Genomic DNA, 67,453 nt, shown 5'->3' with positions numbered 1-67,453 from the left:
CATTGAAACTGTTTTTCTTGTTGTAGTCATTCCTCCTGTTCCTAATGGACACTAAGACTTCCAGTATTAACCTGCTTCCAGTATCAGCGATGGGGGAAATATCCACACTCCTCATTTGGAGCAAAATGTATTCAAAAAAGTTTATCTGAAGATAACATGAGGCTAGAAGAAATGTGAACCAATCCTTCAAGGTAATACCAAAAGCCTTACTTTTGGTATTACCTTAACATTTTAAATGCCTTCTGATTCTTCATCCAAATTATTCATATATCAGTATAGCAGTAATATTTTAAATGCAAATTATTTGTTCTGTTATGTCACAAAATCATTTAGTGATCTTCCATAATGAAGACAAGAAAACTACATTTCAGCATGACTGTTGTCAGCTAGTATAAATACATTTCAAATAAACAAACTTCTTGGACCTTTTTGAGTTTCTTCATTTATTTATCCCAGACAACACTATCGCGGTAGATTTGGAGACCTCTGCGGAATTGCTATCTTTAGTTTAGTCAATATTTACCCTGTTTTCCTTCACAAACCCAAGAGTTTTACATTAAAGCAATTTAATGTAACTCATGTGCACTCATGAAAGTCATCTTGGAATATCACAAATGATACACAGGGGCAAGAAGATACAGACTATGATGTGTGATGGAAACTTTCATTGTTGGGGTTTGAGCCTTTTTTTAATTGGTTTGTTTGTTTATTTATCTTCCAGGCAGCAGTAAAACAGGGGGAATTTGAAGGCCTCTGATGAAACTGTCCATAACAGTGGATGTCAGATAAAGTAAAGCACCTTATCTACTTTCCTGTGAACACCTTGACATCTGAAATACCAGACAACATATGTGATGAGGAAGCTTGGGAGGAAAGCAGAGGATTCATCTTTTTCTATATGTCGATATCTATGACTGGAGTCAGGGGCTTTCAGTCTGTGTATGATTCAATCTCACACAAACAATTGAAAACCCCTTGACATTGTCTGTTGCTGCTGAGTATTCAAGTTGACTCTCCTTTTTAAATTCTTTATTCAACATTTGCTAACTAACCCTAACCCTAAAAATATAGTTACAACATCAAAGAAGACACAGTCAATTCTGCGATCTTTCCGGTATATAAATATGGTCATTTGTAAATTTCAACAGAATTGTATGTCTTGATGATCACCACACAAGGGCAGTAGAGGGCAAGCCAATGGCCCATGTTCTCTCTGGCTACAGGCACTGGCTGCTTTTCTGCACCAATTCGACTGACTGACTGTTGACTGCAGCTTCTAAAGTTAAAGGTAAAGCCCTGCACAAGTCCAAGTCTAAGTGAAACAGTTGTATTCCTTTAATGCTCGGCTCGTCTAACATTTTAGAGATTAGTCCTGGACTGTGCATGCAATGTATATGATGTAGACATCAATCCTAAATCTTTCTTTATTGTCTCTGAAGGGGGATTTGGTTTGCAACCAGGTGGCCAACTACATCACACAATAGTATAGATGCTGTGTCACTCAGACTAAAATGTTTTAATACAAATATTGAATATACAGTTAACCATGTACATGTTATTTTGGCAGAAAGATATTGCAAGAAGCATGAAAGGTGGCATTATATAAAAAAATTGATGATAAACAATGTAGGCCTACTACTAGAAGTATTAGTATTATTATGATCATTATTATCATTATTATTATTATATTAACCTGTCATATCTGTACTTTTATAGGAATTTGGGGGTTTTAGCAATCTGGGCATATTCACATTCTACAATTACAGAGCAACAATTGGTGGATATTATTTTATGAGCTGACATTAGTATTATTTTGACTTAATATATTTAAATGTAACTACTTTTAGGCCACCAAAAAGTATTCAGAGTTTTTTATTCTTGGCAGAAGGCTGTAAAATAGAGCTGAAACGCTTCATGTGTTTGTCAATTGAAATAGATTTGATCGGCAACTATTTTAATAACGGTATCTTTTTTTAAATGTAGGAAATCACAAAATTTGCTGTTTCAACCTGCTCTGTTGTGAGTTACCTTGTCATAAATGATGAAGTATTTAATTAAAAAATATATATTTTAACAGGTAGCTGCATAAACTAAATTAAATAAAGATGATATTGTTTTGAGATGGTATGTGCGAGTTCAAAATTGTCTAGCGGGCCTCATAACACATCATTCTTATTATTCTTAATAATTATAATGATAATAATAATCACAGTCATGACAATAACAGGCTAGCTCTAGCTACATATATTTTTCTTATTCCTCCTGTACGCAGTTGTGCCAAATGTTTCCTCACAGACACGTACGTTGCTCTTCTGTCAGAGCTGCCAGCAATGTCATCAGTGACGTCGACGGTGTTTGTAATCAGTCACGTGAGCCGCGCTGGTCTCGATAAAGCGCTGCTCGGGACTACACTGGCTGCTCGGATTCATCCATTCCGCTGTGAATTATTATTTTTTTATGATAACAAATAAGACATAGATTTAAACAAAATAGCTGAAGCATACAGTGAGGAATACTATTTATTATCAACAGATATATTGGTTTTGTTTCGACGTCCATTCGACAGATCATCTTTCAATCGTGATGTGAGTAAATTCTTCTTCTATTGAGAATAAAAACAAACGACGCCCACACACCCAGTCTAATTAAGGTGCGCTATATGGTTATTGTTGAACATTTTGTGATGTATTTTGTGATGATGTCTGTTAGCGTTACAATTAAGATCCTTTGATTTATTATTTTGTTGTTGGATGGTTGATTAGGACAATTGACCGACAAGGTAAATGTGTTATATTATTGTCGTCCAGCTATATGCATTGCAAGAATAATTCAATGCTTTATAGTGAGCATCCCAGCCTGTGTGTGATTCCCTATATTTACAGTGCGTCCATTTGTGACAAAGAAGACGTATGGAGGCTTATTTTATTACATTTCGTGTTTGCTCCGTAAGATGGCTTCTTGTGTGGGCATATGAGAAACCCCCTCTGTAGTAATGTGGTTGCTACGGTCAGTTGGCTTTGCACGAAATGCAAGCATTGCAAGCTCATCATGCAGGATTCTTTAATATTTTTCCAGCACTACCTCAGAGTATTTTCTCCTTCATCTTTCTGCTCTATTTATCGTGGGCGTGTGTGGTTTCCCTCATCAAGCAGCGCCCCCCCCCCCCCCCCCTCCCCCCTCCCCATGTGTCAAACATGAGGAATGTGAATGGCTGATGAGGGTGAGGGTTGTCTTCATGGCTAAAAGGGAACAGATGCTGAGTGAAATGTTGTGGTGGTTCCCTCCACCGATCACACTGCCCATCCTCCCTGCCCTCCTGCTGTTAACACAGCCCTTTAATCCCTGCACAGCCTGAGACTGACTGTCCAGCAACCACTGCCTCGGCCTCTTGGGCCATAATTATAACACTGTGATGCTCAAAGCAAAAGTAAAAAGGCCTTTATTTCTGAGCTCAAAATCCCATCCAGTGTCTAGAGAGTTTCAATTATTTTTAAAGGTTCCGTGTCAAAATCAAGCATGACTGTTTGGGGGAAATATAGAAATGATAAATCAAAAATAATTTCCAATTATAGGCTCCAATTATAACATCCATTTTAGATTTGATCTCATTCCGTTTTGAAATATTTTGTCACTGTTAAAGCTCTAAACAAATAACATGTTTTCATTATTTGTATTTTTGTCAAAGTTGAGCCTGATTTACCTGACAAACCATTTGACAGTTCCATCTTTACAAACTGGTTCTGTGTGGACAAGCAATGTTAGTAGGTCCGTTTGAACTACAGTTTGTACATTTAACCAATGGTGCAACCACAAAGGGCATATTGCAATATTTTAAATGAAGCAACTAGCAGATACAGAATACAAAGTGTGATCTTCTCAAACAAAGTGCAAAGTTTGTGACTACAGGGTAAAATTAAAATGTTGGGAATGTTATGGGTCAAGAGGTAAACAAATCACTATCTGTCATCTCTGCAAAGCTGAGAGTTGGAGGTGACTCATAAAAACAATAGTGGATGTAAATAGGGAAGTTAGCTTGTTAGCTGACAAGATGAGGAAATCCGCCATGTCCTTATTTGTGCTGTTTTTATGAAGAAAACTGTGGTGAATGAAAAGAGTGCAGTGAGTGACTCACTTCCAGTCTTGGGCTAACATAGAATTGCCTACAATAAGGGAGATAGGAATAGAATCGAAAATTGTGTAGAAAATAAAATATCAAGTCTGGTTTGGTCGCAGGTCTCAAAGGATTTTAGAGGTATTTCTGGGTTGATGGACTGATCCATTAAAGGGATGCAACACTGTGTACAAACAACAAAACAAAGTACACAACACATGACAGCAAAAAGGCTATTTCTAATCTAGTGTAGCCGTACACATCATTATCAATCTTAGACACTAATGGAAAACAAAGTAAAACCCACAAAAAACCTTGCTGGGGGAAAAAGGTAAAAACTGTGGACAGGCTAGTTCACTGAGTGGTGAGATGAGTGCGTAATAGCTTCCAGTTCAGTACAACAAAAAGGCCAGTAACATGAAGGAAACAGACAGAAACTATTGTTATAGCGTATTTATATTCAGAGTATATCTGTCAATATTTGCTTTTAAAACATTTTATTCTCAGGCCGTCTCAGAGACTTCTTTCTGAACAGAATACATTTTAACCAGAACCATGATCCCGACTGGTTTCAACATCAAAGGGAGAAATGATCGGTCTTTCAGTTCAGTGTTCAGTTTTAATGTTGTTGCTATGGTTTAGATATAATTGTATTCCTCTGCGTCGTGCTGAGGGGGAGGAATAGACACAGTAGAGGATGTAGTCGTAGTTGGAGCTGGAGATTACATCTATATTTAATCCTGAACCTTCCAAGTATTATACGACACATCTGCCATGCCATCGGTTGTATTTTTAGCAGTATTCACGCGATACCTACTGAGAGCAGGTATTTTCAGACTGGCATAAGTGTTGTGTCACACTGACAAAAAGGTAAAGTTACAGAACAGACACATGTTGGCCTTTAACTTTCCTAACATTAAATGAAATGGATGTAAACACAGATAACAATGAAAATATTCATCTTGATTTCATTTCTTTATCATAATCACTGAGCTGTGGTATATTTCCGGCTGTCAGAAAAGCTTGATAATAACATAGTTTATCTAATAGGATGAAAAGACCATCATATATTCTATTGTAGACAAATCACTCAGGGAAATTTAAAGTTTTTGTCAATTATTCTACTTGGTATAAGTGCTTTGGGCCACTTGTCAAAGTGCTAGCAACATGGTTGGCTAGTTAAGCAACAACCAGAGTGAACAAAAGATGCGTAAGATGAACAAATACTGTCATCCATCAGTGCAACTGTAATGTATTTATACATACTGTAATGGTACATTTTTACTTGGTATATATTTCCACGACAATACTTTGCCCTTTAATAAAATCCAGTATTGAAGGAGATCCGAAAAAGCCGAAAACCTTTTGGTTTGGCATGCTGAGTCATCGGGTGTACCCTCAAGGCTCAACACTGCAGAGCACAAATAACTCGCGTCATAACAGCCGTCAGCTAATGAGGGATAACACTCAGAAACACATGTAGGCCAAAACACTGCAAGACCATAAACAGTCTTGTGATGATGAGTCATCATTTTAAAAGACAACTCTCCCTGATGTGCAAAGCAGCTTGTCAGTCAGGAAATGCATTTGACTTCATTTTAAATTGCTTAGGATGGTCTTGTGGTTTCTGGTAGGTTCAGGAATGCGCTTGCTACCATAGATTATCTTCTGTTTTCCATGTTCTCATGTTAGCGGTGAGTTTCACGCCCTAAGCCTGTAAGCAGTGCTTAGCTTTCTGTCGCATCACTCGGCCACATGGAAAACGACACATAGATCCATTGGCTAGCAAGTGGAAGCCAAAGTCCTAAGTGGGTGAGATGTGGTCACCGCCTCTTGTGTGCCATGGTTCTGAGCAGTGACACATCCAGTGCAGAGGAGGGGAATAACTTTATGCGAACTCCATCACATCCCAGTGGGGAAAATAATTGGCAGCTGTTTATCGGTTTGCTAGTGAGTGTGGAGGAACTGTTGAGAGAGATAAAGCAGGCTCTTCAGCTGAAGCACAATAAACTGGCCCAGTGCTGCGAGGGCCTCCAGGGCCCCATGCTCTGTGATAAAGCTGTAACACGCTGACTCACAGGCACTCGCTCTGTTCCTTTCTTTTCCATGACATTGTTTCACGCAGAATATATGTTGTCTAAATATTACTTCACTGAGAGCTCGGAAAAGGCATGTTGCTGCACTCTAGTGCACCCTCTCTTCATTTCCCAATGATCTGTAAAAGTTCTGGTACTTTTCCTTTCTGAACATATTTTCTTCTTTCTTTTCTATAAAGGCATGTGTTTTATTTTACATAATCGGTCATGGCATACAGCAAGGTCATTGGTCTTAACCCCTCCCATATTTCTTGTTGAAATATGGTGTTTTTGCAGACAGGAATGCAAGCTAAATGGTTCCAGATGCTCCCATTATATTATGTTGTTTCTTCAGTATAGTATGCATTTGTAATGAACTTCATGTCTATTTTACATGATGCATGGAATCTTTATTTGTGTGTTTAATGCAACAGCCAGCCTACTCTGCTCAGCCAGGTCGTTTCCTGATGGCAAATGCCCATTTGTTCTTGTTTTAAGACAAAACTACAGCGGTCAATGTGATTAAAATGCATAATGGAATTCCTCCCCTCTCTCCCTTCTATATATTTCAGCCCACAGTGTGGGAATGGGAAATGATGGAGGATAAAGGGCCTCGTGTAGCCGATTACTTTGTGGTTGCCGGCCTCACCGACTTGTCCAAGCCTCTGGAGGAGGAGCTTCACTTTGACGATGCCGGCCCCAAGTCTGTGAAACCAAAAGCCCCCATCACCGACATAGCTGTGGTGATCCGCTCCCTGGGTGAAGAGGTACCCCCGGGTTTCACCTGTGTTGAAAGCACCCCCTCAGGCCTCTCTGCAGAGCTCAATGGAGCCAGCCTCAGGGGCCCGCAGATATTCTTGTGCTTCAAGCGAAGCAGAGATAAGCCTCCACTGACAGATCTCGGGTAAGCAGTAATCCTCAGTCACTGACCCATTACTCACCCAGCACCACTAATCACTTGGGTCACTATAATCTGCTCTTAAACACATCCTCTAGTCTGATATGTCACCGATTAAATACACCATCATAGCGCTCCAGTAATATTTCTTTAAAAATGTCTTGTTTGAAAAGGATCAAATCAAAAAGTCAGTCTAACAATCCCTTGTATTTCAGGGTTCTGTACGAGTGGAAAGAAAAACTGAAACCTGGATGTCACATCGTCCAGACCACGCCCTCGGGTCGCCCTGCCAACATCAGCACCTCGTCGTCCCAACGCATCTACATCACCTACCGCCGCGCCCCAAAGAGCCAGCCCCACACTTCACTGGCTGTCACTGATGTCTGCATCATCATCCCCGGCAAGGGGGAGACGCCTCCCCACACCTTCTGCAAGGTCGACAAGAACCTCAACAGCAGCATGGTGGGATAGATCTCTGAGATCACAGTTATAGCTCGAGAGTGTCTGCACGAATAATGCAGGTTTTCATTGATCTGTGATGTATTTTCTCATATTTCAGTGGGGATCCTCAGTTTACATTTGTTACAAGAAGTCTCTGGCTAAAGCAAACACAATCGCATACAAAGCAGGTAAAGTGGCGTGCAGAATTTGTATTGTGGGCAAAATATAATTCACAAGTAATCAGATAAAGGAATTCGGTTTTATTCAGGTACTCTGCCTGTAATTCAACATGTAACGACCTGCATTTGACTGTGTTGTGTAAATTTGTGTCCAGGTCTGCTGTGTAGGTACCCTGAAGAGGACTACGAGTCCTTCCCACTGCCTGAGTCCGTGCCTATGTTCTGCCTGCCCATGGGGGCAATGGTCGAGTGCTGGCCAGCACACACCAAACACTCCCTGCCTGTTTTTTCCACATTTGTACTGACTGGTGCCTCTGGAGAGAAGGTAAAACCACCTATTTACATTAACAGTACCAATAACTGTGTTCCTTTCTCATACATTTTCATGATCACTCATCTTTTTATGCCTTTGTGCAAAACACACACAAACCTGCAAACATGCATAGTGGTTGTGCCGAGGAAACCACCACTCCCTTAAGAGTCCTGTTAGGTTTCATTTACATCATCATTAATTATGCAGTTCCCCCAAAGTTGGCATCAGTTTTCGACCCTTAAATACATAAATCCTCCCTTGATTGCTTAATTTCAGGCAGCCTCTCCATCTTTCTATCCCCTTGTCTCTCTCTCTCTCTGTGCATTAGAATCCCTCATGGATTAGTTTGTTGATGAACTGCAGTCGTTTTTCGAAGACAGACAATCTTAATCAACTTCTAAACTCTGACTGGAATCAAAAATGGTCTGAAGGCTGTGTTTGGAATACTAAAAGGCTTACAGCCTTTGAAAGCAATGCAGCATAAAAGATTTTTTTTGGAGCTGATCTTTTGAATAATGGATAGCTCATGCACCAGTTGGGCTGGTGCTTAAGTTTTAAATGCTGAATGCCTCAGTGCTCACTCCTTCTTCCCTGCAACCTCTAGTCTTCTGCAGACTATAGTCTCCTGGTACTTCAGGCCTGGAATGATTTGTTTATTTATTTGGGAGGAACAACTTCAAAGGACTGAGTGTCTTAGCTGATTTATTATGACGAAAATTCTCGACTGGAGCCGACACAACAGCTTACCTGAATAACTTCTTTCAAACGACCTCTGACTACTGTGGTTTGTGTCTTTGTAAAGTTTGTTAACAAGTCTTTTTGTGCGTGCACTTGTGCATGTATTCTTTTACGTTACACTGTGATTATTTTGCTTGCAGGTGTACGGCGCTGCCATCCAGTTTTATGAGCCTTACTCAGAGGAGAACCTGTTTGAGCGTCAGCGCTCACAGCTCGGCCTGCCAAGTGCTGATCTTGGACCTGACGGGAGCAGGAGTGTTTACAGCAACAAGAGCATCTGTCTGCTCTCCCACTGGCCCTTTTTCCAGTCCTTCAGGAGCTTTCTCACTTTCCTCTACCGATACTCCATCTCTGGACCACATGCCCTGCCTATTGAAAAGTTAGCATTGTTTTACACACGTATTCTCTTTGTTGAAGTCAATCGGGTTCAAAGCTTCAGGTCTATTCTTAGTCTCGCCCTTACTGCTTTATTAAGTCATTCTATTTTTACTCACAGGCACATCTCTCACTTCATGCAAAATGTGCCGTTCCCCTCCACTCAGAGACCACGCATCCTAGTGCAGGTGAGTTTAAAATGTGAAATTTGATGAATGAAGTAACGACTTAAGTTCTGTATGATTGCACCATTTGGTTTGACATGAATGTCTTTAAACACGCCGTAGTCACAAGCTAAATCCTCCCACCACTGATGCTCCAATGCGCTAACACTCCTGTGCGTCTTCCACAGCTGTCTCCACACGACAGCCTGATACTCAGCCAACCTGTGTCCTCTCCACTGCCTCTCAGGTAGAGAAACATCAGTAAAATGTCAACTTATAACATGAAGACGTACTATATTTGCCTCAGTCTTGATGTGGGACCAATTGTTTTATTTGTGTGTCTAGTGGTGGAAGCCTCTCCACATTACTACTGAATCTGGGCCCGAAGAACGCAGCGACTCTGCTGGTGCTGGCTGTCACAGAGCACAAGATCCTGGTTCATTCCCTGCGTCCAGCTGTGCTCACAAGTGTTACAGAGGCCCTTGTGTCCGTAAGTCTTTTGTTCTTTTCCTTCCTTCTCACTATTCCTGACAATACCAAGAAAGAGGGTGGTCTTTAATGTGATTATAGCTACAATGGGGGATAATGTAAGAGGCAGAGCTGCAGAGTCAATGAGCTACCCATAATCACACCAAAGAAGACCTTCTGTTATTATGTTCAACAACAATTACCTAAAAAAAAAAAACACTCTTCAAAGAAATTTGCATATGAAGTTCTCAAAACAGAGGGGAAAATAAGAAACATGTCTGATTAGCTCGATGTCTAAACCTCTTCTATCGTCCCTGCAGTGTATGATCATTTTGTAATGTATTGATCCTCCCTTTCAGATGATCTTCCCCTTCCACTGGCCGTGCCCGTACATCCCTCTGTGCCCGCTGGCACTGGCCGGTGTGCTCAGTGCACCGTGCCCTTTCATCGTGGGTGTGGACTCCCGATACTTTGACCTTTATGTTCCCCCTGCTGACATCAGCTGTGTGGACCTGGACACCAACACAATCTCCCAGTGAGTGACCTCTAACCGCTCTGTGATAGATGGCCGCCTTCAACTTTAAGACTCTCCGCCAAAAATCATCTGCTCAAGGTTTAGGTTTCCACGAGTTCTCCCCAAGGTTATCGAAATCTGTCAGCGAGAGGCTCTTGTGCAATGATACGAGCTGGAATGTGAAATATTCTTACTGTAGTGTACACATTTGGGTAAGCATTGGTCTCCCACATCAATCCAAGAGCTATTTTACAGACAGATTAAATTGTCAGTGCAGATGTCAGTGAGTCCGTCTCCCTCCTTATATCTTTTTGCAATGTTCCTTGACTGTCCTCCCTTGTAATGTAAACCATATGGTGTGCTTTCAGAAAAGATGACAAGAAGGCTTTAACGTGGAAGATCTTGCCCAGGAGAGCCTGCAAACATCTTCTGAATACTCTGAATAAGCTCTATCAGCAGCTCACTGAGGGTGAGTCCAGGCTGAGTCATTTTATATGTGGTTTCATGAATAATTTATTTTGGCTACTTGAGTCTGTTGAGTAAGCCTGTACTGTGAATTTCACAGGAAAACTCATTGGAATGCGTACACTGTTATATGAAACCCACAATGTTAAGTGCATCCCAGGGGATATAAAGTGTAAATTAGTTGCTAAGTTATTTATGTGCTTATTTGTTCTGTACTGTTTCTACTTTCAGGCGGTCAGCTGAACCGTGAAGATGTGCAGATGGAGCACACCGTAACTGACATTGAGCTCAATGGTGGGAAGAGCCTCCACACTCTGGAGCTGGAGATCCAGGAGGCCTTCCTGAACTTCATGGCAGCCATCCTCCGAGGCTACCGTTCCTACCTGCTGCCCATCACCCAAGCCCCCTCTGAGAAGACCACCGATGCCAGCTCCCTCTTCGACATCCAAGGTACTCTTCAGTCTTCAATGTTGTATTGTAGCCATGCCCGGATGTGATTCAGTGCTGTAGTAGGTCAAGGGGTTATGGTCTGACTGCTGCTGCATTAAAGTTAGGCCTGCTGTAATGACTCTGGTGATTTAGCTTAAGCCACAGTAATTAGGTTTGGATGTAATTAGGTTTGGATGATAAAATCAGACAAACTGCCATGATTTACAGCCGACTGTCCTCACGCATCTGTGTGCTCTTATGCAGGCGGAGCAGCAGAGAACAAATTGTTTCATTCAACAGTATTTATTTCCTGTAACTGTTGGTTAAGTCTGCATGTTGACCCTGCCAATGTTCTGAAACAGCTTGATAAGGGAGTGTCCAGTTTTATAATCCAATATGAATGCCCAGTTTTCTTGTCTGTTATTACATAATGTGTTTTGTTTCATAGGCTTCGTAAAGAGCCGGGACCGCTCCCACCAGAGGTTTTACTCCCTCATGACCAAGACTCAAATGTTCAGCCGTTTCATAGAGGAGTGCTCCTTTGTCAGCGATAAAGGCGCCAGCCTGGCTTTCTTTGATGAGTTTGTTGATAAGGTGAGCTCTGCAGATGATCTTTACTGTGGATTCTTCAGAAGTACTGCATCATTCTGCTGTGTAGAAACAAGTGCTCCAATGACAATATTTAGTCTGGCCTCCACCTGCTAGGAGAAGAAACAAAGCTGGGGCTTTAGGGAAGATTAATAACATGCTGTTCTTTCAATTAAGATGTCTCATTAAGGTCTTGGTTTGGTTGGAAGTAAACAAAGATGAATGAACACTCCACCATCTCACTTGAGCCGCTTATTAACATCAGTGCTACGCTTTTCTCATCTATAATGAGTCCAGTCCTTTTAAAAAATGCTTTTCAGTCTTCTTTTCTGGTATTTCTCTTGCTGTCCTCCTCTTCTTCCTCACTAATTTTCTGCCTTTTGATGTCTCTGCTGCTCTGTTTGTCCTCATGCCCGCTGCCTGGTAGCTCTTCACCACTGGAGGCAAGGTAAGCTACCAGAGCTTAAACGCTGTTGTTGTTTTTTACACTCTTCTACCTTTTTAGCTGTAGTAGAATCAGGTATGAGCCCAAGTAAAGTGTTTTCCGATGTTCTTGGTGCGTGACTCAGCTCAGAGTGTTCTGTGAGTCTGGACTGAATAAATCAAAGTGAGGGGAGACGGGAGTGGAGCTAAAAGTGCAGGAGAAGTCTGTATTGTGAGGATGTGCACTAGCTGTCAACGTGTGTCAGCAATCTGCATTATTGAACCAGGTGCCATTAGAATGAACCACACAAAGAAGTTATGCAGAATTGTTAGAGACTCTGAGGTGACGTTGAGACAGTGACATTTTGTGCTTGCTTTTTGCTGAGATGACTGCGGACTATCGTGACTAGAAGTCTCTCTGAAATCTAATATAGAAAAATGCCAGAGGAGAGCCAAAATGGAAAATCAAAATGTTATGAGTTTTGTTGTTGAAATCCCAGAGGATGTGGTCCAGTCCTGTTCATTGTCAGTAAGAGGGTTAGTCATTTTGGAATTAGCGAGATTTTATTAATGCAAGCTGCCACACATGTTTTTTGTAACACACAAAAAAAGACAAAACATAACCCTCTCCTCCAAAGAAAACTCAGTGCGTGCACACTTGTGCAATCCGGATGTCACACATCCTGCATGAACAGTGGCTCCTGTACAAGTGGTCATTGCGGTTATTATTGGGAAGTGGAAGCATTAAGCGTCACTCAGCGTCAATGCTGCTGAGGTTGACAAACAGTGCGTGATTGAGAAAGACCCTTCGGGTGTGAGAGGAAGGGCAACAAATAGAGAAACACTGAGCAGAAGCGAAGCGAGGGCAAATAGGTCAGTGAGATTTAGTTGACTGAATCATCCACTCGACCGAGTGGAACAAACCCTGTAACATGGTAACACTGGGGAGCTATTTAGCCGCTGCCATTATATTAACATTTGTTGTGAAGCTCATGTCCAAGATAAGCTGGTAATCGATTCCGATAAGCCAAGTGAATGCACACCAGCATAGCAAGCTTTTTTATGATCTCTCAGACAGCTATTCAATAGGGATTTTCTGCTAAAAGAGAACATGGCTTTGCTTTGTTATGCAACACAAAGGAGTGCTACTGCTGTTGTTCTCAGACATGACAGGAAGGCAGTGGAGCTTTGCTCACATTTCTCCATACAGCACATCGGTGGAAAGGCAGCAGTTTAGTATCAAGCACTGCTGCCAAAGCAGTACAGTTTAATTGTTTCGTGTCCCTGGAGCAACATGGCATCCATTTTGTCCAGGTTACTGCAGCCTGGATTCATTTAGCCTTGGGGGAGTCCTAGGATCAAGCCCCTATAGCTGCCTTGGCAGTGCCCTTTAGATAAATGGATGGGGAACTTGGGCCATATTTCTGATGTAGATGGTCTCATTGCTGACATCTGTTTGTTCTTGCTGACCCTCAAATCTGATCTGATCTGAGGGCTCATACAGTATCAGATGCCCGCAGGCAGCATTAGTATCTATACATGTGTGTTTATAGCAAAAAATAAGAGGAAAGAACAGAGGGAAGAATAATGACAAATGTGTTTTTTTCTTGAAAACCAGATGGACAGTGAGCGGCCAGAGGAAACCAGACTGATCGAACTGGATGAATCCCACCGCAGTGAGCACACGGTCTACATCAACCCTCCTGAGCTGCCTCCTCTACCACAGGGAGAAGAGCATCCTCTGTGCTATAGGTACCACACTGCAGATCAATCTCTCAACAGTAGATACAAGACAGGCATTTTCTTTCTTCTCTGTCTTGAAACACACTTCAATAGCATTTCTCACCGACACTGAGTGCACACAGTACAGCTCCTAAAGAAGAGACATAGCGTAAGATTGCCTCTGTTGTTGAATAATTTGTCAGTGCTTTAAGGCTTTGTGATTATTTTGAGCCGGAACACATCGCTTTTGGATCCTTATGTCAGTGCTCAAGCTTCCAGGTTGTGAGAGCCAAACCTTGGCTTACCAGTGTTTATGTGGGACTGATGTCTATTTCAGTTTGTGTGTATATGAGTGAATATATGTTTTTCTGCAGCTACTCTGGGTTCCCTGTGCTGAACGCTGGGCTTCTGGAGCTGCTGGAGGGACCAAATCCTCCATCAGCAGGCATGGCCTCACGCCACAGCAGCCCTGCCAGCCCTACGGCCATCTTTAGGCGCTCTAAACAGGTCAGCCATATGAGTAGTGAGGTTTTCTTGAAAATAGACTGTAGAGGTGAATATTGACTTATTGTTGTAGAAATACCAGATGTAAACCCTTCATTTTCTGCTGTTTTTTTAATCTTTACTAGCTTTTTCTATTGTGAAGCCATAAAATTATAGATAAACATGAATATGTTCAATCTATTGTCAGACCTAATCCTTATTTGTTTTGTTTAATGTTTGCACTTTTACTGCTGCATTCATTTTGCATAATGATGGACACTGGTATAAATATGAATGCAAAATGCAAATCTGGTTGCTAAACGATAATAAATGAAATCTACATGTGATCTTTTTTATCTCAGGAGATCAAATCAGCTCAAAGGATGGCCAAAACCTATTCATCTATGCCTCAGATGTGGTCCAAGTGCCTGCTGCGTCACTGCTATGGTCTTTGGTTCATCTGCCTACCAGGGTTTGTTGGCACCTGCCACTCAAAGGTGCGGGCTCTGCGTACAGCTTACGATGTGCTGAGAAAGATGCAGGACAATAAGTTGCAGGCTCCAGATGAGGTGGGAAACTGCTGAGTATAAGATAACCATAACCATATAGACAACTATATACATTTTTTAAATCCTGGTGTTATCTGTCCAAGGTGTGCTACCGTGTGTTGCTGCAGCTGTGTGGGCAGTATAGCCAGCCAGTCCTCGCCGTCAGGGTGTTGTTTGAGATGAAGAAAGCTGGAGTTCAACCCAACGCCATCACCTATGGGTACTACAACAAGGTGCGTGCTCTTTCAATGCACTGTACATACAAGGAAGCAATATACAAGCTAATCTGACTCTGAATTGAACACTTTTAATCTTGAAATGTATGACCACATATACTGTACATGTGCGTTGCTTCAGGCGGTGTTGGAGAGCACCTGGCCCTCTACCACCAGAGGAGGCTACTTTTTGTGGAGAAAGCTGAGGAACGTGGTTTTAGGTGTGCGCAAGTTCAAGCAAGCAGCGAGAAAACAACAGACGCCGCACAGAGATCCTCAGCTTTCAGGTAAGAATACTAATGTCCTGCCGACATAGGGTGCATTATATAATCTTTTTACTGATATCGGGTAACCCTAACTTGTCTTTAATGACACTAATTAAACAGTGAAGAGGTTTGCCTCCACAGCAGTCAAAGCACACAGGTTGCTCTTTGCAATCCCTAATTCCCACAACGGCCCAGTGAGACTCTCATTACTGTAATGGCATGTTGTGTTAGGGGCTCTAATGAAAACATCATGCTTTACATTTATTGTATCCTTCTTTTTGTGTTTGTTGCTGTGAGTTCGTTTTGATTTCATTCACCTCACGAGTGGTTATATTCCCAAAATGGTAATGTGATCATGTCGAGTAGCCTGATTCTTCAGTTATTTCAGTGAATAATATTTCTGTGAATTTAAAATTGACTGAAAATGTGCAATTTAATGGGATTTGTACGGCCCTCGTTTAAATTGAATATGAGACAGAAAAGTGAAACTTTAGATCTCTTTTGGGAGTCTGGCATCCTTTTATGTTGTTCAGTTAAGATGACAGCTATGTGGCATTCAAAGCATTCCTGCATCTTTGCAGTGGATGATAACGATTGCAGCACTATGCAGTGATTGTTCAGTCTGGATTTTTAATCCTGTTGGTATGCTGATCATTTGTTTTAATCACCCTCTCCCTTTTCTGTTATCTCTCCCTTCAGATGGCAGTGATCTTGACACCGTCAGTCATGGCAGTTTGGACAGTGCTAACGATTCTGCTGAGCATACTTCCATCGACACCGACTTCACTAAAATGGACTCCAGTGATGATGGACTAAGTACAAGTAGGAAAACACACTTCTGCAACTATTTCTTTCTCATCCTTTAATTGTGTCACTACTGCTCCTTGTTGATTTGATTTAATTCTCCACCGTAAAAGTAGTCAAAGACCATGATTCATAAACCTTCGTTTTTCTTTCTAAATGTACTCAAATACTGTGTTGATGTCATTGAACATTCTGCTACATAACCTGAAACCCACAGAAAGAAAGAAAAGTATCTAGAATCAAGATATGCTTCACAGTCGTGCCACTTTTAACTACCAAGTCAAAATGTTACAACAGCTTATCTGAATAGTCAAAAGTATACATCAATACATAAATAGTACCATCCACAAGTTAATTTTATATTATTAAGAATAGCAATTGCTAAAATGGATAATTACATTTCAATGACATTAAAAGGTGATTGGGGAAATTGTAAATAAGGCACTCATCAGGAGGCATGTATTTATGAGAGAAAAAACATTTGTGGACAAACATAATCATGTCCATGAAGAGTAAAAGAAAAGAGAAAAGATGGCATCATGCTTTTTTTTGTGTTTTTGCAAAAAATGTAGATTAGACAACAAATGGATTAGTTGGTTTCTGCATCATAATATGACTAATGTATTGTAGATACATGGCAGTAGAGACAACTGGGCTCATACTGGTGTATCATCTAACGATGCCATGGACTTGAATCTGTCTCACAACTTGTCTCATGTTTCTTATCCCTCAGCAGAAAACAAATGAATAAAGCAGAAATTCTATGAGAACAAAATAAACTACATAGAGTAGAGATTTGTGCCTTTTCCTGCAGTTTGACCTTCTGAATATGATGCAAGTTTTCAAAGACTCTATCTCTCTCCTGCTGCTACTTTTCTAATCTGGGAGGGTTGTGTGCTGCAGGGAATGTCTCTGCGCTCTGTTGATGAAAAACTCAGATCAGTTGTCACTTACAAAGCAATCCACAGAGACAAAATTGCTGTTTTTTGATTCACTCAGTTCTTTCTGAAAGAGGAAACTAAGCAAGGTGAAAAAACACAACAAAATAACTTTATTTTTTTCAGAGGAGTAAAGCCTCTTATCTTTTTCAGGTGGACAGTCAGACCAAGGCTACGATTCAGTATCCAAAGAGGAGGAGAGGATGTGCAGCAGAGAGAGCAACAACTCCCCGGCAGTGGAAGACAAAGGGCCGAGGCAGTCCAGTGAGTTATGGATTAGCTTCTATCTCCAATCTTTGACACTTAGATACCATTTCTGCAGGAGTGAATCACCGCTTACTGACAGCAAAATGAGCAGTCTCTCTTTAAAAGCTTAGGTATCATATGGCAGTGTGGGTGTACTGTGTTCTCCACACGTCCATTTGCTGATATGTTTAAATGTTTTTGAGAAACAGTTTCTATTGATGGATGAACGTTTTATGTAATCAGGTGACTGTTTGCACGACAGGATTTATCTTGAATGCTGTTGCTAATAACAGCATGCCGTGTCTGATGCAATCTCTGTTCCAGCTTTCGTGATCAATAGTCCTCACTAATTGGTGTGGGCGTTTCATCAGTGGCTTAATTACTGACTTAATTTTTTGGGATAGAATACAAGAAAGACATAAGATACAGCTGTCCCTCAAGGAACCATGTAGCTGCCAGTATTACGCTTCTTCACCCCACTATAATAGCTTTATGCTTACATAAATGGCAGCACTCCAGCAACTGATTATTTTCTATATTAAATATAGATTTTGCATGAATGCAAATGTTGGTGTTTTTTATTTTGGAGATTTTTGATGGACTTGCCAAATGCATAAAAATAATTTGGTATCATTTAAATCTCCAGCACTTGAGGTCGAGGTTCCAATAGGCAGCATCTCTCCTTCTACAAGAAACTGCAAATCAACAGATGTCAGTGCTGGTAAGTTTTATTTATAAAGAAGAATATCAATGGGCCATTGTAATTGGGTACAAAAGCCACAGATCTCAGTCTTGCTACACATGTTTTTGTCACAGGCAATGGCAACAGGCTGGTTTCCAGTCCATCAAGTGGCATCATTCTGTGTGGACGTCTGCCAAAGACAGAGAGGCCCAAATCTCTGGACTTGTCTGGTGGACAAGAAAGTCTTAGGCTCACCGTCCCTCACCTTTGCTCAACAAAGCAGCGTCACCTAGCTGCTGACAGACTGCACGGGGTAGAAGAAGAGGAGACAGAGACTGGTAAACAGAAACCTCTGGAGAGAAGTTTCAGCTGCAGCGGTGCAGTGGCGAGGCCAGGTGGGTCCAGAGTGAGGAGTGTCAGCTGCAGTGCTGGGACTGTGAGGAGAACGGGTATTGAGAGGGGGTTTGATCCCCTGTCATTGATGGCGACAGATGCGGTACAAGAGTGCGATCAGGAGAGCAGTGGCACGCCCACAGCCCGCCGCGACCTCGCTGAAGAAATTGAGATGTACATGCATAATGGCAACAGCCCTCTGAGCAGCCGCACATCCAGTATGAACCTGCAAAACCCCTCAAGCCCTTTGTATAGATCTGCCTCGTCTCCTCACTCCTCCCCACGACCCTCCACCCTGCTCCACTCCAACACACACCTCCCGCTGCCTGTGAAATCCAAGGAGAGGCTGAGGCCGTCACCGTCTCTTCCTCTGGGTGTCGGTACCAAAGACAGGGAGAGGCCTTCCTCTTTGGTGTCACCCTCCTCACCTACTCCATCATCCTCATCGTTCTCCATGGATTCACTGTTCACCCCATCTCTGGACATCTTTAAGAGCAGCTTCCTATCAGCAGGGAAGGGCGTGGCTGAGAAGGCCAGCCGCTTCTACTCTCGTCTGTCCTCCCAGACTTCATTAACGCAGGTCGGTAGTGCAGCACTTCCCCTCACTGATGATTTTCCCAATATAACTGCTGAAACTACCTCAACAATGATTTTTCTCTTCCTCTCCTGCAGGAGACGAACTGTGACCGGACTAGTGTATCCTCACTGACCTCAGGAGAGGCAGACTGCTCCTCGCTGCTTGATAATGACTCCTGTCTGGACCCAGATGGCTTTACCTCTCCCCAGCACAGCAGTGTATCCCGACTCAGGAGGAGCCCGGTTGTGGGTCATACCAACCTGGGCAGCCCCAGCAACCCCAACAGAGTGTTCAGACACAACTCCTTCTCTGGTTTGTTGCACATCCTTTAATCGGTCTGCATAACAAATGCTGCTGGTTTTGGTTTAATGTTGATATACGAAATCTTGAAATATTTGCTATAGAAGAACAACACAATCCACAGTAGTTAGCGGCTTTTATGGAAGCATCTCAGATGTGAAAAAGTAAAGGCTTACAGCCATGCTCGTTAAATTTCTGTTTTAACTGCAGCGTGGTATTTGTTCCCAGTAAGAAAGACTTCTTGGCGATCTAAATTTAGAGTAAGAGTAGGGCTGTGTTGTGTGCGAAACTAGGCCAGCAGGCGTGAGGGCGGATTCACTGTGTAGGCTGCTCTGCACCCAGCCAAAGGCCCTATGCTACACATAGACACGGGAACATGCACACATACATGCACACTCCCAGACACACCAGTGTGAAACACAGATTTGATAAACCTGCACAACAACAAGAAAAAGTCCACTGACTGTACACTTTGAAGAACGAGGCGCTGCTTCATTTCATTTCTCCACTTGTGCTGTATTTAATCCAGATATGTAAAGCTTTGACTATTATTTAACTCTTGGCTTTGTTTTGTGTGTCTAATTGTATAATCCTCTTTCGTACCCAGGTGGTTTGGCACTTCCTTCTAAAACCCTGCGCACTCCAGATTCCTCCCCCGACACCAGCCGCTTCCAACCCACTCCCAATTACACCATAGAGGTAAGTTACTCTCTTATAAACATTCCTTATCAGTCGCCCCTCTGTAGACTGACTCAGACTATCACGATTGAGTGTGACACCATGTCTGCTGCTTTGTCTTGTAGGTGCTGATGTCCAGCTCGTCACTTTGTAAGACGTGTGACTGTCTGGTGTATGATGAGGAGATCATGGCTGGCTGGACAGCAAACGACTCCAATCTCAACAGCGCTTGTCCCTTTTGTGGCACAGCCTTCCTGCCTTTCCTCAATGTGGAAATCAAAGACCTGAGACCACAGAGCAGGTAAATGCTCCCTTTACACAGACCAGTACGACCACCGTATGTACACAGTATTCAGATGAAGTACACGATGCATAATTCACGCTGAATTCACTGATAATGAGATTTAATGTCTTTGATCTCTTGTGCTAGATTAGCTATTTTATGGTGGCTAGCTGTTTGGCATTTTTTCCAACAGCCCTGACACACATGCACGCACACACACACACACACACACACACAAAATCTTTTATTCTTGTGGCCTCCTTAAACAGATCCACTCTGTGTCTCCCCTCAGGTCTTCTAAGGAAAGTAATCCTGTTACAGAGGAGATCACGTCGCCATCTCTCAATCCCGAGGCCAGAATGTCTGCCGCAGTCTGTACAGCTCAGTCACCTGAGAGCAGCGGGAGTGCTGGGCCGACTCAGGTGACGGTGCCCTACTTGAGCCCCCTGGTTCTGTGGAAGGAGCTGGAGAGCCTGCTGGTAAATGAGGGCGACGAGGCCATCTCTTCCCCCACTGTTGTCGACCAACACCCCATCGTCTTCTGGAACCTCGTATGGTACTTCAGAAGGCTGGAGCTGCCGAGTAACCTGCCGGCTCTTATCTTGGCCTCTCAGCACTGTACCCACGGAGACCAGGTAAACATGCAGGTGTCTGTCAAGCTCACCCACATATAGTTGTGTGTAGAATGACCCGTTAACCATGAAGCCATCATTTTATCAACTCTTGTTGTGAAGGAATAGTTTTTTGGTGACTCCTAGTGGTAGTTTCAAAAAAGACGAAACAGAGCAATACTTAAAAATAGCACATAGACAATAGTCATTTTGGCTTTTTTAATTAATGAAAACGAAATGCCTTTTTAAACACGACATCATATATTGCTACCCTCAAGGGCTGTAACATACACAGTAACACGTTTTGCTCCTTTCAGACTCCTCAGAGCGTTTCTTCCGAGGACAGTAAGCAGGTGCTTGTGCGGATTATGTGGGACAACCTGAAGTTGCACAAAGAGAAAGTCCAACCCTGCTATGTCTTGTGGAACACACATTGTAAGTCAATTAAGTGTTCAATTTAACAGACTGAGGCATAATATATTTCAATTGTGAAATTAGTTACAGAAAAGGATTTTTTTGCTGACAAGTTTGATCAAGGTCAGACATAATTTACATGTAAATTAAATAATGCTTATGAAGTAACTAGAAAAGCATGCATAATTCAGTTCAGGACTCCTATTAGCCATGCTGCCATTTTCTGTGCTTTACTCTCAGAAATGATTTTGAGTGATGGAGATGAATGAGCCTTCGATTAGGGTGACTTTTATCTCTTGTTCTTTGCAGGTGCTAACTCCCTGGTGCGCTCTGGGCTGTGTGAAGAAGGCCAGCTCTTCACTGTGGAGCTACTGCAGGGTTTTGTGAGGAACATTAAGAAGAGTGATGTCTATCAGCCCATGAGCCAGATCATCCAGCTGCTGGGGCCAGAGCTGGGTTTTAAAAGACAGAGGTGGGGTAATAAAGAGTTTAGTGTAAAGCCGTGTGTGAAATATCATATGGATGGAAAGTCTAATTGTTTTCTTCTTTTTTTTTTCTCTCTCTTTTAAAAAGGAGCCTCTACAGAGATTTATTGTTCCTCGCTCTGGTGGCTTTGGGAAAGAGCAACATTAATATCAGTAAGTCCAAAAACATAATAACCTGTTTTTAGCCATGCTATGTTAGCTGTTCATTTGTTGCTCAGTCCCCCACATTGGTCATGACTGAAATATATCAACAACTGTTCAATGGATTGCCATGACATTTGGTACAGCTATCCACTGTGGCCAGAGGATGAATCCTACTGACTTTGGTGATCCCATCATCAGGTCGAAATTATTATTATTTTATTTTTCAGTACTTGCTTTTCAGACCAAATACCTGCAAAACAGATGATATCATCCTCATGCGTATACTTTGTGTTTAGTGCTTAGTTAGCAAATGTTAGCCTGCTAACATGCCAAACTAAGCTGGTTAACATGGTACACATTATACCTGCTAATACCGTTAGCATTGACCTTGCTTTGTCGAATACATGCTTCCCCAATGTAGTAAATACATTTCAATAACACATTGCTTTCACATTGTCATCCCTCTTTACAGATGCTTTTGACCGGGAGTACAAGTTGGCATATGATCGCCTCACCCCCAGCCAGGTAAAGCTAACACACAACTGTGACCGGCCCCCCGGAGCAGGGGTCATGGAGTGCAGAAGGACTTTTGGGGAGCCCAGTCTGTAAAGTACTTCTCTTCTTCTGTCACATTATGTTTGTTTTTTTTTAACTATGGTCACTGCTGCTGTATATTTTCTGGACTGTTCGTCAGACTCAGGACCAGCTCACCTGACTGGTGCACAGAGCGCGTAAGCACAATGGGAACATGACACTTCATGTAAAGTAACTGCCATGGTTTTCTTGAATACTGTTAGAGCTGAGAGGCGTGGAGTGACGACCTGGTGTCTGTAAATATTTAGAAAACCCGCTGTATTTTCAGTATAACTATAGTAAATTGTTTGTACATTTATTATACAGTCTATTTTATGACTTTGATTCTGTTGAAGCTGTAAGTATATAAAAGTCAGTGTATGATCACGTTGTCCAAAGTGGTCCTGGTGACCTTGTTTAGACTGTTGTTGAGTGTGTGTATAATAAGTACTTGCTTTTAGACATTTGTGTTTTTACAAAGCACTTTGACACGACGAGCTCTTGCCATTCTTTCTCATTTACGTAACGCTGTGGCCCAGCAGCCTACGCTTAAGGGACTTTTTATTTGGCAGCTGCAGGACTTACTGCACTGTTTAATATTTCCATTACATACAATTAATATAGCAAAGAAATTCCTCCTCATCTGCACCCTGTCCATAAAGCAGGGCCATGCTCATATACCTGAATACACTAAACTAGATGGTAACTAGTTTATTTAAATTATTAAACACAATATTATTTCTGAATCAAGAAGGGAGTACTCCCGTCAATGTATATGCACAATGTTTAGTTTCTTTGTTTATCATTTTTTGTACAATGAACCAAAATAACCCAAAAGGGAATAGTACTTCTATGATTAATTTAGTTTTTTAAGCAATACCTTTTTTTATATGATGATTTATGTGTTAAATGGGACCACTGAGGATATATTTCCTTAAAAACAGTACAATCAAACTAATTGGAAAAAAAAGAAATGTTTTCTGTTAGTTTATTCAACACATTTTTTTGATGAAGAAATTAATTAATTGACACAGTAACGGATCTATAAAATGTACAGATTATTTGTTTCTAGTATTTTCTACATTTCCTTTTGTTCTTCACTGTATGGTGTAGATGTCCGTTTTACACAATTTGACAACAGTGCACTGTTTAATGTGACATCCAGAGCAAGGACATTTTAAATCTCTTTGAACAACTGATGGTGCATGTTTTTTTGCACTGAACATATTAATAGATATACTTAATGTCAAAGGTGTTAAGTTAGAACAACAGCTCTGACTTGCACTCAGTCAGAATCACTTCCAAAAATGTTTCACTGCGTTAATATCGTCTTTCACTTTTAACTGACAAAAACCTGGCTACATTCTGTTGGTCGTAATGTGATGCAGCGCCACAGCTGGACTTCATCACTATAACTTTTGATGATACGATGCTGGATTCGACAGGGCTGTGTGCTTGGAATAAACACCAATATCATATCGTGTAAATTTGCATTTTAATCACCTTGTAAGTTGTAATAAAGACCAAAACATCATTCGATGTGTACATGTTGTTTACACAATTTGTCAATTTAAACAGTGTTTATTAAGTATTATTTATCATTTGTAACACAGATACTAATTTGTATGATTTTTATATGAAAAAGAAATGAAATTTCTTCCCTGGCTGGATCTATAGTTTGCTTTCATTTATGAATAAACACATTTATTCTACGGATGTCAAGTTTTTTTTTCCAAACAGGGCTATTTCTATGCCAGACCTTTTTGTATAAAAACTGATATGCATGAAAGAACAATTAATTCAAGCAAGCTCAAGTTCTCTATGATGATTGTTATAAAACAGTGATAGGCGTAAGTGTATACTCACATATCATACAAAATTCATATTTAGAAAAATACATTTTCCAAAATGTGCATGTATTCTATATTTCTAATTATATTACATAGAATCTGTTTTGTAAACAGTGAAAACATGTTCATAGTCCTGTTAGTGTTCATTAATTTACACTTACCTACACTATTTTAGTGCATCTCCTTATGAATTAAAAAAAAAAGTATATAAAAGATGCCATTGTTACTAAAAGTGAGTATGTAACAACGTCTAGTAAATGTTCTAGTATGTGTATTGTTGCTGACATACTGGACACATGTCACTGGCAGCAATGCAGAGCAACTACAGTAGCTTTCTTCACAGTTTCTACAGATATCCAGACCCATGGTCATGAGATTCGTACATTACATACAACTGGGTTAACAGTTGTGCTTCAGGTCGCAAGTGAAGAGAATGCCTTAGAGATGACTTCCGCTCACACATTCAGATGGAAACAGGGCAGATAATGATGCGATCCTCCAGCATCACGCTAAACACCAGAAAGATGAAGTAGAGCAGGAACATGGTGAAACCCAGCATCTTATTCATCTTCCACTTACAGTATGCAATGGAGATGATGACGAAGAGGAGCATGATAAAGAGCAACACGATAGCACAGAAGAGCCCGTTGCTGCTGACAGCCACTGGAGCAAAACTGTGGAAGGATGAGTACAGAAGCCACGGCACTGGAAGGCTTTTGAAACAAAGTGACAGAGAGAAATGTGAGACCAAGAAATGTATCATTTGAGTGTTCATCAGCATTTCTTTTTCAATCGTGACACGTCAGAATATCGGAGCTCACCCCACTGTGATGTCGAAGATGTTACTGCCCACAGAGCTGGACACAGCCATGTCCCCCAGGCCTTTACGTGCCACTATCACACTGGTAATGAGGTCGGGGATGGATGTCCCTGCAGCGAGGATAGTCAGGCCCATAATCTCCTCTGAGATGCCGATGGTCTCACCCACCTACAAGGGCAAATGAGAGTTCAGAGTGAATAGAAGCTACAGAAAAGGAAGATGACTTGCATGTTTTTGTCAACATGACTGATTCAGGACACAATGAAAAGAAATACCCACAATGCCTTGTGCACTATCAGGAAACACGGCAATGCATTTCAAATTCCATGTCTAATGTTACTACAGTAACGGACCTGATGGGCCCACCACACCATGAGGTAGGAGAAAACAGCAATCCACATAATAGAGCCCAGGAAAGTCACCGCAAAGAATTTTCTGGATTTCTGTTGAACCAAAGTAAGTGACGTAAAATCAAAACACAGTGTTGAGGCATTTAAAATAACACCGCAGAGGTGCGTGTGGGTCTTCACCTGGTTGCGAACATCTGGAACTGTGAGCCACAGAGGGACGATTATGGGCAGCAGGAAGAGGTAGGTGGCTTGTTTACGTTGTGTGTCAGGCCACTCTAAAGACAGAGGTTCATCCTCTTGCTCCCCCTCATCTTCATCTTCCTCCTCCTCTTCTTCTTCTTCACTGGACTCATTGCTGTCTTCATCGCTATCCTCTTCATCACTGTCGGAGCCTCCTAATCCATCGTCTCCTGCTGGCACATCCTCCTGAAGTGTTGGGGAAATAAATCATAAATCAACAATTGAAGCAGAATAGAAATAAAAGCAAAGACCAAGGAAGCGTCTTTGCCTTAAGTTCTGACTTCATACATTGACTCTTACATAGACAGGTATCAAAGACTGACTTCTGGGCTTTTTGATAACCACCAGAACATGGTTGGAGAGTACCTTCTTGTCCTCTGGCTGCTCCGTCTTCTCTGTTTCTGAGGCTGGGGCGGCCTCTGGCTCTTTGACTGGCTCAGTTTTACCTCCACCATCTGCAAAAGGAATCGCAAAAATCTTGTGCATTTCCCTGATGCCTCTTACTCATTCAGTTATCTAAAAGAACTGTAATTTTATCCTGTAGCTTTATATTTTACAACTGCTCACCCACCTACGGTATGCAGCAAAGCAGCAAGTTTTCTAATTGGCTGCAATAAACCTTATATTATTATAATAGAGGGACATGTATTATACACATCTCATCAACTTTCTGTTGTCACAGCACCTGTTTGACTCACTCAGTTCACATGCTTAAGTATTTTGGCTGGAGGCTTTTTGCAGCCCAGAGGATGAGCAGCTTTCCGACTCTGTTAATGAGCCGACTCTGAAAGCTTAATGAAAGGCGCCTGATCAGTTTGATCAGTGGATGACCATCACATCCTTCCATGTTACCTTCACTTTTGTCTTGAGTTTTGCTCTCTGCCGTCCGTCTAGCCACATTATTCAGAGTCTCAGCCTTATCCATAAATTTCCCTACGAACAATCAAACAACCAAAAACAAACTTAGAAGAATTCTGCGATGAGTTACTCAGTCATGTGATAATATCTACAATCATTTCACAGTATCACAGTTATATGGAAGATAAATGAGCAGTCACATCACCCAGGTGTCAGGCATAGAGCAATATACTGGCAGTGTTACATCAATAACAACAAGCATCATAGTCCTGACTTCAGAACAGAGCAATGTCATGAGAGGACAAGAGAGCTTATCAAAGGAATTGCACAATACACAACACACAACACACAACGCATAAAAACAAGGCAGGTTGTTGGTTTTTCTCTCCAATGAAAACCCATTACACATGAATGCTACTGCTTCTTTGTCTATATTAGAAACAGGGATTTGTTTGAAAAGGACACATAGTTATTTTTTCTAAAATAATTCACTGTTCGTTTTGAACCAATGTCAGATTGAAAACACCAGCCTTAAGCAAGCATAACTTATAGCAGAGGTCGAAATAGGTAACCATGACATAACAAAGCATTTCTTAATTACTTTCCCTTTCCCTTTCCCTTGGCACATATTACAAATATATTTGATTCATTTTTGTGTCTTTTACTTTGGCTGCATGAAATTATCTAGAAAAGCCACAGATATTTGTAGTGTTGCTTTTGGAGTGGGTTGATACAGGCGCTGATTATTGTGAATGTCCCGGAGTGGTGGAATGTTTGCTGCCTGAAGGCCTGAGAGACGAGCAAACCAGGCGCCAGGGCCACAGGTACACAGTGAGACACCCAGTACCGTAGTCCTGCCTTAGGCAACCACAGACCAGTGTGCTCTCCATAGCATGATGCAATATAAAGCTATACTGTAACCTTACTAATATATCAGGAATAACACTGGGAAAGCTGTCTCGGGCCAGTCTTTCACCACATTGTTTAACAGGCAAACAACAAACCAAAGTTAACAGATTAGATTCCTTTTCATCATCTAACTGATTTAACAGAAATATTAACACTTTTTACTACAGAAATTGTCTAAAAATCATAAATGATTTCATAATCATGATGTAAAAAATTCTTTCATCATAGCTTTGGGTGTCCTAAGAATCGTTTGTATTCACTGTGGGCCTACAAATATATCCCTCCATAGACTGAGGTAGGTATTTATCTGCTTAGTATCAATCTGGACTTAGTGGCGTCTTCATTCGGGACACTTTGCTAATCTATTTTACAATGAGAAGGCCGTAGTCCCCAGGCACTCATTACAAGAGCACTTTTAAAGGGAGACAATGCTCAATCATTAGAGCAATCAGTGTGGAGATATGGTACTCACCCTCTGCTAGAGGGTCTAATGTGTGGATCATAAGTTGGAAGATGGTGTTTCTCATGGTGCTGTTGTGTAAAGAAGCTGAACTTCCCCCTCGCTGAAGGGATCGCTTCAACTGTGGAAAGAGATGGCTGAGGTCACAACTTTGGCAAATCACAATAACAGACAGTGACACATCAATGTTAGACAATTGTGTAGTAATGGAGGTCAGGTCTTGTTTTCTCGATGTTATGATGAATGGGACTGTAGAAAGGTCAATAAGACGTAGAATAACGTGTAGATAAATGAACACAGAGTGCCTGTGAGGCTGTTGTATTTTATGTCTTTCTTTCTGCAGTGTATTTGTTGGTTGTTTTATTTTATACCTTTAACCGATTATTGTCCTCTGGAGCAGGTTGGGTCTTATCTTCAGCGTCCACAATTGTCTGCGTGAAACAATGTTTCAGTCATTCAGTGATAGAGATAGACCAAAGTTATTTCATTTTGATTGAGCTTAAATATTAGCATACACTATGGTTTTATACATTGCTATTTCACATATTACACCGTCTGGGGGTCTTGTTAGTGCTGCAAGATAATAAAAGAGATGGAGCTTAGTGTTGTGTATGGGATTATCATTTTGTGAAACTATTCCTCACACTGTTAAAACAAAGAAGTCCCACTATAGTATGATTCTGTATGATGTGAAATAACATTTTCAACACATCAAATAATTACATTTGCTCTTTAGGAACACAGCTCCACCAGTATATCCAGCTCAACAAATACCCTGAGTGTGCACAAATACTGTGGCTTTACCGTGTGTAAATTAAGCCTCAATCACACTTACCAGGGTTAAACACATGTATATGTTGATGCTACAGCTTGTACAGAGACGTCTCCTCAAAGGATTAATTTGCCGTGGCTGATCAGCTTTGGTTCAACCAACGCCTTTGCTAGTAAATATAACCCCACAAGTGGTACTAGAGATATCACGAGTCATGAGTAACTATTTTTCAGTTATAAATGACACTCCTTGTGATGAGTATAATAGAATAAGAAACAAAATGATGCATGAAGAAAAGGGCTAGTTTCACATTCAAGAATATTCCTCTGTTTTAAGGACTAAAAGTATCACAAAATCTGTTTATTTGTAACTCATGAAGAGACGCATTTGTCTTCAATTGCATATTGTTCTGTAATTGTTTTAATTGTTCGCTGATATGCTTGGAAGTATTTAAACAACTTTGGGCCAATGCCTGGACACTGTTATTGAGGACATGAAAGATCTGACAAAGTTCTGTCAAAGTTCTTACCTTTTCAGGTTCTTCCACAGCAATAATTCTGACAATGTTCTTGTTTTTGAGGAGTAGGGCCTTGAAGGTCTTCTCTATTTGCACATTGAACTTCATGAAAATCACATAGAGAGTGTAACAGGCCATCAGCATCGCGCTCTCCCACCACAGTATGACATTATCCAAGAAGAAGATGATGAGTAAGATGAGGCCAACTATGTAGAAAGATACGTCTCTGAAAAGTGGCCACCAAGTTAGTTGAAGTACCTCCCGTGAAAACAAAGCACACGTTCCAATCACAAACAAAATGTTGAAAACTGCGGAACCAACGATTGTGCCTATACCAACATTGCTGTGGGCAATGAAGACTCCTATAAACGATGTGAAAAGCTCAGGAGCAGAGCCTCCGGCAGCCATGAAAGTGGCTCCTGCTACGTCTTCAGAGATGGCTAACTTGTCTGTGATTACCCCCAGCGCAGGAACAAAGAACTCATCGCACACAATTGCAAGTGAAATGAACATGTACAACATCCCAAAAATATGGAGGATCACCCAGCCTCGTCTACGGTCATCAACGGAAAAAATATCTTCAGGGTATTCATCCTTTATATGTGGAGCATCACCAGGAGGAGCTGGAGTGATGGTGGCCACAGGAGGAGCTGGAGCTGGTTTGGGTGTCTGCCGTGGAGGCTCGGGGGCCACATAGATGCAATGCACAATAGTCCGGTTTGTAGTCGGTGATGGAGGAGATTCAGTGGAGGTCAAAGCTTTAAAATCTGAAGTTGTATCTGAGTGATGTGTCACGTGCATCTCTGGCGTTGTTTGATCTGTGGGCTCTAATTCATGTGTTGCAGTGAGAGGTTCCTCCAGCCCCTGAATCTCTACTGTAGCCTCCTCAACCCCCTCTGTTGAACCTTCTCCAAAATCGTCTCCAATCTGAGACATTGGCAAAGGCTGGTACAGTCTGGCACTGATGGTCAGCTGGTAGAGCGTACAGAGAAAAACCACGGAAAGGAGAAACAAGACCCGGCTCAGCTGCAGCCGCTTCCTTCTTGTGCAATACATGTTCCTCCAAAGCAGTGATGATACTGGCTATGGAGAATTAAAGCTGCATAAATGGGCTTTTGGTCTACAAGTCCAGCTCTCTCCCCAGCAGACCATGGGGTGAATCTAAAACTTCAGCGGCATGATTCATGTCATCCTCATCTCCTTGGAAAACCCAGCCTAGACAAAATGACATTTATATAGCAGGTAGCACAACAGTAGTTTTCATTTGAAAGCATGTGAACTATTCAGACAATGCTCCTAATCATTAAATAAATAATGTCCGTCACAGCATTAGTGATAAAGTCATTTTTCCCACCTCCAAAACAGAATGAAATAAAATGAGTGACAGACAAACACAATAGACAAATACATAAATGTCCCCACAAAGAAAAACTGGATAACAACTAAAGTAAATGTCACAACACATGAATCACAAAGAGAAGAAACTTACCACAAAGATGCAGACTTACCACAGAATCAATGTCTTTCAAAGTCAGGGGTGCAAAAATCTCCCACAGCAGGTTTCCACTGTTGATTATTGCAGCACAAGCAAACGTCCAAACAGTTTCCAATGGCCCTTGGGTTATGTAGGACACAGGGCAAGTCTTCACAATGGATCAACATAATACCTGAGGTCTTCTAAGAGGATTATGTGCATTGTCTCACTCTCACTTTATCATGAGCATACAATATTTAATTTATTGCAAAAATAAAAATTATGCTTTAGTCTAATGCTGTTATGTTGCACAACTCTAGCATAAACATTAATTTATGAAGCCTGAGACGGACACTTGACACTTGTGGGGGACTTACTGTGTGCCTATTCGACATGTTATGACATAACAGCCATTCAATTATGTCATTTTCTTTGGCCAACATGATCTCACTCTGATCTCGCAACGTGACGTTTCCTGGCTAACACATTATGCCTGAAGATATCACTCATTCTTTTTTATTGAAAAAATGTCGTATCTTCTGTATTTCGGGTGGTTTTGCTAAAAAAAAAAAAGCAAGGGTAAAGTTCTTCTTCGTTTTGTTTAATGGCGGTAGCTGGAATGTGGGCCAGAGGAGAAAACAAGCAATCTAAACAAACTAAACAAAATATAAATCTAATATTTATTAAACTCAAACAAGGCTTTATATTTTCCTTCCTCAATGCAAAATAAATTGAGAGGGGAAGTTGGGAGCTTTTGCGGTCGCTGGTTCGCGTGGTCCTAATGCGTGCCAAGTTTCTGTTTTTTTTCTTATTATGCTTGTTTCTTTTTAATATAACGTTAGTTTTTGGACTGTAAAAAGTAGAAGGGTACAATACTGTTATCTGAAATGGGGGCATGGCGCTCTGTGTAGATTTTTCAGCACAGAAATGTGAAACTTCCAAAGAATACACAGGAACTAGTTATTCTAAAGTACATTGTTGTCGCCCGGACGGAAGTAGTGGTGCACAGTCAAACACAAAAACACTGATGGCGAGCAAAACGTTGAATGGCACGTATACATTTAGTTGTTATCATATTAATTACTCATTTCATAGTTTAACTTAAAGGTAGTTATCTTCTCACAATTGTTAAATGGTCAACAGAACCGTTTGGTCTTCCGGTGTTACATTACAGAATGCTAGCGTATGTTAGCCAACATTTGCTAACCTCTGCTGTGATCATAGGTTGTGACATGTTTCTTATCTTAGCTTTAATGTCGTTAATGTTCGTAGTTTCTTAGCACGTCCCCAGAGACAGTAAGTGACACCATGTAATATTACGTTTGCTAACTTCTCATCTTCCTCTTAATTCTGTTTTCTTTCAGTGGGAGCACATTGGTGGGTACTATAAGTCCATTGTGTTGTTGGTCATCTATTCAATCAGTGCGCCATGCCTACCGTGGTCCTAATGGACGTGTCTCTGTCCATGACACGGCCAGTGTTGCTGGATGGCAGCGAGGAGTTTCAGAGGAAGAACCTGGCTGTCCACGGACTGAACATGTTGTTTGAACACATGGCCTCAAACTACCGCTTGGAGTTCACGTCACTGATGGCCTTTTCTTCCCTCTGGGAGCTCTTGGTGCCTTTCACCAGAGATTACAATGCATTACAGGTACAAATATAAGTAAATAAAATATCCTCATATGAGAAATCAATCTGAAAAGTCAAAGCATGTTTTTCTCGTTTTGGAGAAAACGAGATGTAACATTGGAGAAGAGTTGCGGATTAACTTAATTAATGTATTTTTGTGCACAGGAGGCTCTGAGCAACCTGGAAGATTATGACAAGACATGTCTGGAATCAGCTCTTAATGGAGTTAGTAATGTGGTACAGCAGGAGTGGGGCAGTGCCTGTCCCTGTCAGGTAAATTGGCAGGTCCTTTATACATCATCTTCGTCATCACACCTCCTTAATACAGCCGGTGTGCGGTCAAATAATGTGTTCATTGTGCTTTCATCCATCTGTACCCATCTATTGTTGCATGGGGTTATGTTTATGTACCTCCGTCCTCTGTCCTGCAGGTGGTGCTGGTTACCGATGGATCTCTTGGTATTGGAAAGGGTTCCCTACGTCACTCCCTCCAAACACTGAAGCATCGAGTGGATGACAAGAAGTTCCCACTCCCTTTCCCCTTCCCTACCAAAATGTTCATCATGTGTGTAGCCAATGCAGAGGAGGTACTGACTGAGTCAACAATTGATTTCTACTTATTTGCATCTTGACCTGAACACAGTCGGTGTAAAACTATGGAGGAAATGTGATCAGATACCAGGCGACCAGAAGCAGCTGGTCATAAAGACGATCTACGGTCTACTGGGCCTTGATAGCTTCGATATTGTTGAAGAAATCCTTGTCTTGTGCTATTGCAGTTACAGATGACTGATGCCATGGACAACTTGGAGGACCTACTTCGTCTCAGCGGAGGTGATGGACAGATCTTTACTACGGAGGGACCTCTTTGCATGAAGAGTGTACAGGCCATGTTTGGGTATGACTCTTACTGGGAAATAATCTAGAAAGAAATGTACATTTCAATGTTTATATATTTACTTTCGGAGAATGTGTTTGTATGTCTTCAGGAGGCTGATTGATCACGCGTACACTCCCCTCCATGCTGTGCTGCACTGTGGGAACTTGTCCTCAGACGTTCAGGTGTTCCCTCGGCCTGAGCCTATTGTGATGGATGAAGAAGTGGAACCCATGCCCCGATCAGTCAATACTGGTACCCGACTGGCTTCGAATTTCACAATTGAGAGTTCAAGTTCAACAATTTTCCCTTCATCACATCTTTATTCTGTTATACTTGTTTCAGATTTGGAAATTGTCGGCTTCATTGAAATTGCTGACATTTCCAGTCCTCCTGTTATTTCCAGACACTTGGTATTGCCCATTAATGTAAACAAAGGTTAGTGTTGAACATGTGTTGTGTTGTTTTAAAGAAAAACTAAACATTCATAGACAAATCAGCTGTATAGCTCTTTGCTTTTGGTGTAACTAATTTTAACAGAAAATATGCCGATTCTGTTTAAAGCAGCAGATTGTTTAAAATCATCCACATCTATTTGCAACAAGGACAGCATATTATAATGTATAATATAATATATAAGACAAATGGGGAGAGAACACAAACAAGCTTCTGTTAACGCAACAGAGCAATACTTTTTACACAGCTTATTGTCCCCTTCCATTGTCAAAGTAAACATCTTTTTTTAAAACACAAAAATCAAAGTCAATGAGCCCTCAGTATGCAATATTTTGGTATTTTCAATGTGTTTTATTTGTATTGCTTTCAGAGGTGGATGAAGTTGGCACAGGAACCACAGATGAGCTTGAGGAGGAACCCTCTGCCAGTCAAATGGCAGGCAAAAGTCCAAATTTCTGTGTACTTTTACATGGCAGCCTGAAAGTGGAGGGCATGGTGGCACTGGTTCAGCTGGGGTGAGATGCAGCAGAGCGTTTATATTTAACATATTTGAATTCTATTCAAAATTGAGTGCATTTATATTTGAACACACCTGCAGAGTAAATGAAGAAATGGCCCTAAAAGTTAGCTTTTCCTCAGGCCGGAGTGGTACGGCATGCTGTACTCCCAAGCTGACAGTAAAAAGAAATCAAACCTGATGATGTCTCTGTTTGAGCCCGGTCCAGAGCCTCTGCCTTGGCTGGGCAAGATCACACATCTGGGACCAATATCAGGTAAGCCTTCACTTCTCCTGTTTTCTCTGCAGACACAAACAAGCACACAGCAAGTTGTAGAACAAAACATCGCCATCGTCTCTTTTGCACTGTTTATATGCTCCGTAGAGTCTTGTTCCTGAACGCATCATTTTCCGTGTATGACACGATATTATAAAACTCTGCATTTTAATGTAACTTATGACCCACTATGATGACCCACTATGATAACCCTTGCAAAGTTAACTGCTTGTTGTTTTTCCTAAAGACCAAAGGCCTTTCTGTTTATAATCAAGCAGTTAATAATTTACAGTTTTCTGACTTTGATCCTGATACCGACTTCTCTCTGATGTTTCACGGCCGTCCTGGTATTTCAGAGGCTGCTGAAAATCCCTACGGAGAGGACGACAGTAAAAGTCCTTTCCCTCTGCAGCCCTCGGCCAAACGAAGCTACGCCCAGAACGTCACTGTGTGGATTAAGGCCAGTGGACTACAGGTAAAGTAAAGTCACCGTATACAAGCGCCGCTGTTTGTTGAAGTTACAAGGGAAACGACAGTTGAGTCATAAAAACTTGCCGTCCTTGGTTTGTGTTCCTAAAGTCTAAATGTTGTGGTACATAAGAGAGACTGGAGGGAGTGTTTTCTCTCAGTGCATTGCAGCTCGGGCCTTCCTCAATTAATAGTAGCACAGTTTCAATTTAGAGAGTAATTAACTGGCTAAAAAATTTACTGAATAAAGCTTGAACACACTGAGATGTTATTCCAAACATATTTCTGCTCATGATTCACTTAAGTTATCATGCTGTCATTCCACAGACTGATGTCCAGAAGATCCTGAGGAATGCAAGGAAATTGCCAGATAAAACTCAAACCTTCTACAAGGTAAATCAAGCTGAAAATGGCTCTGAACTATGAACTTAACCCATCACTTTCCTAATTTAACTTACGGTTTTGATTTTTGGATCTGCCAGGAGCTAAACCGTCTTCGGAAGGCCGCCCTGGCTTTTGGTTTCTGGGAGCTCCTGAAGGGAGTGGCGGACCTGTTGGAGAGAGAGTGCACCCTGCTGCCAGACTCCGCCCACCCGGATGCCGCTTTCCAGCTCTCCCACGCCGCACAGCAACTCAAACTGGCCAGCACTGGTGACTCCCAGTATGCTGCTTTCGATCACAACATTGCTCCAATGCACACAGACTTCTCCAGCTGAGCCACGTCTCAATTAGTAATTACCTAAAATATAGTACCCTCAGCCTGTATGTGTGCTTTATGTGGTTTAAAGAAATCTAAGGGAACCCACATGTGGAACCTAAAGGAGTCTGTTTGATAACGTAGACTCCTTTGACTGAGGTGATGAGGTGTTTGTAAAATAGGTGTTTTCTTTTAACATGTTTCTTTGTATGACCATTTCCACAAATTGACCAGATAACATTTTTTATTCAGTGTCAAATAACATTTACAAGAAACCTGTGAAATGACTGTTATTGTTGGCATTTAAAATTCAGGTGAAAATAATGAAATAAAGCAGGGAAGGCATACAAAGTCTACATAGCAGGATATTATTGAGCAGAAGTGACACAAAATGTTCAGATTTTAGAAGTCACCAGAGTTGTTTTTCCTGAGGTTTGTTGGACGGTTCAAAAATCTGGAATGTTAACAATTAAAGTATTTCTTGAGATTTGTTCTTGTTTCATACACAAATGACTGTATCTCAAATAACACTAACAATACCACTGCAAAGGAAACAGTATCACAAAAGGATAGATATCAATTTCTATGGCTTATTATAGCGCTTTTCTTATCTACGAAATACGAACTTACATCTTAAAGAAATAAATCACCAGTTTATGAAAGTCAATGCAATGATGAAATATTGCATCATAGAGGATGTTCATGTTGACCACAAATTAAAGAAAAACAACTTCCTGTAACAAAAACTACTAATTTGACTGGAACACTTGAGTATAATTTTAAACATGTCATCCAGAAACAAGCAGGCAGCAAAGGTGTCAGAGGAGTGTTGTTGTTGGTGGTGCTGAAGCTCAATTTGCTTTCCTCTTGGTACGGAAACGCCTCTTCCTTTGCTTGTGAAGATGACGAAAGTTGATAAAGAGTCCTGAAGAGGTAAACCAAAACGTTGATATCAGAACAAAAATGCTGACATTAGAACAAACTCTTTGCTTGAATATATACATATGATTAATGTTTCATATGAAGACTTACCCAGAAACATGAGGACGAGATAGACGTACAGGGCGCAAGAGAAGCTGATGGAGGTACCGACGGCTTTGGGCAGAGGAATGCGGAAGAGTTTGGCCTCGTCAAAGATGGGAATGGATTGGACCACAGCAACAGCTATTTGAGAGATACATTTCAGTACTTGTATGAAGAATTAGTAATTCTGAGAGAAACAAACAAGCTCACCTTCAGCTACAACACCTAATGGGTACAGCGGTATCCAGATCGTGTACCGCAGCCATGTGAGGGTTTTCCACTCTGTGTTGAAACAGCCCAGCATGTAAAATGGATACCTGAAATTGGAGCATCATGAAGAAACAATGTGTTATTAATCAACTGACACATTAATAACAGTCCGTCTTCATAACAATGGAGCCTGAATGACCTGTTGTTTATTGTAACCCTTGACCTCAAAACCTGTCAAACTGCACCTGTATTGCTTCTGCACTTTGCACTTTTACTTACAGTGCTGCTGTTGTGTTGACCGTTTTACCTTCTGTTGTAACACTTGTGACGACCCCTCCCTTCCACCAGGGGTCTGTTTCCTCTCAGGTTGTCTTGCAGGATGTTGATCAGCAGCTAACGAGCCCCACCTGAGCCTGCTGGGTTGGTCCCAGCTATAAAGGCTGCCCCTCTCCTCTGTGACTCCTGTGTGGAGGACCTGGCTGGCTGCTGCTGCCTTGTTTTGATTGTTTGTTTAGTTAGTTAGGTAGGTTTAGTTAGTTGTACTTTAAATAAATGTCTATTTATTACTTTTATCACTCGTCTTGTCTCCCTCATGTTACGACTTTTTGAGCCGGGTCGTGACATACGGGGGCTCGTCCACTTCTGATTGACCTGGTGTCTGCAGTAATTCAAATTAGTAGCAGCTGTAGCATTGTAGGCTGTGTGCTATGTGTTGAGCGGTTGCGCAATCTGCTTGTTGGGAGACATGGACGAGTTTAGTGAGTAGGCTGTTTTCCTGTGTTTGGTTATTGTAGCGGCTGTAGCGATCAGTGTTCCTGAGGAGTGTTTGTGTCACTGAACATGTGCTATGCTGGTGGTTTTTGCGGAACAGAGTTTAGGTGGTCCTGTATACACTGAGTAAGTTGCTGCTGTTCTGTCCCTGTTGGGCTGAAGAGCGGACTCCCTTTGGAGGTCGTTGGGGGGTTTCTGTAGTGTGGCGTGAAAGTGGTTAGAGCAGTTGTCTCGGGGGCACGTCCGAGGCTGCAGGTGGGTGGCCAGTTCCTGGTTGCTTTACCGGGCCTGCGGGTTTTAGTGCATAAGTACCCACCACAAGTAGCACCTGAAGACTAGGGGGGAGTTTAGTTGGTCTCTGGTTAGGCAGTCAGAGGGAGATGGAGGCAGTGATGTTAGCTGTGTATGGGCTGCTCTTGCTGTGGTGTTAAATTCTGTTCCTGGTTTTATTGAGGGAAACTAGTTTCTGGTGTTTCCTGATAACTGCATGTTTTGGTTTCTGGTTTTGTATTCTGGTGGTCATGTTCTGGACTCTGTAACAAGAGCATTGCACAGCCTGTTGGGTGTCTGGGTATTGGACCCAGTTCCCTTGCAGGTGGAGCCTGAAGACTGCTGCTGCACAGTGTGCAGTAGGTATTCATAGTTCATAGGGTAAGCAAGTGGGTAATAAAAGGAGGGATGTGGTGAACAGGTTTTTGTATTTGTGCGGTGACAGGCAAGTTGGTAACTTGGCCTGTTACCTTCAGGAACATAAGCGCTACAGCTCAAGCCTTGATTGGGTGAGTTGTAGTTTGGTTGCCTCTTTGCACGTCTGTCAGGGGAACCCTTAGGCTACTACAGCTTAGCGCTTATGGGAGTTTAGTTTGGTGCTTTCTGTTAGCTGGCAATTATGACAATTCCAGTTCTGGGTGTTCACCACTCGTTCATGCAGCTCATTGCATTGAGGGTCGTGACACACTGCAACTAAGAATTATTTTTAACACCAAAATCATCTGCTTATTATTTTTTTCTGACTAACAGTCCAAACCCCAAAATATTCAAATTGCTTGCAAAAATTTGTCATATTTGAGAACCTGGAATCATCAAATGTTTGTCATTTATGATGGCATATACACCATCATGTATAATTGCCCTTTCAATGGTCAGTCTGCTTGAACCCACAGCATTTTGAACAAAACATTTTTGTTTTGCAAACCCTTCATACAGACTAACATTTTTTTAAAGAGGACTCTCTACAATCTAAAAGCATGAAAGACAGTTCAAACATATAGATTAAGGCAGATGCAGAATTACCTGAAAATCTCAATGGCACTCCACAGATAGAAAACGAAGAACACGACTGGCTGGTTGTGCATTTCTTCCACACTACCAAAAATGATGAAGAGAATAAAATTCCTTCCAACCACCTAGTAAAAGAACAAAACCCAAACAAAAATAGTTGTTACACTTGAAACGTATTGGCACGGTTACAACAAGCAGGTGTCACTGCACATCAAACGAATGAGCAACCCATACCTGTATGAGAGTCGGAATAACACCCGTCCGGACTACACCAAAAGCAGCGTTAAGGACCTCTACTGAGGCCAGGGTCTGGCAGAAGAACATCACATCCGATATGGTGTGAAATGTGTCGTACAGAGAATCTGACACGAGAGGAGAGTTAGAAATGATCGTGTTGCTGGGTTTTTGAGAAGAAATTGATCAGAGAAGGAAAAACAAATAGAAAGTTAAGCCTCAGACGTCTTCTGTTTCCTCACCTTGGCCAAAGATAAAGAGCCGCACGGTCATGTTGACAAAGATCCATGAGAAGCCAAGAAACTGAACCAGATTATACACAAACAAATATCCTGTTGTCAGGCTGACGAACCCTGAAACATTTGAAAGAAAGAGAAAACATTGAGGCAACTGACAATAAGAACTTGCTTGAAACTCTTAACTCGGACAGATTTGCACTCACCTTCCTCTTCGTGCCTTGAAGCCTTCAGCATGTTCTTTTTGTCCTCCTTAACAAAGTAAAACATATGTATACAAGTGTTCAATCTTTGGCCTTGTTATCAATAGTCCATTCTTAGCCAGTTTGCAATATTGACTATGTTATTTAATACAGCTGTCAAATGCACAGGGCGGTGCGTGTAAATGTCCCTCAGATGCAAACAAAAACATGAATCTCACTTTTTCCCGGATCTCCATCTCAGCATCGGACTCGTCCAGCCAGCGGTCGAAGTCTGGTGTCAGGAAGAGTGGTTTGCGCTCCTGTAGCGTCAGTCTTTCCCACCAGCCTCGCTGCTCTTTCTGCAAAGTGATATTCACCTGCCGCTGCGTGGACCTGTGGCTCACCTGGACGCACAATCAACAAAACCAGTAGGCACAGGTAGAAAAAAAAAAGGAAATATGTAGGACTGATTTTTAAATGGAGACGTACCTCTGACTTTACCGGTAAAAGAAACTCCAAACTGAACTCGTATTCATTTTGTCCTTTTGCACCATGGCCCTGGGCTACACACAAAATACCACAACAATGTTACAAATCATGAACTTCTCGAAACATTTACATTGCAGAAATGAACATGAAGTGTGTGCGTCACCTCTAAACTGAAGCACTTTTTCATGCACTTGAACGTCGATGTTCTGCAAAAAAGAAGCAGAAAGGCAGATGATGAGCTTATACTTCCTCTTAAAAGTTAGAATTCAAGCATTATATTACAACCGGTGCACACTACAGCAGAAGAGACAACAATAAGGTCTATTCAAAGTCTAGGCATATTCAAAACAAAGCTAAGGCTAGTTTAACAATCTACAATCCATCAACCATAGTGACATTTAATAATGAGCCACAATCATTTCCTTGTTTAAAGAAGATTGAGGAAATGACCTGTTTCACACATTATCCACCCTGAATCAGCTCTTGTTCATGTTACTGTTTGCATGTACATGTATAAACAGTACTATAAAAAACAAACTATATGACTATGGCGCCAACATTTAGACAGGAGTAAACAAAAGTGTGCTGAAGAGTGTCCTTCAGGCAGCCTGATATCTTTGGATGAAGCAGCACCTGCCCTTTACCCTTAACCTCAACTCATGCAACTGACCGCACGCACGCGCACGCGCACACACACACACACACACACACACGTTCTTAAAACCATGATGCTCGTCTCTAAAGTAGCGCATCTCTTCACAGGGTTTGTGCGATTAAACCTGATTAATAATATCAGGCCTTAGCAGAGGGCTTTTTAAAATATCAACTATCACCTAACAACAACACGCATTTTTCCATTCCATTATGCAAAGTGTGCAGCTACCCAGCGGTGTAGCATTTTCAGGAACCTACACCCTTCATTTGCTTAATCTAATATTTAGTTTTAGATGCATATAATAGTGCACGAGCCTTAGATAGATAGAAGTGAGTGCAGGTAGTTTGCAGGTCCTGTCTCGTTAGCTCACCTGAGCGTCCGTCAGCTCCACTCGCAGGTAAATGTCGCCATGGCGTTGAGCCCAATAAACGAGAGGCGTGAGCGGCATTGTTCCGTTTTTTTGTTGTTGTTGGTTCAAACAAATATCAGGCTGGACGAACAATGAATGGTCTTATCGCTTCACGCTAACTGGCGTGCAAGGGCTTCTTCAGCAAATACCCAGAATATTCCGCGAACGCGCGGTCACAATCCCTCAACGTAGCGACGTGCTCGTGCAGGAGACAGAGACGTTGGTTGTGCTCTCCTCTGATTGGCTGGCAGGTGAATGTTTACGGAAATAGTGAAAAGGTGTTCAAGGGAGCGACAGTTTGTCGATCTGTTCTTGTTGATATACTAATATGGAGATAGCGGAGCATGTTGACGGTCTAATAACTGATTTGTCGAGATCTTGCGGGACATTTCGTGTTCTTGTTGGCGTGACGGGAAGCGTCGCATCATTGAAACTGCCTCTTTTAGTATCCCAGCTCCTTCAGCTCCCTGGGGTGAGCTACTTCCGCCTTCATTCTTTTTATTCAGAGCCTGCTGTTAACGAGCGTGTCTTGTGTCTGTCTCAGTTACTTGTACACCTAGTAGATGCCAATGCACCCTCACACATTATTGTTTCCCCACGTGGCAGAGCGCACAACTCACCCCTGACGCAAGATGGAGATATAGCAGCTGTAAGCCAGCTGTGTAAAACATCTTATTATAGTCCTATTAGTCAGATACGTTATGGTTTAAAGCCTCACAAATGACAGTAAGAGGGATATCTGTATTATTGTGAGAAATGTTATGCAATACATAGAATAAGGACAGTGTTAGGGCTTTATATTGTTATACTAAACACCTTTGAGAGCTGTAACCATCCTAAATAGTTGCATAGATCATTCAGCATGAGAGAAACTCAAACTCTGGGAATTACACAAAGTAATGAATTTATCTAGAATAGTTTGTAATAATAAATATAATGGAAAAAGTCATAATATAGTGCGTCATAAAAAGTCATAGTATAGTATACCATACAAAAAACTCGTAAAAATGATAGTTTAAAAAAGTATTACTATAGTTTGTCATTAAAAAACAAATCATAAAAAGTGATCCTTAATATGATAATAGTGTATCATCATGATTTCACAATTCTGTGAAAGGTGCCTAAGTTCTTCTAAAATGTAAGACCCATAAATAGTCTCCGAGATAAGATCAGTTACTCAACATGTGTATGAGTCTCATCTTAGTTTTCCACCTCTTCAGCACTATAGCAATACTAATAAGTGCTTTAACAACCCCGTGACTGTTACTGTCTGTTTTATGCTTTAGGTGGATGTAAGAGTAGTCACCACGGAGCATGCCAAGCACTTCTACAACTCTGCAGAGGTTTCAGTAAAAATCTACAGTGACATGGATGAGTGGGAGGTAACAATGAATTTAAATGTCCTAGTGTAGCCATTCTTTACTGACAGTCTATAGCAGAGTTTCTCAAACTTGGTGCTTCTGATCAGCTGACTGGATTGTGTAAGATTTTTTAAAATTATATTTTAACAACTGGTGTATTTTTAGTAATTAATAAGTGACATATCTGCACAGAGTCCATTTTAAGGTCGCTGTATGCCATTAAAATGTAACTTTTGAAACTTAAAAGAATAAATGTAAAATGCCATTGAGTGATTTTGAAACTGGTCTAAAGTATCATGCCACGAGGAAGTGAGTGTGTCATTGGTTGCGTTCCTGACAGCATGTCTCTGTTCTAGCTGTGGACTCGGAGAACTGATCCCGTGTTGCACATTGAACTACGGCGCTGGGCAGACCTACTCGTCATTGCCCCCCTTGATGCCAACACTCTTGGAAAGATTGCAAATGGTATTTGTGACAATCTCTTGGTAAGAAGATGAAATTCTTATGTGATTACCTACAAAATGTTATGGCAAATAATAATTCATAACATGATTTCTATGAAATTATTTCCAATATGATTATTGTCTTTGGCAGACATGTGTGGTAAGAGCCTGGGATACCAGTCGCCCTCTCCTCTTCTGCCCCGCAATGAATACAGCTATGTGGCAGCATCCCATCACAGCCCAGCAGGTATCCAGGCTAACAGAGTTTGGATATGTGGAAATCCCCTGCATTGCTAAAAAGCTAGTATGTGGAGATGAAGGTGGGTTTAAATACAAGGAAGTAACCGGAAGATATTAAGTATCTACAACCTCTACTTTTACCTTGAGATGTCTCAGAATGCAGGACACAACAGGACACATTGGAAACATAAACAGTACTCTAGCTTAAAGTGCTTCCATTATATAGATAACAGATAACTGTTTTAAGTATGCAGGTCAATCAAGAAATAATTCTTACCTTAAATGACATAAGTCGTCCTCAATGGCAGTAATTGTAAAATAATAAGTAAAGTTGTTGCATGTACCTTATGGTCATATCTGACCACAGACTTCAAGCTTTCAACCAGAGAAAGCCTAACCTTGATTTAACTACTAGCTCATCAGTTATATTTGTGCTTTTCCTTAGAACATACTTAAAACTCTTAAAGCCCTAAGAATGAGCTCGTCAGTTAAGAGTCTACTACTTAACTTACTTTGTTGGAAACTTTGTTTCCAACAAATTGAAATGAGGTTGGACCCGAAGCGGTTAGGGATGTTTGTTTTTCAAAGCAACATTCATTAAGTAAGATTAGATTGTTTGATCAACTCAGTCATGTACCAACTGGTACAGCAGAGGACAAATTGTTTTCAAAAATGTGCCAAATGCCAGAATTGATTTGGGGAGAATACACTTATTTCTTCAAGCATATCAACAGGTTGCACTGTTTTTTTTTATGTCCTTGATTAACTCCTCTGCTTTGTAAACTACTTTCTTTGTCATGTGTCTTGTGTCAATGAGAGTTAAAAAATGCTGCGTCTCTGATAGGGGGGTGGCCCCTTGATGCACTTAAATGACCCGGCCAGCACAGATTTAGATATGCAAACCCTGGGAGTGTAGAGAATATGTTTATCAAAGTGTGTTTGTGAGTATGGAGAATGTGCATAAGAAGTAAGAACAGGTATGTGTCTTCATTGTGTTGTCACTTCCAGGCCACTGGCTGCTAATGTTTGTGTAACTCTGTAATTCTTTACTTTGTTGCAGGTAAAGGGGCCATGGCAGAGGTATCGACTATTGTCAGTGTTGTTAATCAGTATCTGACCAGATGAGACATCTCCGACAACATGCACATAACATTGTATTGTACATTCAGCTAGCACCAAAACAAATAGAAATTAAAGCATGACGACATGTCTTCAAAATGAGTTTTTGTCCAAAGCTCCAAGGACACACCCATGGCAAACTCACAGAGTTGTTTTCATCCATTTCACCTCTTCTTGTTGAGATTGCACAGGTGTATAATAATACTGGTGTCTTCCTGACTCTTCTGTTGATTTTTAATTTAATTTATTATACTATATTGATCCCTTAAGGGGGAAATTTGTCTCTGCATTTGACCCATCCCTGTATATAGGGAGCAGTGGGCTGCCAATGACAGGCGCCTGGGGTTCAGTGTCTTGCTCAGGTACACTACGACACGTGACACGTCCCAGCCGAGGATCGAACCCTTGACCTTCCGGTTCCCAGACAACCCTCTTAACCCAGTGAGCCATGGTCAACACCCAAATTTAATAAATGTTTAATAAATGTTTAATAAATGTTTAATAAATGTTTAATAAATGTTTAATAAATGTTTAATAAATGTTTAATAAATGTTTTTTAGTTTTGTTTCAGGGCAACATGCAAATGTTTGAAAGTGTATTTCCACTTGTAAGTATATTTATAAATAAAAAATGTCAAATATTCTACCTTCTTTAAAAATGGTGATTCCTGCACTGACACACTGGAATTGCCTTTGTGTTATACATAACAGAAAATATTTGGAAAGAATACTGACAGTGTCAAAGATGAAATCAATTTGGATAATTTGGATTCAAAAAGGGATTCTAACCGTGTTTGTATATGTTTTGTATTAAAAAAAATTTCTTTCAAGACTAACATTGGACCCCATTTTCCCATATTTTGTATTCAAGTGACTAATGGGGACATTTTTTTCTAGAATTTATCCAGTTTTGGTCCAGTTTTCTGTTTTTCAGTGTCAAAACAACATCATGGAAAATGACTCTACAAGGAAATAAAACGTTTTTCTTTACCTTTTGCTTCATCCGGCCTATTTGTTCTTGTTTCCAAGTCCCACTCAATGATAAATCTGAATGTGGAGCAGCAGCAGGTCCCACTCTTTGCAGCGTTCTTCCTCTGTGGACCTTATAAAGCCACAACAAGTACACGAACACCAGGAGTCTCCAGAGCTTGGCGGCCTTGAAGCAGCTGGTTCACCCTTCTCTTCCTGTTGCCCCTCTTTCTCTCTCCTCGTCTGTTCTTCAGTTTGTAGGAGCTCTTTATCTACATATAGGCTCACATAAATACAGGCGGCCATCGAATTCAAAGATCTCATGCCCATTGTCAAAACCATCTTAATAGTCAATCATGACACCAAAAATCTTTTTAAATAACACTGAGCTACGATTATTTCTGTACTGAAACACAAACTCTTCCCAGCCAAGCACACACATTTCAGAAGTTTGCCTCTCTCTGGCAGGGATCTCCTATAAGGTCTCGGCAACAACCCCACGTGGTTACATTTCGGACAAGATCATATTTTGGATCAGATAGGTAGAAAGCCCTGAAGGCAAATTTATCCGGTGTGTGTGACCACAGGTGTGCGAGGTTAACTGTCTTTTAATGAACTGGTTTATTTTCTCGTGCGTGAGGCAGGTATGTCGTAGGAGTAGAGGCCCATGTCGACTAACCAGGAAGTAAACATTCAGATCGATGATCCTCTGTGTCTCGTTCTTTTTACGGTGTCTTTTGAAAGACTATAAACGGAACAGTTTTGACGTGATTGTTTTGAACAGGCATCGACACCTACCACCAACTGTGTCGTTCACTCTTGTCCTCGTTAAGTGTCCTCGGCATCTCAACCACAGCCACACGAATGAGTAGTTAATTTTACAGCAAACTCTTCCGTTTATTATAGTCTTTCCAAAGACACCGTAAAAACAATATGGGTCCAGAAAGGCCACTACATGCCTATTACGCACGCGAATATCCCCAGTTCATTCAAAACCAGTTAATCTCGTCCCAAAGGCATTCACGTTTCCATTGTTGTCTTCTTGACGTGTTGTCTTCCGGCAACACGTCACCTTTTGAGATTTTGATTTTGTTGGTCATATATTAACATAATAATATAAATCTTGGTCATAAAAGAATGATTGACTTTCTCAGAGAAGAGACATTTGAATGTATTGGAAATAAGTGCATGTTTACAGCTTGATGACAAAGAAATACATTTAATTATCGTATATGGGTCCATTACTGTTCTTTCTTGGTTGAGTACACTGTCCATTCAAAGTGATCCCGTCCACCCAAACCCAGTTGATACAAATCCCTTCCTCAGTGTAGTGTGAAGAACTTCTCCAGATATATCCAGAACATTCAGGAATCTCCTTGCAGCATCCCCCATAGGATTACTTTACATTGTGTTCTTCCTCAACACTGGACCAATTTTGGAAATTGTTCGACAGTAGTCGGTTAGACTAATGGGGACAACGGGGAGACTAAATGATCAGGTTAAAAGATACAGCAAACTGGTCATTATGTACTAAAAAGTCAATACATGCATGTGCTTATTAAGTTGTCAATTTTAGTGTGAACAACATTCTTCTTGCCTGAGTTGTTGTAGTTTGAAATATGTTTTCCATAAGGCACTTTGACATACTGACTTTACAGCAGGACACATAACATAAAAATGTCAGCTGAGATATGTTTTTCACAGATTCAGTGACGATTGGGTACAAATAGTGTCTTAATTTGATCAACTGTCATTTAACTTATGGAGACAATATTTCTGATTAATAATTTGGAAAAGGGTCCTTGTATTATTGTGGCTTAGATGAGATGATACACGGTACTTTATAATTATACAACGTGCTCTTAGCCATGACTGAAAGCAACAGAGGTCAAAAGTGATGAAACCCATGTTTGACATAGTTTCACATGTTTATCTCTGTGAAAACACTTCATCTTAACAAACCAGTCTGCATTGTGTCAAGAGAAGACACAAGAGAATGTCAAACCAGACAATGTCGTGTTTATATGTTAGTGAGGGAAAGCAGATAGTAACAACTGTCTTGCTTTAGTTAAACGGTAAAGAGCTCAGCCTTGGAGATATGTCTGTTCTGCTTAATTATCATGTTGAACAAGGAGTAGATCTAAATACTCAAACATTATCATCCAGAGAACAAAAACATTTGGCAATAACATAGTTGCAAAACAAATTCACAAACACAACTCAGCGCTGTTATTATAAAGTTGATTATTTAAATTCCTCTATATTATACCTTTTATTGTTTTTGGAAACATGCATCACCGGTGAATCCTTAAATGTATTTCTTTGTCATCAAGCTGTAAACATGCACTTATATCCAAAACATTGAAATATCTCTTCCCTGAGACAGTCAACTCTTCCTTTAAAACTAACATTTGTGCTGCTATTGTTTTGTTTGTCTATGCTCTCCAGATACCGGTTGTTATATTTTATCATAGTTAATGTCTGTTGGCACCAAATCCCAGGGAGGCTGGGAGAATTTGGTTTGCAAATAACCGGGGGCAATGATACTGTTGAGCTGTCGAGGTTGCAGCACATGGAGGCATGTGAATGGCTCTCCAGACAAAAAACATTCTTCCCTGAGCCATAACTTGTCCTGCTGCTATTGGCTGCTGAGTGATTCTGTTAATGATGCCAAAAGAGCATTACGTCAGCCACAACGATAAGGGCGGTGTTGCTGAGACCTTGGGCAGCCTGCAGGTGTGCCTATTGTGTATAACACCCCGTTCTCACAACTATGGAAGAAATCCTCAAAACTACAGATAGGCTGTACTCAGATGCAATGTGCTTTCAAGACTACTTCTTTTCTTTCTCTTTTTCTCTGCTAATTAAACAACCTTTATCAAAAGATGTTTATTACAAGAGCTCACTAACTAACAAAGTCTCCCAAAAATACATTGCAGGACAAAACTGTGATTCCCACAAATTGTAATATAAACACTTTTGTAAATGAAGGCTTACGTATCGAAATATAAAAAAGCATATCAGCTCAATCCCCATACTGCCTTCATACTTCCCTGTCACTGTCAGTTAAATGTTTAGCTCAGTTACTTAAAACAAACGAATTACTACCATCGTTCCAATCTCAATATAAAGGAATGGTTCAGCATTTTTAAAATTCATCACTACATTATGCCCGCTACCTTCAGATATGAGTAACTTCATTTAATCATGTCCACATTGCAGAGTGCATACTTTTCACAGTGCATAGTCTGTGGAATGACAAACACGAATTTCACCTATAAACACTCAGTGTCACAAGTGTGCGTATGTGGGTCTCGTTTGTCCATTGCAACTCGAGCAGTCTCCGGGCTCAACATGTGACCTCTGGGAATGTTCAACAGTGTTTCATCAGAAACTACATCCTGAGAGATCACCTGCTCTCCTCCCTGTGTCTCCACATCTCACCTTATTGACTTTAAAATTGGTAAACACAATTACAACGTAACTTGAACGTGTGACATATTGTACTTAATATATTTATTATGTGTACTTATAGTGAACTGTATGTTACAAACAAATGCAATTATAAAATTGTGTATTTTCCATCAGGATAAATATAAATAATAAAGTAATAATAATAATAAAATATAATTCATTTACAGGAAAACTTCCCAATAAAAGTCCTGTGAAGATATGATATTTTGTGTAACAGTTCATTTACCACTGTTTTTGATGGCCCCATGCGAAAGACAAACCTTCAAGATCATTTGTTTATCCTAAAAAAGGTTACGTTTATCTGCTAAATGTTTGCTACGGATTATTTGGGTGTGTTTATGTATATTAGATATTTAACAAAAGCAAGTTTCATGGAGGGAAATAACCTTCAACTAGACAGTACTGCCAATTATGCTACCAGTAAATATTTGCGTATCAGGAAACAGGAGATTACAAAAGAAAGATGAAATAAAATAGCCGCTTCATTCGGTGTAATCATTCACTAACTTGGCTACCAATGGGTCCCCAGGAAGGATTATGAATGACAACACTTTGCACTGCCTGTGTATTTGCCTTCCAGTCTACAATACTGAAAGCATTAAATGCATTATTTTTGCCTGTAAGATTCGTGTTGCTGCATCCGCATGGCACACTGTTCGCCCCTTAATGCTCTGTGTTGGTTGGCCTTAAGCTGTAATGCCATGGTAACTGGAAATAAGGGAGATGTGAAAGCACTCCGTGGGGAAAGGTTCCTGCCTCCTCTCCTCAGTCAAACCCCCTGGCGAGCGTCTCTTTACCTGCCAGGCCACAGGGACTGATGGAAGCTACCAACTTGTCTAGACTAAACTGTGGCAGTCCCACAGGACACACAAATTAGACTCCAACTCACAGGTGAGGAGGGACTGGTATGATGCAAGTGCAACAAGAAATTAAGCCATTCAGAGTTTGAATCAAGCAAGTGGAAGAATTTAAGCTTACAATAATGCTGGATTGCCTGTATTTTTGTGTAATGATCTGCCTCTATATCTTGTGATATTACACTGTCATTAATCATGGTGTACACACATCAACTAGGCTCATGCACAAATGTGGGGCAATTCTGTCTGAGGTAATAGCCGACCTGATTTTAACTTTGGCCAACCAAAGTCAACCATTAACTGATCTAAACAAATGGGGATTCTGTGCTAGAGAGTTTCTTCAGCAGTTCTTTTTTGTCTATATAAGTGATATAGACTCTGCAGTTCATGGTGACATGCACCCTGTGACAGTCTGAGTACAGCATGGTACCTGCATGCATGAAACGTTAGCCGTATTATAGCAAGCCTAATTATAATGCTTTTTAAGGGAAACACTTCATATGATTAAATTAATTTCCCCATTCATCATTATAGAAATGGACTCCAAATTCTTTGGGTTTTTTTTGTGTCCTATTCGTCATCAAAAGCTAAACAGATTGATTCCATTCATTACTCTATGTTGTATAGTTCTCTTTGTTGTGAAAGTGCAGTGGGATAACTTTCAGGAGGTCCCAAATACTTTTTATAGCTATGTGAATAATACAAAAATAAAAAAATGAATGGATGCATGGTTGCAACAAAAAAAAGACTCGAAAAACTACTTCCATGGAGTGAAATAATTTCTTAATTGTGGTGATTGAAAAATCCAGATGTGTTGTCTGTCAATTAATGAATAAACTCTAATTACAATTAAGGTGGCATCAGCATGCAGCCGAACATTAAGAGCCAATAAAAGTGTAAAGCAGGAAAACATCACATGTGTAGACAACAAGCCATGAAGAGACAGAGGGTGTGACTCCGCCTATTGATCAAAGTCCATCCTCCTCCCTTTTGTCTTTTCTTCAGTTTGTTAACTTCTCCAAAAGCCGCATGGACTTCGGATGAGCCGCCCAAACCTCTTGGCTGGCCTTCGGTTCAATACGTTGGATTTTGGCACATCCGGACTGACCCGGTCCGTTTACACGCAGATACTTTCCCCTCCTTTCTCAGCACTGGTGTTCCATGGAATCTTTGTGGAAATCATTTATTGTCAACACAGCAGCGAGGTAAGAAAACACATTTACTGCTCAATCTTCAAAAATCCAAATCAACAACAGATTATGATATCATCAAATCGTGTTTAACAAACACACACGCATGGGTGTATTCTCTTAGAAAGCATGACAGATTGTGAAACTATTTGATGTCGCCAAAGCATCGCAAGTGTTTGAAACTGTGTTTTTAGTTTTTGCCCACAGTGTGGTTTTAGTTTTGCCGTGGGGTTTGCGATGCTTTCGCAGCGTGTATGGAAATCACTTGCACCGTGATCGAGCTTTTGAGCATATACTATTTTCATATTATTTGCGTTGTGTTCATTTGAGCAGGCTGGTCATACTGGCAGGGCAACACGCGTTTTCTTATGTAGTTTTATAAAAACATTTGGCCTATAAGCGCCACAAAAAAAAAAAGAACCTGCGAAGACACTTTTTTCTCAGAGCTTATAAGTTCCTCTTTTATGTTTGTACTGAGTCATTTTATTGGTTACTTTGAGATTTAGACTACTTTGCCGGAAAGAAACTTTTTTTCTTCATGTCACGTGAACTTGCTGACATCTTCCAACTTGTTTTAACCTGACAGCGCCGACAATTAAGCAGCAGATTATAACTTTTAGACATTTGTTTTTCCCGAATCACTCCTTTCCCACGTGGTTTAAGGCTCCGCTTGTCAATTTGGACGGTTGCTTTCGGAAGTCACTCTATGGCATCACTCTACAGATCTGGGAATGCAGATCACACACACCCTTCACAGAGTGCAGATTTCAGTCATCTGAAAACAGCCCTGAGCAGTTTCCTCCATGCACATTGCCTAAACCCTGTCAAAAGATAGTGATGTTTTGCAGTGTGATCTTTTAGTTTTTAGGAGGTTATTGAAAATGAGTGTCCACTAGTGGGAAAACAAATAATGCAAGTCAGAAAAAAAACAACCTACAACCTTTCAAATAGTTCATGCTGTATGTCTTTCCAGTTCATGCAGATGTTTGTGTGGCAGAGTTATGAGTTCATCACTTGATGAGGTCATCTTTCCTCCTAAGCCAAACTGTCAGCCTCAAGCTGTTTAAATTGCGCACAAGCTGTTGCAATATGCTGCCTTCACGTGCCTGTTGGAAAATACAGATATAGAAGTTGAGCATGCGTAAATACTACGAAAAAAAGCTTGAATTTTCATTGTTTTATCTTCACTGATGTGGAAGTTGATCGATATTATAAAGTGCTAAATAATCTGTCCATCAACTGAAAATTAATCAGCAAACTATTTTGATAATTGATTAATCGTTTAAGTACATTTTCAATGCTGAAATTAACTTCTTGAAGGTATTAAGTAATAATTGTTCTGGACATATATTTTAGTAGTGTAGAACATTTTTCTATTCGGGAGAAGTGTATGAAAAAGGAACAAGGGTATGACTCAGGGTTTGTGGTAATACAATGCAGAATTGAAACAGCCTACTGTAATGTTGGTTCTCATGGCATTGACCCGAGATGAGAAGTGCATGGTAGATGAAGGGATAAGTTCTGGTTTGATAAAAGCCAGAATGAAGCTCTTCGATGTGACTGGGATGACACATCTGAAATGATAGTAAGACCATAAAACATCAAATATGACTCGAATGCAGTATCGCAGTAATGCAGTCCCATTGTAATTGTTATATATACAGACATGGCCTTAGAGTGAAGACTCCTTTTAATCACACATGGATAATATATCACCATCACATCAACTGGTAAAGCTGTAGGCTCCACCATGAAAGCTGGTTTGTTTATTGCAAAATGTGGCAACTATCACATTGGCCCTTAGGAAATGGACTAAGCTATGAATCATCATTGCACATTTCTACTTCTTTGCTGCTTGTTGCATTTTGCTTCCATCTATGTGCATCAGCTGAAAAGGGTTTATGTGACATGTGATAAGCCACAAGATTCGCCATGTTGATAAAATGCCTCAAGGTAGTTAGGACCTCTTAATGTGTGCAAAAAGTGTTTTTTGTCCTATCTGATGTCTGAGGTGGGAGTTTATTCAAGCTAATTAGAAAGATTGATCCTTTGAACAATGAATGGCAGTGTCTAATTGTTGTTACTATATTCTCAGGTCTGGAGCTATATCATTGCACCATCACAAGGGACTATATGATGAGCAGCCAGGCAATGCACACCATTGTTGACCCAGTGTTTCGAAGCAAGATGCCACTATTGGACGGGACGATAGCATCCACAGGACTGTCAAAACCACAAACTATGTCTGGTTTCCTGGGTAAGCAGATGCTGCAGTACAGCGGGGCCTACTTCACTCATGATCCCAGAGGAAAAGACGAGGCGGGATTCACTCCTCCTTGGAACAACTCAAAGACCTCTCTGGTGGATCGCAGGAGTCCTGTGAGTCACTTCTCTGGCATGGATGGACAAAAACACATAATTTACAGGCAAGACAGCAGTTCTTCAGAGGAAGGCCATTGCCATTCTTCCTCTCTGCATCACGCACCAGTAAAACAGGGCTTTACATTATACACTAAAAGTCCTGGGATCAGCAGTCCTACAGCTGCTGCATCAGGGGCTCTTAGAAAAGTAAAAACTGGAGGTGATAATTTATCTCCCCCATCTGAAAACTCTGTTTACTTAGCGATTCCTAAGCCAGTTTATGTGCATAACCCCTGCTGCAATGAACTGGGTTGTGTGATAGGACAACGATACAGTGTGGAACACGGCTCTCCGAGGATACCAAACACTGTATATGAGCATGATTGGATGCAAACTGATACTCACTACACTGAAAGACCGCCCATCCAGAGGAAAGCACAAGACACACTGCCGCAACAGAGAGGTTTACAGATTGAGCCCAGTGCAGAACCACTAAAGAGGATGAATGTGGAGACATACAGCCCCGGTAGAGCAAGGGCCTTTCCTGGTATGATTGACCCAAATTATAGCAGTTACCCTTGCACCCCGACTCGCACACTTTTTGGTTCTCCAAGTGAGCAGAGCCAGCGTTTACAGACTTCCCCCAGAGGTTACCCTAGCTTATACCCCTCTCTTCCCATATATGAGCATATGACCTCAGAGGTTTATCGGGAACATTCTCCCATGACCAAATATGGCCAGTTAACACAGCACCCGATGTTTTACTACTCCCAGGCAAATGTGGAGGTAGAAAACGGGACACAGTTCAAGCAGAGAGAAGATGTGGCTGTTATTCTTAAACACACAATCTCAAACCCCCGGGAGCATTACATAGTGCCGCAGTCGCGTCATGGTGAAATTCCTTTGCCAGGCACTGAAACGTTGCCAAATCATGCCTTGATGCAGGGTTTTGACTATCCATATTATGCAGTTCCCAGATTTCATTTAAATCCAAGCCAAATCGGAGCCCCTCTAAAAAGGCAACATGCATCGCCTAGCTTTCACTCTACACGCATAAATGTTTCCCCATCCAGCCATTACATGGAGCACCCCATGGCCTCTGCAACCATCCTACACAAGGACAAACCCAGCGCCAGCCTGCATGCTGGCCAATCACACACCAACTCACCATTCCTACGTGTGGACCAAACCAGTCCTACCAGACGTGTAAGCCAACCTGGTGTCTCACCATCCAGCATACAGACTAACCGTTTTTTTGCCCCACTCACCAGCCTGCACATTGACCGACCCGTCTTTCCTCCAACTGGCCTGAACATGGACAGAATCCTGGACTATTCCTCTTGTGATGCCCATGTTATGTGCCCAGAAAAGCCCAAAAGGTTTCCTGTTTCCCCCGCGGCATGGCTTCCCCGGTCACCGCATCACAGTTCAGATCGAGTCCACGCAGCTGTACCCAATAGTGCAAATGTCCGAAAAATAATTTATTCCCCTGCTGTTGCACCAGGAAATAAACACAATGGCCCTGTGTCTAGTTCAGGCACTGCTGTTCTGAAAGAGTGCCTGAAGAGAAGTACTTCTCACTCATCTTCACCCATCAGAATAAAAGAAGAGGATAGGGATTTATGTGAGGTGGAACTCAATAAGAAACGACGAAGGGTGGAAATGGAGAATGGAGAAGTAGGAAATGAAACAGACTCTCCTCCAATGCCAGTTATTGACAATGTCTTCAGCCTGGCACCTTACCAAGCATACCTGCAGGCATCTGGAATGTTATTTCCAGGCAGAATCGTCCGGTCACCTGAGCAGCGTGAAGACAAAACCAAGCAAGACATTAAAGCGAAAAGGCCACATCGAGATGAACAGCAGTCTGTTGTCCGACTGGTTCCCAAAGCAACGTGTGCAGACACTCCAACAGAGAAGCGTGCTGTAGAGATCTTTGAACCCAAACATATTAAAGTGGAAAAAGTAGATCCATCAGACCCTGATGACTGCTCAAATACTCCTGTTAGTCAGAGGTACTGCAGCAAATTAACAATCAAAAAAGAACCCAAAGAGACCGGTTCATTCAACAGCAAACCCATGTTGGTGATAAAGAAATGTGAACCTGACGAACTTGAAAGTAAACCCTCATTAGCAGATGAAAAGGAGACTTCACATGAGTCCAAACCTGGTGAGGTGACTGCACAGATGAACTCTGCTTCTCGGGCTAATGTATGCACACTGCATGAACAGCAGGTCACCCTGCAACCCAAATCCATTACTCCACCTCAACCCCCTGAGAGCAAACTCAATTTTAAAAACATTCCTCCCCAGTGTCTGAAACTTTCCACCTACAATTTAATTTTCTGTGATATCAAGCCTTCTTGCCCAGCTCCGCCCGCAGAGAGGCCACCTGCGCAGCCAATAGTTGAAGTTATACCAAAACTAGAAGTCCAAATGCCAGTCCGCACGCACTTCTTTGAGATGCACCATTCACTCTGCAAGTTAGTATCCGACTTTGTGTCGGCCTCTTCAGAGCAGGAACTCAGAACCTGGTTGTCTCAGTTGGAACTGCCTGAAGCGGTATCTCCTTCAGCCAAAGTCCAGAAAGTGTCTTGTTTGTTGGGGGTAAAAGCCAGAGAGGTGTGGCTCAATGAGGAGATGAAGTCAGCGCTCCATACGGTCCTGGAGAGGTTGAGAGAGTACACCTCCCAAGAACGCTGTCCTTTTCCACACGTCATGCGGACGGGGGCAGTGTTCCTCCCCATGTTGGTGGTGAAGGAGCTGCTGTTTCCGATGGTCCAGGGCAGCTTCATCGACCAGGTCCTGCAGGAGCACAGAGTGGAGTTGCGGCCTACCACGCTCTCTGAAGAAAAGCTTCTCATCCAGTTTCATAAAAGAGCCTGTTCCTCCCGGCTCAGAAGACTAATGTCCCTCAAACACCTGCCTGACATCTACGTGGACGTGGTCAACCTTTTGTATCACACCTGTGTCTGCAAACATCTGGGTGAGTGCATGTTCACTTCACAGTTACTGAGGTAATATTTTGTGAATATTTTTCAAGTAAAGGAAACGGGTGTCGCAGTGATGTAATTTCAGTTACAGACATTTATTTTAGTCCTTATTCCGTCTGTTTCCAAATCAATGGCACTCTAGGTGGTATGATTATATTTTGTCTCTTTTTGGTAACATCAAGCCAGACTAACTAGAGGTGTTGCAGTAAGCAACAGTTGTGTTCATTAATGTTCAGGGGGAAATACTGGACACAACTACGTATTTCAACAACCCTGAACCAATAACGCAGAAAGAATATAATTATGATGAATATGATTACTAAAAGACTATTTGAGGAATAACCACCATCAAAATATTATATTTTATAATAAAATCCAGTGAGTCAAACAATCTACCCAATTGAAGTCCAAATGTTCATGAATGAATTGAATGAATATTGGACATTGCGTGCATACACATGCATATATCAAGTGGAGACCTTTTTTACATTTTTACAATAACTACTGCACTTCAGCACTATGTGCAATAGATTTAGTCATTTAAGTACAGTTTATTAGTTAGGCAGCTATAGAAATGTGACTTTTCACCTCAGGGATGAGTGTAGAATAAATAGCATGAATTTGCTTGTAAAAAGTTCGGGTTTAAGTTCATTTGTTCTGTTATTTATAATAGATCATAAGACTGACTAAGATAATTCGTATGAAAGCCTACTTTTCAGATAACAGTTGAGCAAAATGTTTGTTTCCTGTACAAATACTAAGAAAGATGATACCTCTAGTTAGATCATTTGACCATGTGATATGTACAACATGATCACATGTTGGGTAGATTGTGTGACTCCCTGATTCCTCTGGATTTTATTATAAAATATAATATTTTGATGGTGGTTATTCCTCAAATAGTCTTTTAGTAATCATATTCATCATGATTATATTCTTTCTGCATTATTGGCCCTTTTGTAAAGAACAAACATTAAATATTCAATATAAAATCCATTTATTTTTTACAGAATCAACCTCACCTGATGTCCAAAAGAGAGTCCAGGTATATTTATTGTTTATGTTGTCCCGCAATCTCACTATTTGATTTCTCTGATTAGAAAGGAGGACATTTTTCTGCTAACTTTCAGTCACTACTAACCGTAACTAATCCCAACAAATTGCATGATTGCATTATGCTTGTTATGGTGGGTGGAGGTGAGGGTGCTGAGCTGGGCTATTTGTGGAAAAATGAAACTCTCCTTCATGCTTTTGCTAGATAGCATTGGTGGACCTTAAAGATTGTGAGGCAGGCTGTTTCATCACATTACCGGAGGAAGGAAGTGAAAGCACGCTACACACACAGAGGGGATTAACTGTGGCACATTTTAAGCAGATAAGAAGATGGGGATCATCATCTTTTAACAGTTTCCTCAAAAAATCTGCATCTGTGCTGTTTAGTCATCGAGGGAAGTGAGACTGAACGATTGGTGCTGTAAGAAAATAGGATTTAAAGCATAAGACTGGCAAGATTCTTTCTTTCTTTTTTTTAAATTTATTGTCAACAAATCTCATGAAAAGACCAAAACGGAGCCCATTTGTAGCCACTAAAGGCTGCAAAAGACAGTTACAAAATATGTAGTTTCATTCTTTAAAAGAGGCTCAGTGATTTCCTAAAACAACCGGACACTAGCTTTTACAAATGTTGCTCAAACAAGAATAAATAATGCATTTGTTTCTACAATTATTAGTTGCAGATGTGGTGCACTAGGGAGTATTTCTGGCTCCAATATGGTGTATGTGGGGTTAACTCAAAATAAACTACAGTGCCCATGTTTATCACAACGAAGGAGCATGACAACCGGTGCAGTGGTTTGCCTCGTTTTTAAATAGATTTTGTACAACAAAGGAGGTCTTTGGCAGAGAGGAATACTTCAGGCTTTGGTTGCACAGACCAATTCATTGTTGGCATTAGTATTTTCATGGGATTTGTTAATAATACAAAAATATACTTCACCTTTTAATCGTCTTTTTACTTTGTGTCCTTCAAACATCGATTATGTTTGGCACGCAGTTTGCTAACTGAATTGGGCTTAATCGAGTTTCTGTCAACTGCTGACATTAATGGTTCACATGGTTTGGGAGCACTTGACTTTGGTATATGAACATTTCCCTTGACTTACTATTGCCCCACTGCTGTTTCATCCCTGACTGATGGCACCCCTTGTAGCAGCTGACTTTTTTTTCCCACAGCCTTCTTTCTATTCTGTCTCTGCTGAAAGGGTGTTTCATGGTGAAACATCATGCTGTCCAATCACCAGGTCTGCTGAATAGAATAGTTTCTCATTGTTCTTGTGTAATGAATATGCGCTCTGGGAAAATTGATTTGTCAAACTGTGTTGAGCTTCGTGGTTGCTGGCTTGCTTTTTTTTTTTTTTTTTTTTTTTTTTTTTAAATCATCTGTTCACAAAGTCAATTATTTTATTCATCTCTTTTTCAGTCACAACTCTCAAACTTCCACCTTTCTCTATATTCTCCCTGATCACGAAAATAATTCTGTAAACTCTTTAACTTTTACCTTCCCATTTTGTCAACAACACAATTTTGATACATCTTGGCCGCTGTGTTGCAGGATTAGATATGGACGATCCTGCTGACAGAGAAACGGATGAAGGGTGTGAGGAGACTATCAGCTGCAGGAGTCCTGTGTCAGACATCACTGCCTCACCCTCAGAATCACACCCACAGAGACGTCCGAAGGACCATGAAAAAACCAGTAATAGAAGAAAAAGCAGGATAAAGACCAGTTCGAGGCGTATGTTTCTGGACAGCAATTTGTCAGAGAAGGAAGAGGCAGATGACACCAAGAAGACTGTAAGGGGAGGTGTGCTGGATCCATTTAGGGAGAAAACCTGGAGTGGCCATCAGTCTGAAGAGACAGCAAGTGGCCGTATGGTTGCAGAGCAGGATTCCTCACTCATTCCACTAAGCATAACTTTGGAAAATTCATGGATGTGTCCTATAACCTTTGAGAAGCTTTCTCCATCTCCCAGTGACACAGAAACAGAGGAACACTCCAGTCTGCAGCCTGTTGGAGCAAAGTCTCCGGGTAGATCCGAGAATTGTTCAGGTGTGATTCTCAAACTGAGGAGGATGTTTAGCGAAGGTCTGAACAGAAAGAAGGCGCGCTACCAAGCAGTCATTCCTCAAGCCGGGTCATTTGCTAATCCTTCCCACTTACATACTGATGATGGGGGGGGAGAAGTGAGCAGCGAGAGCGACCCTCACAGGAGGACGCCCAGAGTAACCCACAGGTGGCAGAGAACGGGAAGCTTCCCGCACGCCTTAAGACCGCTTAGCAGCTCTTCTAAGAGAAAACGCAGATCGCTCGTGAAGATCAAATACTGTCCCTACTTGTCTACCTGCCACAGCGCTGAACACAGGAGGCGATGGATCCTGCGTTCGGCCGTCCAGAGGGCTCTGAGGGCCATGAGGTTCTACCCAGACCTGGTAGGAAAGAGGATTCGTCATCTGTACGAAGAAGATGATAAATCCGAAGTGTGGTACAGAGGGGAAGTGGTGCGTATCCATGAAGCCCACTCCAACCCTCTGAAGACTATATTTGAGGTCAGGTATGACAGCGAGCCAGAGTGGAAGTACTACCTAGAGCTACTGATAGACTATAAAAAAGGCTGGCTCAAAATCGAAGACGAGTTCACCCAAACAAATGTCTAGGTGCAAGTTTTGTTTTTTGCCTTGTCACGCTGCAATCGGTTCCCCTACTGTCTTTTTTTTACTTTCCAAAAGTCGGCTGATGCCTCCTCAGGAATGAAGTCGGACTGGATAATTTTTTTTGTTATGAGGTCAACTACACATTCTTTGTCACTTACAACTGCAGTTTTTAGATTCTTACGATGAGCAATACGCAACATCCTGTAGATGTTTTTTACGCCCTTATCTTTTGACACTATCAATAGCTTTTTGTGGTCGATAGAAAAGTTAGATTGCAGTTATGTCAAATAAATGCTACAACACTGCCCAATTCATAACCAGTACAAAACTTTGGAGAACAATGTTATTCTGAGTGAAGTTCGCGACTTGTAGATAGTTTTTCTATTTATACTTTGCCAGTAAGAAATTAGAAACCAGAAAGACATTTATAAAAGGTTTTTTTACTGTCAAACCAGCCACATGTATATAGGTTTACAGTAGCAGTGCCAGTCTTGTACATCATAACAAAGAGTGATTGTTTTCCCCTGATTGTGGTTGGTGTTTAACTGAAGCTGCATTGGCATTAATGTAGTTCTGTACTAAGCTGCTGGACTTTAATGACACCCAGGCTGAGATATCCCCGTGTTATAGCGTTTTAAACACTGAACCTTAAGACTTTCACCTCATATCACATTTTAATTAAATTTTGTATAATTGCTGTATATTTCTGCAGATCAAGTTGTTTATAACATCGTCACTCGTCTTAAATAAATGTTTGTAATGATTCCATGGTGTTTAAGTGTACTTTTCGCTCCCAAAAATGCACCTTTAACTTTAGCAACAACTTTATAAAGTTTGTTGTTTACTCACCAGCTTCATGGGATTTCATGTAAGATTCATCATATTGCTAATGCTTCACTGCTGAGATTGCCAGCTACACCTTTCTCAACTCACCATGTAGAGGACGAAATCAATTTAAGTAAATATCTTAGGAGTCTATTGCAGAGTCACAGATTTTGTCACCGGTAATGAAACAAAAAATTGTGCTGAATGTGTGTTTTCACATCAGTTGAGGTGCGATACTGTTACTGATTAAACAAGTCGGTTTAAAATGAGCAGTTCATTTGGTAAACATTGCTTTTGGAACATAACTTAAAACATGAAACTTCAAGTTAGAATCAAAGCGTCTTTGTCCCCATCTGGTGACAGAATGTTTAGTTGCAAATTCCCTTTTTAAATTTGAGAAAATTGCTGTTTCGGTGGAAACTGTATTTCCAGTGATGCGTTGAGCACACACCGGGGACTACCACAGTACACAGCGGTGGGACTACCACAGTACACAGCGGTGGGACTACCACAGTACACAGCGGTGGGACTACCACAGTACACAGCGGTGGGACTACCACAGTACACAGCGGTGTCAAACTCAAGGACGCCGTTTAAAAACAAAGTATCGATTGCGTCGAAAGGTTTTTGGAATGCTGCCTCAACACAAACATTGTTCATTATCAAACAACCACCCGTGCCAGAAGGATGTTGCAACATTTTGCACTTTAATATTTTCTCCAAAAACAGACAACTAATGTTCCTCACATTTTTACACTAATAGGAAATAAAACACCTTTCATAGCATAAAGAAAAGATATGTAGAAAAGTATTAAAAGTTTTTGGATGCCAATTTAATGCAAGTAGCTGCTTGTTACTTCAAACGTTATGTCGAAATGTTCATGAACTACTAGCAGACACAATGAAAACAGAGTGAGCCCTGGAGAGTATATTAGCCAAATGATCACAGCTGGAACTGGTGGATTACTGCAGGACAGCTCAGAGAGAATAGCCCGTCTTCTGTTCCTATCCATCCTCGTGTCATCATTAGTTTGGGACTTGAGACTAAATGAATTCAAAAGTGACATCATACAAACCACCTGATCTTTATCATACAGTCTGCAAATAAAAGTGGTACAAAAAAAAGCAAAACATTTCTTTGCCGAAAATCAAAAAGAATTATTCAAAGAGAGTTAAGCAAATGAATTCCACGCAATTCTGGAAGACACAGCTCTGCCGTACACTACATCGCAAAATACATAATGCAGAAATGCATCACGGATGTTTGGGTAATTCATATGATTGAGACCAAACCTACTCTAATGACTCACACAGTACTCCCAAAAAACGAGATTTCTCATGACATTTATTCAAATAAACAATACAGTTTATAATTTGCTAGGATAAAATAATAGTTTGAACACATTAGAAGCATTTGGGAGAGAATTCCCCAAAGATCTGAAACTGGGTTAACGGATGTTGTTTTTTTAAAATGACAGTTCTTCTGACTTGCAACCCCCGCCTGTATATTCACGTCCCCTCCAGTCAATCTAGTGAAGACCGCCATATTGCAGAGACATGAATGAGCATTTACAAGCAGAGCGCTTGACAACCAGAGCAACCACCTCATGGAACAATGCAAAACCTGGAGGGGCACCGACATTTCCATGTCGACTCCTCAACCCAATGTGCGAAAAAATACAGTTATGAATGCAAAAGCATAACGGCATTATAAAACAGTCCTACAACCTTTAGAAGTTTGCCCTATGTTCCTCATCTGCCTAAAGGATCACGCACGTCCACCTGTGTAGCCGAGTGTACAGCTGTGTTCGGTCTCACTGCAAGGCAAGAGATGTCTTCAAGGAGGCACGGCGCTATCCGGCCCAAGTGTTCCCCGCAAGAGCGATGCACATGCCTGACCCTGTTCGACAGTGATCCAGCCCAGTTAGCAGCACGACAAAGATGTGCTGTCAGTACATTCTATTACCCTCATTCAATCCCCACAAGGTGCAAGCTGAGCTTTATGAGGGCCATGTCGGGAAAGAGAACAAAAAAGAAAAAAGAAGAGTGAATGTCACTCAGTTTGGCTCTTGCAAATAATTAGTAATGTACTTAAATGTTAAACACCTCTAAACACAACTAAGAGGGTACGGCTAACGGTTAGAATAGAGGGACACGGGGCCGGTGCGTTCTTCCTTATCTTTGAACGGTTAAAACTCAGCTGTGCTCTTTAACGGAGTCCTTTATCGGATTACTTGACGACTAAGAGAAAGTATTCCACATTGAGAGTTACTGATAAGGTGTAACTTTGTACACTGCTCTGGAGAGACTGAGGATGATAGGACGAATGTCTTTTTTTTGCCAAAGACGTTCAAGCTCCCGCACACTATGGAGGAAGAAGACAGACTCAACCTACATGGCAAAAGTACACCTTTCTCAATATTGGTGAAGAATAAATATTTCAAAATTATGCAAACACGTGCCACTCTTGCTCTTTAACTTCCATGCATATGGACTATTTACAAATTGAAAAATGCAGACTTGCTCATTTGTTCTTCTGATGTTTTTTTTCTTCTCTCCCCCCCCCCCCTGAAATGTCTTCGCCCCTTTGCAATCAACCTATCAACATTCAGCCACTCAGACACGGATCTCACCAGATATTGCAGACATGGTCAGGACAATTAAAGCTGTGTTGAAAACATTTTCACACTAATGGGAAACATAAATCAAAATTAAAACAAAAACAAAAAGATCCACAAGCAAAGAAAAATAATGGAAAATAAGATAGTTCAGGGGAGGTGTTACAATACAAGCCAAAGGGATGCATTTGTTTAAGATGGATTTTCTGCTTTCTCAAGACGCCACTCTGTTTCTAACAATACTGTTGTACACTTTCTTTTTATTACTCTACCTTTCATTTAAATATAATTTATTTTGAAGATTTTGTTAAACAAATCCAGGAAAATGATGCAAAAGTGGTTGGTTTGCCAAAGGAGAGGCGGCAGAAGGCCCGTGCTGCCCTGTTAAATTGCATCAGCGCTCTAGTTTGTCAAGATACTCAAGAGTCCGTTGCATTGGGACGTGTCCTCAATCTTCAATGTACTCCCACAGGTCCTTCTCATAGCCTTCATGCACGTGCTGTAGCAGCACTCTTCGCCTGCTCTCACAGTATCTGCAGAGAGCAAAACATTTCTTAGCCTCCGAGAACACACAAACAGAACAGCGGCAGCAGTGATTACGATTCCACCGTTACTGACCTGTACTTATCTTGTACTTTCTGCTTGATGTCCTGCAAGGAATCCTGGGAGATATCCCGCTCTAGGTAGCCAGACAGCACCTCAGTGGCATTTTCCAGGTCTGCCTGGTTATTCTGATAAACCCAAAAAATGGATTAACAATATTATTCTCAAAGAAATATCAGTTATTCATGATCATGTCCCCTACACTTCAAATCCTCCTGCCTAAGGCCGAGCTCAGACTACAGGACGTTTGGGCCGATTTCCTCCCATTCGCCCCTCCCTACAATCGGGTGAGCGATTTGGTTTTGGGCCTTTGTTAGTGGACTAGTTCTGCTACCAGAGAGGAAAGGAAACGTGGACAGATTTTGTGGGATTTCTGTTTGTCCGCTAGAAAGGTATCACAAACAGCTGTACTAAATAGCTAAAGCTTATAGGGACACATTTCAGCCTGCCTGATTTTGGTGAAGATCTACTTCACAAGTGTTTTTTTTATTGTAGTGCTGCCTTTTTGTGGCACTTCACTCTTACTTAACAATTCCATTACACCGATTAATTCTTCATTTTATATAGCGGTGATAACTGTCGACATTAACAGTTTTGAAAATGGTATTTGTAAATAAAATATGAATACTAAAATAGCTCAAGTTGTTTACGTCATGCAACGTTTGCTCACAGCTGTGCCAATAGTTTCCCTTTTATCATACCTCAAAAATAATGGACTGGTTGTTCTTCTTGAGGTAGAAGGCAAAGACATAAGTGAACATGAGTGTGGAGCGGCACTGGCACAGCACATCCACAGCCTTCTTCAGAAACTGCACCTCGATCCAGGACATGTTGTGCTGCTGCATCTCCTCCATTTTCTGCTTGACCTGAGCATAGAGCTTGTGCTCAAAGCGCAGGCTCTGCATGTGGTTCATGTAGCGGTTGCAGTAGAACAGGTACCTCTGCAAGGCGGCCCTGGAGCGCTGCGCACACACAGCATGGAACTGGCTTTAAATCAAACAAACTCCGCTTCACGTGTACGAGACTGTTAATGTTCAGACACACCGAGGACCACATCATCGGCAACACGTCACACACGTCATAATTCTGCATTCGTATACAATTTAGTAGGTATTTTTGTTGCAGGGTATACAATTGCTGTTGTATTTATTAAATTACAGACATCTTGTTACAGATATCTCTTCTCTGAGTTGTGTGTCACCCAGTGCAGTGGGATGGAAACATGCTACAACAAATATGCTGCTGCCTCTGATTAGAAATGCCTCTTTTGTCATTTCTAATCAGAGGCGTCTTGACCGAAAAGTGGCCCATGGCACAAAAAACAGCCTGAACAGTTTTCTAAATGTATCAATAAGAGTGTTATTTGTTACCTCTTGAGCATCTCTGGCTGCCTTCGCATCATCTTCATTGTAGCGATTGCAGTTGTACCTAAAGCGTTACAGCCGAGTCAGAACCATCAACAATGTTTTCCAGAAAACAATAAGACACAAAGCTACAATCTGACAATCATTTGCTTTCTCACAATGCAGATGTTAGATGTGTCATATAACGGTATGACATGACAATTTGCAAATTGATAGATTACATTTCCACATATTTAAAAGGTTTAAGTTTGAAGTATATTCTATCGCAGCCAGTGACGGCTTCGTCATTTACTATATAAGCCATGAGGTCTTACCAGGCGGAGCCATGGGGTTCCCATGGACCCAGACAGACCCAGCAGAACTCAGCTTTGCAGTTCTGGTTCCGACAAACCATGTGGTTGCAGCCACCATCTTTTTCAATGGTCACATGGCATTTTGGACACTCCTGTCATGAGAGGAGAAAATGATTTCTGTGAGTCTCTGCTCAACGCCAAGTGTTTGACTGTAGATGTTTAAACTGAACAAGTTAGTTTTTTGGGTGGCAGGTCTTTCATCAATCTACAGTTGTGTCCGAAACAACAATGGGACCATGATAGTGTCTGGTATTTGTATGTTTCCGCATACAAATAAGTGATGAAGCTTCCTAAAAAACTGTATAGTCCGTCAGTTTCTCAGTATGATCGGTATTCCCAAAATCGAAATGTTTTTGTAATCATCACAATAATGACCGACCAACACGAACCAGACGAGGGTCAAACTAACAGACCACCTTGATTCCGTACCTTAGTATTTGCTGCAATCCAGTTTGAAGTCTCACTGTCATCATCACACTTCTTTATCCATTTCCTCAGCCACTACAAGAGAAAGAAATAATCCCACAATGAAGCATTTGTATCTTAATAGAATGCTGGAGTAATAGGTCGGCGTGTCTACGAGGTGTGTACGTGTTTCTAATCGGCTTACCTTACACTTGACAGGATCGTGCCAGTTCTCTCCACAGTTGAAGCTGCACCAATGGGCGGCATCACGAGTCAAATTCACACAATGTTAAATAATGACTTTTAAACTTCCTTAGTCAACACATTGTTTCTTCAAACACACTATCTTACCAGAACTGACGGCCACACTTGCACCTCACTGGCTTGGCATCTGGGTACTGGACTTTGACAACATGATGGCAGTCTGGCGCCGGGCACCACTTTAACAGTCGATTGCACTTTAAAAGGAAGTAATGAGAGGTAGAATATCAACGCATAGTTTCATGGACGGAGCACAAAGAAGGTCCCAGAAGAACAGCTCAACATCATTAACCAAGGCTTCATGTTTAATATTCATATTCTGTTAAGGAGAAAAAAAAAATCCCAAAGCTTACCTCTACAAAACTATTTGTAATTAAATGCTGGTACTTCAACTTCACTTTTGAATCTGTTATGAGGCGCCTATAGGAGAGGTCAAATCACTTATTAGTCTTCATTATATAAAAATCAGGACTTTGGTTGAAGCGTCCTTCCTTCACATTCAGTGCATAACTTACAGCAAGAAACAGTGCAGGAAACAAAAAGGATGTCACGCAATGTTACGTTTTAGTAGCTCAATGAAGGAAAATTGTAAATTGGCATTATTTACCAGCAGCACACTTCATAATTACAAAACTAAGTTTAAGCTTCTAACTAAGTGCTACAAAATGCATTTCATGAAACTAAACTGTGACCGTCAACACGGATCGGTCTCTCGTTAACCTGTCGGATCAGAATGTAGGTTAAGACCATTAGTGGCAGCTTAAGAGCTGGCAGAAGAGATTAGTGTCCATGCTTTCAATATGGAGGCTTATTTCATTGTACTACCGGCTGTAACATCAACATTGTGAAGGAGTTAAGTAGAGGTGGAACTAGAGAGCCCCGCACTAAGAACTTTCTTTTAGGAGGCAGAATGTCAGGTAAAAAAAAAATGATTTTTAATGTTGGTGTTCTTCACTATTCAATTATAGCTGTTTGACCAAATAGCACAGTGTATGGGTGTTTGTATGTTTTCTAACTTTAATACAACAATTGAAAAGTTACATTACTTTTAGCACTGCAGAGGCAACGATGCTCCTTCTCAGGCGGTTTGTCTCTGTACATGTTTTATGCAACAAACTAAAATC

At 41.2% G+C, this 67,453-nt stretch overlaps 7 protein-coding genes and 1 long non-coding RNA gene across 9 annotated transcripts in view; 4 read left to right on the top strand and 4 right to left on the bottom strand.

Annotated features, from left to right (window-relative positions):
* Positions 1-6,779: 6,779 nt before the first annotated feature.
* Positions 6,780-23,156, top strand: dennd4a (DENN/MADD domain containing 4A). Its single transcript, XM_076089914.1, has 30 exons — positions 6,780-7,090; positions 7,300-7,546; positions 7,644-7,713; positions 7,860-8,029; positions 8,896-9,134; positions 9,252-9,318; positions 9,483-9,541; positions 9,640-9,784; positions 10,122-10,297; positions 10,645-10,745; positions 10,973-11,191; positions 11,619-11,764; positions 12,186-12,206; positions 13,800-13,933; positions 14,278-14,410; positions 14,749-14,955; positions 15,039-15,167; positions 15,292-15,436; positions 16,115-16,237; positions 17,311-17,421; positions 18,050-18,124; positions 18,220-19,058; positions 19,151-19,367; positions 19,963-20,054; positions 20,159-20,334; positions 20,609-20,951; positions 21,245-21,362; positions 21,651-21,813; positions 21,915-21,979; positions 22,443-23,156. The coding sequence occupies exons 1-30, from the start codon at positions 6,780-6,782 to the stop codon at positions 22,577-22,579; spliced, it is 5,178 nt and encodes a 1,725-aa protein (XP_075946029.1). The 3' UTR covers positions 22,580-23,156.
* A 379-nt stretch (positions 23,157-23,535) lies between these two features.
* On the bottom strand, positions 23,536-31,023 carry slc24a1 (solute carrier family 24 member 1). Its single transcript, XM_076089169.1, has 9 exons — positions 29,332-31,023; positions 28,402-28,461; positions 28,043-28,151; positions 26,656-26,736; positions 26,170-26,258; positions 25,744-25,989; positions 25,567-25,656; positions 25,215-25,381; positions 23,536-25,106 (listed from the first exon to the last, which is right to left on the bottom strand). Exons 1-9 carry the CDS (start codon positions 30,373-30,375, stop codon positions 24,857-24,859), a joined length of 2,136 nt encoding a protein of 711 aa, XP_075945284.1. The 5' UTR covers positions 30,376-31,023; the 3' UTR covers positions 23,536-24,856.
* A 756-nt stretch (positions 31,024-31,779) lies between these two features.
* Positions 31,780-36,180, top strand: ints14 (integrator complex subunit 14). Its single transcript, XM_076089165.1, has 12 exons — positions 31,780-31,842; positions 32,158-32,444; positions 32,588-32,695; positions 32,854-33,009; positions 33,202-33,320; positions 33,412-33,554; positions 33,645-33,737; positions 34,126-34,270; positions 34,395-34,528; positions 34,885-35,003; positions 35,324-35,389; positions 35,479-36,180. Exons 2-12 carry the CDS (start codon positions 32,223-32,225, stop codon positions 35,710-35,712), a joined length of 1,539 nt encoding a protein of 512 aa, XP_075945280.1. The 5' UTR covers positions 31,780-31,842; positions 32,158-32,222; the 3' UTR covers positions 35,713-36,180.
* hacd3 (3-hydroxyacyl-CoA dehydratase 3) lies at positions 35,920-41,600 on the bottom strand. Its single transcript, XM_076089166.1, has 11 exons — positions 41,145-41,600; positions 40,283-40,325; positions 40,120-40,193; positions 39,870-40,034; positions 39,655-39,700; positions 39,455-39,565; positions 39,213-39,340; positions 38,991-39,103; positions 36,927-37,033; positions 36,726-36,857; positions 35,920-36,618 (listed from the first exon to the last, which is right to left on the bottom strand). Exons 1-11 carry the CDS (start codon positions 41,220-41,222, stop codon positions 36,545-36,547), a joined length of 1,071 nt encoding a protein of 356 aa, XP_075945281.1. The 5' UTR covers positions 41,223-41,600; the 3' UTR covers positions 35,920-36,544.
* On the top strand, positions 41,433-45,335 carry ppcdc (phosphopantothenoylcysteine decarboxylase). The gene is made up of 5 exons (XM_076089167.1): positions 41,433-41,655; positions 42,470-42,565; positions 42,901-43,029; positions 43,139-43,307; positions 44,288-45,335. The coding sequence occupies exons 1-5, from the start codon at positions 41,512-41,514 to the stop codon at positions 44,350-44,352; spliced, it is 603 nt and encodes a 200-aa protein (XP_075945282.1). The 5' UTR covers positions 41,433-41,511; the 3' UTR covers positions 44,353-45,335.
* A 3,573-nt stretch (positions 45,336-48,908) lies between these two features.
* On the bottom strand, positions 48,909-56,494 carry LOC142947516 (uncharacterized). The gene is made up of 3 exons (XR_012953373.1): positions 53,125-56,494; positions 52,292-52,409; positions 48,909-51,941 (listed from the first exon to the last, which is right to left on the bottom strand). It is a non-coding gene; the product is annotated as an uncharacterized LOC142947516 (long non-coding RNA).
* Positions 50,283-60,664, top strand: cunh15orf39 (chromosome unknown C15orf39 homolog). The gene is made up of 4 exons (XM_076089161.1): positions 50,283-50,850; positions 52,931-56,182; positions 57,200-57,234; positions 58,801-60,664. The coding sequence occupies exons 2-4, from the start codon at positions 52,969-52,971 to the stop codon at positions 58,804-58,806; spliced, it is 3,255 nt and encodes a 1,084-aa protein (XP_075945276.1). The 5' UTR covers positions 50,283-50,850; positions 52,931-52,968; the 3' UTR covers positions 58,807-60,664.
* A 1,386-nt stretch (positions 60,665-62,050) lies between these two features.
* arih1 (ariadne ubiquitin-conjugating enzyme E2 binding protein homolog 1 (Drosophila)) overlaps positions 62,051-67,453 on the bottom strand; it is a 12,717-nt gene continuing 7,314 nt past the window's right edge. Inside the window, exons 6-14 of one of the 2 annotated variants that reach the window (XM_076089163.1) lie at positions 66,683-66,749; positions 66,420-66,526; positions 66,274-66,316; positions 66,093-66,164; positions 65,625-65,755; positions 65,317-65,374; positions 64,648-64,929; positions 63,962-64,074; positions 62,051-63,876 (exon numbers count right to left, since the gene is read on the bottom strand). In XM_076089163.1, the coding sequence (XP_075945278.1) occupies positions 63,792-63,876; positions 63,962-64,074; positions 64,648-64,929; positions 65,317-65,374; positions 65,625-65,755; positions 66,093-66,164; positions 66,274-66,316; positions 66,420-66,526; positions 66,683-66,749 (958 nt within the window). In that variant the 3' untranslated portion in view covers positions 62,051-63,791. The remainder of the gene's footprint in view (positions 63,877-63,961; positions 64,075-64,647; positions 64,930-65,316; positions 65,375-65,624; positions 65,756-66,092; positions 66,165-66,273; positions 66,317-66,419; positions 66,527-66,682; positions 66,750-67,453) is intronic. The other variant, XM_076089164.1, reaches the window with a different exon arrangement.

The sequence above is a fragment of the Anarhichas minor genome, unplaced genomic scaffold, assembly GCF_050575085.1.
Source record: "Anarhichas minor isolate MPS153535 unplaced genomic scaffold, ASM5057508v1 ptg000011l, whole genome shotgun sequence".
Lineage (NCBI taxonomy): Eukaryota > Metazoa > Chordata > Actinopteri > Perciformes > Anarhichadidae > Anarhichas > Anarhichas minor.
This window is presented reverse-complemented; position numbering and strand designations above follow the sequence as displayed.

Excerpts from the sequence above, each read along its gene's own strand:
- dennd4a (XM_076089914.1), top strand. The coding sequence starts at position 6,780 with ATGATGGAGGATAAAGGGCCTCGTGTAGCCGATTACTTTGTGGTTGCC. Across the intron at positions 13,934-14,277 it reads GAGCATCCTCTGTGCTATAG|CTACTCTGGGTTCCCTGTGC; the intron begins GTACCACACTGC and ends GTTTTTCTGCAG. Across the intron at positions 17,422-18,049 it reads CAAAGGGCCGAGGCAGTCCA|CACTTGAGGTCGAGGTTCCA; the intron begins GTGAGTTATGGA and ends TTAAATCTCCAG.
- slc24a1 (XM_076089169.1), bottom strand. The coding sequence starts at position 30,375 with ATGTATTGCACAAGAAGGAAGCGGCTGCAGCTGAGCCGGGTCTTGTTT. Across the intron at positions 28,462-29,331 it reads CTGTGGAAGAACCTGAAAAG|ACAATTGTGGACGCTGAAGA; the intron begins GTAAGAACTTTG and ends TGTTTCACGCAG. Across the intron at positions 26,737-28,042 it reads ATTAGACCCTCTAGCAGAGG|GGAAATTTATGGATAAGGCT; the intron begins GTGAGTACCATA and ends GATTGTTCGTAG.
- ints14 (XM_076089165.1), top strand. The coding sequence starts at position 32,223 with ATGCCTACCGTGGTCCTAATGGACGTGTCTCTGTCCATGACACGGCCA. Across the intron at positions 32,445-32,587 it reads GAGATTACAATGCATTACAG|GAGGCTCTGAGCAACCTGGA; the intron begins GTACAAATATAA and ends TTTTGTGCACAG. Across the intron at positions 32,696-32,853 it reads GCAGTGCCTGTCCCTGTCAG|GTGGTGCTGGTTACCGATGG; the intron begins GTAAATTGGCAG and ends TCTGTCCTGCAG.
- hacd3 (XM_076089166.1), bottom strand. The coding sequence starts at position 41,222 with ATGCCGCTCACGCCTCTCGTTTATTGGGCTCAACGCCATGGCGACATT. Across the intron at positions 40,326-41,144 it reads TGGAGCTGACGGACGCTCAG|AACATCGACGTTCAAGTGCA; the intron begins GTGAGCTAACGA and ends TCTTTTTTGCAG. Across the intron at positions 39,341-39,454 it reads GCTCTTTATCTTTGGCCAAG|ATTCTCTGTACGACACATTT; the intron begins GTGAGGAAACAG and ends CTCTCGTGTCAG.
- ppcdc (XM_076089167.1), top strand. The coding sequence starts at position 41,512 with ATGGAGATAGCGGAGCATGTTGACGGTCTAATAACTGATTTGTCGAGA. Across the intron at positions 42,566-42,900 it reads GTGACATGGATGAGTGGGAG|CTGTGGACTCGGAGAACTGA; the intron begins GTAACAATGAAT and ends TCTCTGTTCTAG. Across the intron at positions 43,030-43,138 it reads GTATTTGTGACAATCTCTTG|ACATGTGTGGTAAGAGCCTG; the intron begins GTAAGAAGATGA and ends TGTCTTTGGCAG.
- cunh15orf39 (XM_076089161.1), top strand. The coding sequence starts at position 52,969 with ATGATGAGCAGCCAGGCAATGCACACCATTGTTGACCCAGTGTTTCGA. Across the intron at positions 56,183-57,199 it reads CTGTGTCTGCAAACATCTGG|AATCAACCTCACCTGATGTC; the intron begins GTGAGTGCATGT and ends TATTTTTTACAG.